Source organism: Cryptomeria japonica, chromosome 5 (genome assembly GCF_030272615.1).
Source record: "Cryptomeria japonica chromosome 5, Sugi_1.0, whole genome shotgun sequence".
NCBI lineage: Eukaryota > Viridiplantae > Streptophyta > Pinopsida > Cupressales > Cupressaceae > Cryptomeria > Cryptomeria japonica.
The window spans coordinates 624,892,914-624,965,002 of record NC_081409.1 but is presented as its reverse complement, the minus strand read 5'-3'; positions in this window follow the sequence as shown (position 1 = coordinate 624,965,002).

The following is a 72,089-nucleotide window of genomic DNA, read 5'->3' as shown; positions in this document are numbered from 1 at the left end:
AACAGGGATGGCTCCTCACCAAGCGTACTTTAGAAGAGTACAAATTTTGTGAGTTCCTACTCACACCATGGTTTTCTCCCATTTGGGTTTCCATGAGATAACTTCTTGGTGTCACTGTCAACTTTTCATGCTTGCATATTTTACTTCAATGATTAAGTATATTGATTGGATATTAGATGAATGTAGATTTAAGTTGAAAGTTTAATTGTGAAAATTTGATTAAGTGTTGATTCACCCCTCCCCTCTCAGCACCGGTTGGGACTAACACATATATTGTCAATGAACAAGATTCCATGATTTTATGGGCAAAGAAACATATGTATTTCAAGTGGGAAAGAAAATGCAAGCTGGCCTACATATAAACATTTTTAGTTTTGTTATGCATGTGTTTTTTTTTTGTATTAATTTTTCATAGATTAATAATGTTTGTATTTTCATTGCAATCTTTTTAGAACACATTATAATTGAATTATGTTTTAAGTGCTTACTTATACCAAACACATTTGTACATCTTGTTCATTATAGCTCTGGCACTATAGAAAATTCACACATATAATTTAGGTGATATATTACTTAGTCTTAGTTTATAGTGAATGTTAAACTACAGTTTCAAATTTTGAACATGTAGGTTCATTCTATGTCTTTTGAAATGCATTTACTTTCCAATGTAGACTACCACTAACACTAGTTATCCATGCAGGTTGTTGATTTCCAAAGACAATTGACTAGTCCCTTGCAATGTTAAGGAATTTCAAGGTTTTTGCTCCCTCTCCCTACTTTAATCACAAGTTCCATACATATATGAGTTGATGGACAATAAAAAGACAAGTTGATTATCCAAGTAATGTGTAATGTACTCTTTATTGGCTATCTTGGGAAGTTGGTATAATTACCTTGACTTTTCCTTCTGACTCTATCAAATGCTTACATTCATGAGTTATCAACTTGTACTTTTGATAGAAAGTTATTGTTATAGATATATACAAGATGATGTAGATTCTATTGCAATGTGTGTTTTACAAATCTGAATTTTGGTCACGAAGGTGATTATTCTATTACTTATAGTTATATTAGGATGATTTTATGTCTAATGTAACTATATATAAACAAGAAATCGATTAATATTACTTGCATCTTAATGTCCCTTTATTAATAATGTTTAGGGATTGTCTAATTTCATATAAGAGGCTTGTTTTATATATATATATATATATATATATATTTGATAGAAATGTACGTATAAATTTTTGTTCTTTATCATGTAATATTAATGCCCTTAGTTTAATGAATTAGATAATAAAGAAAATGATCAATGCAATTGTCTGCTACATTTATAGTCTATCTTGTAAATATTCTATCTTAGACGATAAGATATATTTTCCTGATTTGAATGCTGTAAAAATGTTATTTATAGAAATTTTCCTCACCAAACCAATGCCAATTATATGAACCTTATATCCTAATTGCTTCAGATGATTTGTACAATGCAATTGTTAATTTGTATATATAATATTGATTTGAATAAGAGAGTTTACATTGATTTGACTATATTTATATATTTAGATTATTGTTGTTCTTGATCTTTGACTACCACGTGTTTTTAATGATCCAATACCAATTTCAAATAATATCTGGAGTGTTGTTTTAGATGACCAATATCATATTCATACTTTTGCAGTGATGGATTCGTCTCTAGTTGGCATCACTAATTTGTCATGTGCCTATCCTTCCTATTTTCTATTTTTTCCATCAAAAACTTCAAACTAGGTTATTAATAATATGCCCATATCAACTAAGAGAGTCAACCTTTAGAATAGATACTTCTTTTAAAAGAGACATGTATTTCCAATAACTAATTGCTTCTCTTTATACGAATTAATCATCTTCAAAGACTTCCTTAATGATAATTGTTGACTTTGTCTTTTACCACATACAATGACCAACTTAATCCCTACACACTAGATTGTGATGAAATCATTATATGTGTTTTGTATCCTTCTATACCAATCTCTAACAAAGTCTAGTGTTTGTATAATAATATGGATGGGAGTGTTTTGTATCCTTCTTTATCAATCTCTAACAAAGTCTAGTGTTTGTATAATAATTTGGATGGGGACATCACATGCACCCTTTTTTACAAGATGTCTGATGGATCATAATCCATAATTCATTGTAATTGAAACAAAATCATTCCTTATTATTATTTATGATCACCACCGCAATGTCATGAATAATTTATGGTTGACTACTAGCTGGGTGGTATAGAACACAACCATAGGAAGACCACATATTGCAATGTGCAAACGGATGTGTTTTCACCATGACCTTCGTCTTGAACATGAATGTTATTGATAGTGACTTTTCATATCAATTGGATGTTCGTTCTTTTTTGAGATCAAAGATGATAGCTATGTTCAAAAAAAGGTTCAATGAAGCTCTTCATTATGGTGTAGCTGAGTCCAAACCAAATGACACCCCAAGAGTTGGGTATGTTCAGTTCGTCGCACTGCTATGTGAAATCCCCATGTAAGCTCAACTGATTTAATGGATGATACCACATGTTTTTTCTTGATTTTGTCATCATTTAACACTTCTGGTTGGGAGGTCCAATTTGAATATTTAGGAAGGAGTCGGGCCTTCAAATTTTAAGAAGTCATGAGTTGGGCCTTCAAATTCGAGGCCATCGACAAGTGGTCTTCAAAGTGATTGCACAACCACATTGGTAATCATTTGTGATCATTGCATTAGAATTTTTTTCCACCTGTGTGTGGTGATTATCGGAGGTTGGGCCTCATAAGTGGAAATGTAGACTAGTTTATGGAGATAAAAGCATTGATGTTGTCTTCTTTTTTATTTAACTGTAGATAGGAATTTGGAAATCATCAAAGCAAATAGAAAATTGGACTAGCTCAATCACGAAAACTAAAATGCAGTGACAAATCCTAATTACATTCAATAGAGATGCATAAAAAACAAGACATTCAATTCAAATGCAAACCATCGCAAATGTGAATATCTCCTCCAGAATTCTCCATTGTCCTTCTTTCTCCTTCAAATATCTTTGTTTTGTGGATCTCACCTTCAAGTACATAAGTATAATGTGAAAGCAAGATTGACAAGACGAGACGACAACATAAGGGTACTAGAAGCGTGATTGATTTGACCTCTTTGATTGAAGAAATTCATCCAATTTATAGACAAATTGGAGAAAAGACCAGATTAACATGAAAGTGATTCGAATGGAAATTTCAAATCAAGAATGACAAATATGACAAATTATGACAAATTGACACTTTCTATGTGAAATTGATTGACTAACAATTATGACAAATTGCTATGTCAAAATTGATTGATTGACAATTATGACAAATTGCTATGTCAAAATTGATTGATTGACAATTATGACAAATTGCTATGTCAAAATTGATTGATTGACAATTATGACAAATTATGACAAATTTGCTATGCATTCCCATGAAATTAGGAGAAATATTAGAGAAAATAGAAAATTAGATGAATTAGAAATTAGGAAATTAGAAAATTGATGAAAATTAGAAAATTGGGAATTAGGAGAAACTAGTAAATTGGAAAATTAGGTAAATTAATTAATAATTTTTCATTCATTAATTAATTCACAAAGAGGGAGGAATTAGTTAGCCAATTAAATAAACATTTAATTGTGACAAGAAGACTTAGGATAAATAAACTATTTAACCTAGAGGGAGAAATGACAAACAAGGTTAAATGAATAAATCATGAAACCCTAGAAGATGAATTAGAAATGCAAGGATGACAATTAGGTCTTGACAAAAGATAATTGATGTCGATTCGATCATGATTCTGATTAACAAAGGACCAATGCTGATAAGTAATTTGATTGATAAAAGTGCCAATTGATGAGGAACAATGACAAATTGATCCAAATTGACATGATTGAGAAAGACGACGATCGATGACAAATCGATCGCCAAAATGACAAGATTGAAAAGAGAACAATGATCGATGACAAATCGATCACAAAACAACAAGATTGAAAATGACAATGATCAATGACAAATCAATCGCAAGACAACAAGATTGAAAATGACAACGATCGATGAAAAATTGATCACAAGACAACAAGATTGAAAATGACAACGATCGATGACAAATCGATTGCAAGACAACAAGATTGAAAAAGACAAAGATCGCAAGACAACAAGATTGAAAATGACAATGATCAATGACAAATCGATCACAAAATGATAAGATTGATAAGAGGACAAAACCCTAACTCCATCATTGATTAGGATTGACGATGTCCAAAATGAAATCGAATTGACGATATCAAAAATATGACAAATGAGCACGCACATTGATGCAACAGGATAAGATCGACCAAAATCATGACTGAAGATTGTTATCGACAAGACCAAATTCGAAAGCGAGACGAATGAAGAATGCAGAAGAAGGACTCGATGCTCGCAAATGATAAAAACCAAGTGCGCGACATAGGAGAAATGTTAATGCGATGCAAAAAACCTAAAATAAGGCAATGTGCAAATGTTAAAGTATGATTCCGCAAGCATTGACCATTTTTAGACGTCTACATTAACAACAACATGATAATGTGTCTATTGGTGAGGAAGATGATCCCATCAAAAATGTAGAGGAGGGAAACTATACTCTATTGAAGGTAGTGAGAGTGAAAAAGATGATGTTTGTAGTGAGTATGAGGCAAGCACCAAGGAGGAGGAGAGTGAAGGGGATGTAAGTGAAGGGTAGAGAGATGGTGGCAGTGCTCACAAACAGGGACACATAGTCACGAGTAATGAGGAGGTGTACTATTAATTATTATATTTGGTATTATCTTTATTCTTGTTTATTCCAACAAAAAGGAATGCGATGGTTTGCCCCGTTGGCTATGCGCAACAACAACCCCATCACAGAAAAATATGTCAATGGCAGGTTTCACTATTTTTGTGTCGTTGGTTAATGTTCCTATAAAGGAGGGTATATATTTTGGGATCTGGGGAGGTTGAATGTGGATAGATTGTTAGTGCACAACCTTATATTATTGGAGGGATGGAGACACAACTATACAACATGTGGTACAAAAAAATACAACTTGTGACATAATGAGACAATGCAAAGATATCTAAAGAAGAGGCAGACTGATATCGAATACCAATTTGTAGTAAGGTATAATATAGGGAAAAAAAAAGCATGAAACTAATCATTTATGCAGATAGTATGGGAAGAAAACATATGATGAGATTCCTACCAAAGGGAAGGAAGAGATTAAAGAATCAATGTGGGTTTACAACAATAGTCCAATGAGGGAGGAGAGAAGGAATTGTTAGGATAACTAGTGAACAATTGAGAGGGGGGGGCGAATCAGTTGTTAACAGATTATGACATTTAATTTACTTAATAACCTTTAACCAAATTAAGTATCGGTAAAGCAGAAATAGATGCCGGTAGTAACAGATACCAGTAAACAATGCAACTTAATAATTAAACATATAATCAATGCAAATCAACCATACCACATAAGACCATGATTTGTATGTGGAAAACTCAAAAAGGGAAAAACCACGGTGGGAAGCCTACCCACCGTTAGATGATACTTCTGCAGAAAGTATGTGATACAATGAGGGGCCTGCACATGTAGGAAGGTACACCTCCTAGAGCGTACTCCTCATTACAAAAGAGTCTCACTGACTACAGAGGTTAAAACCACCTCAAGATAAATGGACAGCAATCCAGAAATGAATTGTCAGAGATAACATCTACCATGCCTTATTACAGTCCCAGTTAAGCTCAATACTAGAGGCCTTTGACCTCTTCCTTAATTCCAGTTTGATCCTCAATGATGGACCTAATCCTCTGCCTGGATGAAATTACAATATTCACAAATTACATTCCACACCATTGATCTACAATGAGATCTTACATCATTTTATACAAACCCTAAGGCCTAAACCAATTAGGTCAGCCACCTAGAAGATATTACAATAAGATCATTACATAAATCCACATTACAATGATATGCCATGTCGTCTTAAGACCAAAACAACAATAAAAAATCCATAAATCATCCTGAAACATCCTAGTAACATGTAGAGTACACGTTAGCATAATACCAGTCCATAACCTAGATAGGAACCAGACCTATTATGGGTCCACCACGCCAACGAAATGTCTTCAAGTAGTTGAAGCACGATCAAAGAACATCTTTAGCATCTTGAAATCCATGTAGAAGCTACACCAACACCAATTATGCATCATGTCAAGATTCCTCAGTGAGATCTCTGTCGGTAAAGCCTTAAACCAATGTCGCTAAGGGTTTACAAGAATATATGATAGCATCTGATTACCGAGTCAATACTAATGTCTGACCAAGACATGCTCCAAAATCACGTAATGCATAAAGCCAATCATACTCCATTGATCCAAACATATTGAAAGTATCCAACAGATAGTCTCTTCTATCGGTAACACTAGATCTTCTACCGGTAACCAAAACCCATCGGGCAATAACCATCCATAATAGCTAGTGTTGACATCAATGAAAAAACATCAATGCAACACATAATCAATTAACCCATAATACCAACAATCTCCCCCTTTGGCATCAATGGCAAGACTAGATGTGAAAAACATCTAAGTACAAAGAAATGCCAAACAAATCTCCCCCTGTAGAAGACAACCAAAAATATTCTGAGTATCAATAACTCTCCCCTAATTTATACAACTCCTTTTCTATTTTTCACATCAATATCTCTCCCCCTTTGACATCAATGCTAGAAATTTGACAAAAATATCAAAGCAATAATGTAATCCTCGGAATCTCAAAGCTGACTACCCCCCCTGAGTAATAGCACCATCATCAGTATCAAAATGAATAATATCTCTGATAATGCATGTCAGATTGATGACAAATTGCATCAATCAAGTCTCTGTTGGAGGGGTAGAAACCCCTAACCTATCTCTCAAATACTCAAATGATTCCTTAGATAGTGGTTTGGTGAGTATATCTACAATTTATTCTTTAGTGTTCACATAGACCAATTTGATTTCCTTTCCTTCTACCTTGTCTTTCAGAAAGTTATACTTTATTGATATATGCTTAGTCTTAGAGTGAAATACCATATTTTTAGACATGTCTATAGCTGCAGAGTTATCATAGTAGATAACTACTGGTTCACTACAATTTAGCCTGATATCCTTCAACATTTGATTCATCCACAAGACTTGAGTGCAATTAGTTGTTGCTGCAACATACTCAGCTTATGTAGTAGATAAAGAAATGCATGACTGTTTTTTGCTGATCCATGAAACTAGTTTCTTTCCAAGAAAGAAAGCTCCACTAAAAGTTCTCTTCCTGTCATTGGTATCTCCTGCCCAATCTGAGTTAGTATATGCACATAAAGTGAAGTCATCATTTTTAGAATATTATAATCCATATTTTTTTGTTCCTTGCAAATATTGGAATATCCTCTTTACTGCACATTAATGATTTTCTTTAGGATTACTTTGATACCTTGAAACAATACTTATTGCATTCATAATATCTGGTCTAGTCTGAGATAGATTAAAAAAACCACCAATCATAGACATATACCTTGTCGGATTTATCGGTGTAGAAGTATCCTTGATAGATAATTTCTCACTTGTCACAATAGGAGTACTTACCGGTTTGGAATTATCCATACCAAACTTCTTCAAAAATTCCCTCAGATACTTAGTTTGACATATAAAAATGCCTTTGTTAGTTTGAGTAATCTGCAAACCTAAGAAAAATTTCATCTCACCAATCATGGACATTTCAAATTCATTCTCCATATTGTTAGCAAATTTCATGTACAATTTATCTTCTCCTCCAAAAATGATATCATCAACAAATACTTCAATAATCAAAATATCATCATTAGTAATTTTGTAATACAAATTACTATCAACATTGCCTTTAGTAAAACGAAGCTTCAAAAGATATTTATCCAACCTTGCATACCAAGATTTGAGAGCTTGTTTCAAACCATATAAGGCTTTCTTCAATCCGTAAACCATATCTTTGTCATCTGTTAGTGAAAATTAATCAAGTTTCTCAATATATACTTCTTCTTCATGTTCACCATTCAAAAATGCACATTTAACATCCATTTGATAAACCTTATAGTTCTTATAAGCTGCATAGGCAAGAAACAGTCTAACAACTTCAATTCTAGCTACAGGTGCAAATGTCTCACCATAATCAACTCCTTCCTTTTGATAATATCCTTTATAAACCAATCTAGCCTTGTTTCTTACAACTTGACCATCCTCTTTCAGTTTATTCCTAAAAACCCATTTAGTTCCAAAAACATTCTTATTTTTAGGTCGGGGAACTAAAGTCCAAGTTTTATTCTTCTCTATCTAATCTAATTCATCTTCCATAGCCTTTAACCAATGTTTATCCTTACAAGCTTCAATAACTGTTGTTAGTTCAACTTGAGAAATAAGACATACCTATTCATTTTCCAGTCTTCTTCTAGTCATAACTCCCTTGTTCCTATCTCCAATGATTTGATCTTCAGAAAGATTTAATCTTACATACCTTGGTGTCTTCTGAACTTCAGGTTCACTTCTCTGATCATCAGTCACAGTTGAATTTTCTGATTGTGTCAGTGTAACTGTCTCAGTATCAGTTTAGGCACTGTCGATTTAGTTATGATCATCTCCACTATTGGTTCCCTGTCATATGATATAGCTTGATTTTTGTACTGCTCATCCACTTTCACATTAGAACTTTCCACAATTTTCTGCAATCTTTTGTTATAACATCTATATGCTTTGCTTGTAATTGAGTAAACAAGAAATATCCCTTCATCACATCTAGGATCAAACTTTCCAATTGAATCATCTCTTTTGATATAGCATTTACTTCCAAAAATTTTAAAATACTTAACAATAGGTGTATGTCCAAACCATAGTTCATAAGGGGTCTTATTGGTTTCACCTTTAATGTGAACTCTATTGAATGTGTAGACTGTTGTACTCACTGCTTCTCTCCAGTAAATATGAGGTAATTTGGCTTCCATCATCATAGATCTTTCTTTCCACTACTCCATTCTGCTGAGGAGTCCTAGGTGCAAATAATTGTCTCTTGATTTCATTTGTCTCACAATAACTATTAAATTCATGAGAAGTGAACTCACCGCCTTGATTAGATCTTAGACATTTGATTTTCAATCCATTTTTAGTTTCAACCTTTTCTTTAAAGATCTTGAATTTCTCAAAGGCTTCAGACTTCTCCCTTAGAAAATTTACCATCACTCTAGAATAGTCATCAATAATCAACATGAAATACCTATCACCTTGAAAGCATCTAGTCCTTGTTGGACCACATAATTCAGTGTGAATCAAATCAAGTACATCATTAGATTTAGCATGTATGCTCTTAAAATAAGTTCTAACTTGCTTTCCCAATTGACATTCCTTACATATCGGATTATGAGGTTTCATAATCTTAGGTATATCTCTAACTACCTTAGTTGAACTGATCTTAACAATACAATAAAAATTAACATGACACAACCTCTTATACCATAACCAACTCTCATCAATATGATCAATCGAACATGTCTTATTACCAGTGTTCAAGTGAAAGATGTTACCTCTAGTCTGAGTACCGGTTGCAATCTCCAAACCAATCTTGTTAATGATTTTGCATTTTCTCTTTAAACTGAAGTTGGAAACCCTTGTCCACCAATTGACCAACACTCAAATGATTATGCTTTAAGCCTTCTACATAATAGACATTATCAGTATTATGCTTGCCATCCAAAGAAATAATACCTCTACCTTTGATCATTCATGCTTTGTCATCTCCAAATCTGACTTGACTGCCATTGTATTCTTGCAGGGATAGAAATTTCCCTTTATCTCCACTCATATGATGTGAGCATCCACTATCAATTACCCATTCATCCTTATCTTCAACTTTTTTTGCCAAGGCCTTTTCTTTATTCTTGATAGCCAGTTTCGGTTCATCTTCCTTTAAAGCATAGAACACCCATTCCTTTCCATTGTCGGATCCACTAGCAGAGTCTTTAGTCAGTTCATCCCCAAAGTCATCAGTTACTCCTTCCTCATCTTCTATGTAGCATTGTTTTCTTTTTCTGAATCTATATCTATTCTGGTTAGGCTTAAAAGATTTCTTAACCCTTTCCTCAAACCTTGCATTGCTTTCAGGACATCTAGATGCAAAATGACCAATCTTATTACATGCAAAACATTTAAAATGTGCTTTTCCTTCATACTTACTTCTTGTAGGTCCTTTAGGTACTCTTCTAGCAAATAAGTCTTCAAGTTGCTCAAGTTCTTCATCTTCTTTCCTCATGTCTTCCAATTCTTTTGCATATAGGACTTTCCAATCACTTTTGCTGGTAGATGATGATGATGATGCATGAAAAGAAGGTTCGGATTTTACAGCTCCAAAAGATCCAAATTCTTCAAGCTCAAAAGCAGATAATTTCCCAATCAGTATGTCTCTGTAAACTGAATTGTTTGCCATTGTTCTCAACTCATTAATTGCAGTTGCCTTCATCTTGTAAGCTAGTGGAAGGGCTCTCAATACTTTGGAAACTATTTCATCTTCACTCAGAAATCCTCCACAACATTGAATTCCCATAACAATCTCATTCACTCTTTCCATAAACACAACAATTCTTTCATTATCTTCCCCTTTCAAGTTTTCATATCTTACCCGGTAACCATCAAGTTTAGCAATTTTGATAGTAGGATCATCTACATTCATAGTTTTTAATTTGTCCCACATAACCTTTGTCGATGATTTGTCAGTCAATCCCATGATCTGCTGATCAATAAGTGCACACAAGAGGGCTTCTCTAGCTCTGCAATCATTATCAATATTCTTATCCAAGTCTGGAAGATCAAGATTGCCAGATGTCAGATCATAAGGTGTGTATCCTTTCTCAGTGATATCCCAAATATCCTTGCCAAGACATCTAAGATGATTTTCCATTTGAACCTTTCATATCCCATAATTTGTTCCATCAAGCTTAGGGATTTCTCTTCTGAAAATAGTTGTCAGTGGATTAGAAGTGTTAGCTACCATAGGATCTACCTCAAGCAGTTAAGCTTCTGTAAAAGAGGACCAATGCTCTGATACCAATTGTTAGGATAACTAGTGAACAACTGAGAGGGTTGGGGGGGGTGGGGGTGAATCAGTTGTTAATAGATTATGACATTTAATCCACTTAATAACCTTTAACCAGATTAAGTGTCGGTAAAGTAGAAACAGATGTCGATAGGAATAGATACTGGTAAACAATGCAACTTAAAAATTAAACATATAATCAATGCAAATCAACCACACCACGTAACACCATGATTTGTATGTGGAAAACCCAGAAAAAGAAAACCATGGTGGGAAGCCTACCCACAGTCAGATGATACTTCTACAGAAAGTATGTGATACAATGAGGGGCCTGCACATGTAGGCACACTGCCTAGAGCATACTTCTCATTACAAAATATTCTCACTGACTATAGAGGTTAAAACCACCTCAAGGTAAATGGACAACAATCCAGAATAATGAATTGTCAAAGATACCATCTACCATGCCTAATTGCAGTCTCTGTTAAGCTTAATACCAGAGGCCTTTTACCTCTTCCTTAATCCCAATTCAATCCTCAACCATTGATCTACATTCCTTTCAGGATATCAATGATGACTAATCCTCTTCCTAAATGATATTACAATATTTGCACATTACATTCCACACCATTGATCTACAATGAGATCTTACATCATTTTATACAAACCCTAAGGCCTAAACCAATTAGGTCGGCCACCTAGAAGATATTACAATAAGATCATTACATAAATCCATATTAAAATGATATGCCATGTCAGCTTAATACCAAAACAACAATAACAAATCTTAAATCATCCTGAAACATCTCAGTAATGTGTAGAGTACATGTTAGCATGATATCAATCCATAATCTAGATAGGCAACAGACCTATTATGAGTCCACCACGCCAAAGCAATGTTTTCAAGTAGTTGAAGCATGATCAAAGAACATCTTCAGCATCTTGAAATCCATGTAGAAGCTACACCAACACCAATTATGCATCCTGTCAAGATTCCTCAATGAGAGCTCTACCGATAAAGCCTTAAACCAATCTCGGTAAGGGTTTACAAGAATGTATGATAGCATCTGATTACCAAGTCAATACCAAATAACCAAGACATTCTCTAGAAGCACGTAACACATAAAGCCAATCATACTCCATTGATCCAAACATGTCGGAAGTGTCCAACAGATAGTGTCTTTTGCTAGTAACACTAGATCTTCTTCCGGTAACCAAAACCTGTCTGTCAATAACCATCCATAACAGCTAGTGTTGACATCAATGACAAAACATCAATCCAATACATAATCAATTCATCTATAATTCCAACAAGAAGAAGGTTTTAGAGTTATTTGAAAGGAAGAATTTTTGAAAAGAGGCAATTCCTATTGATTGTTTTGTTTTACAATTTACTAAATTCAATTTAATATTCGAAAGTATGCATAATTGAGCTATTGTAAACCATTGACCATGAAGTTTGTCATAGTGTAGACCATGGTGAATTAGATTTGGCATCAGAGGCTCATCCTGCAACAAATGTGTTAGTCAACAAGCTTGCATCTCATTCATCGGGTAGGCATCAAAAGATGAAGGTTGCCACCAAAATAAGGTTGACTTTAGATTAGGCCACACATTTGACATCAAAGGTGTGACTATTCATATATGTATTCGCATTGCATACTATTCTTTCGATTCCATAGTCTAGTATGTTTATTGTTTCACCCCTATTATTTTAGGTTGCTCGTGACAAGGTTTGTGGAGGGAGTCCGTAGTTGTCTGTGGATTTGGCTAACAATGTATCTAGTCTACCAAAAAAATGAAGTCACAAGCCTCGGATGTCCGTTAGGATGAATAAGTTGAAGGAGAGGACAAATCAAATGAGTGCATACAGAGCTGAGAAGAATGCAATGCAGCCTCCTAGAAAATGGGGCAGATGTTGGAGGATAGAATCAAAGATGAATAACTTTCAAAAGGCTCTACTAAATTGAGTGAGAAGATAATACGCTACCATTGTGCATAATAGGCAGTGGGATCTAACATGCACTGTTATATTACTGATTGTTTTATTTTGTCGTTGTTTCTATCGGTTATCTGGGTTTGTGTTATTGATTAGACTTCCACCCATCTATTTTGTAGGGTGACAATGAACCTCTTAGTCTTATTTGTGTAAAACTGATCAGAGGTGGGGCTGTATATGTGGCTTTTATGTTGCAAATAAGGAACGAAGATGAGATACATTAATGGAGTTGTGTATCATTCATATGGATTAATTGTATGCTTACAGTCCTCTACAATGTGCCTTGTTTTGTAGCATACTGCAATAGAAGGAAGAGTGGATGGTAAGAAATAGTCCATGGGAAATGAAAATGGTTGTACAAATACAAACCATGATGGATATAATGTGGGAGAGCCATCTATTTTGGTACTATTCTATTCCATTGACATGAATTGATTTGCTTATGTTTACGGTCAGTTATACAAAAATCTTATTTACATTTCTATGTGCACACCTTACTACTGCAGATAAGTGTGCAAGATGAAGAAGAGTGCGCTAATGAAGATGTTCATACTCTTTCTATTGGAGTTGAAATAAAGATACAAGTGGATGGGGAAGTGGTTGTAAAAGGCATTATTGATAGGGTGGGGAGGGGTGTCGTATGTCACAACAAACCGCTCCCATGAGGCTGTGTTAAAGTCTAAATTGTGGAGGTCTTCAACAACAATGTCTCATTGCCTTATCCGCATGGTTTCTCTGATGTCTTATCGGACTCCATTAACTCATGGGAGGTGTGGAACATTGAAGACCTGGTCCATCCCCCATCTGCAGTAAGATTTCAAGATCCCTTCCTCTATCTTCTCATGCCATCATTTATCTTATTCCAATGCATCAAAATAGGTAGCACTCATATGATGTCCTTTGTATGTGGTAGGATTAAAGTTGTCAAAACTATCAACCCACAAAAATGGGATATTAAATGCATTCCTGCAATTAGATAGACAAGTGAGGTGCTACGATCACTTGGCATCACTCTTGAGTTGAATAAAAATGACAAGAAGCATAAAAGATTATATTCCAATGTCAGTGTCATTGCGCAAACCAAATAGAAGAGTATATAATGTGTTTTTTTCTATGTTTGTGTGTGCCTCTTTTGAACCTCAAAATAGAATCTTGAATTCTCAGAAACTCTGCAATAATATTTATAGCCAGAGACTGTTCTAGAAAATTACTCTTCATAAACTATTTGCACCTTATCTCAGATGCTTGGAAGCTAAAAATTGCTTAAATAATGTTTTTGCATATCTCTCAACAACAATTGGTGCATTTTTACATAATTTTTTCTCTTGTAATGCATTCTAGGGAAAAGTATGGTGCAACATAATAATTTGCCTTGAAATATAGTACAGAAGAGCTTTTTCAACCTTGTGTTAGGTTATTTGGTGATGTATTGCACACCCATCCTATACTAGTATTTTAGAAATTCCAATCACAATTTATGAAAATTCGCAAAAGTTTCTTTGTTATTATAAAAAAAATTCCTATATTTAATGATATTTTTTTCTTTATTTGTCTCTTCTTTTGTCTTGGTGTTTTCCTTAGAAACCTTGCTTACAGTTATTCTCATATTAACTCATATTGGGCTTAACATCTACCAATTATTTTAAAAATCGCATACTTCATATTGATAACTAGTCATTTTATTGGGGTGGACCTTAACCCATTTTGCAAGTGTGGGTTCCAAGTTATGAACACATGTATATAATGTGCATGTCACTATTGATATTTAGCCATCATATGCTAGCTAGCCTTTCAGGTAAGTTATTTGCAACCACCAAATGCTTTCTATGATGCTTGCTAATTATATGAAAGGGTTTGGGGAGTTTATTTATATTTAAAAAATTTAATGTTATTATGTCTATTGATTTTATTAGATTCAACTACAAGAGCAGGACAGACGCAATTTGAACATGTAGTTTAAAGTGCACACAAATCTTCTACTATATGGCTAGGAAACTTGAATCAAACATCCAAATAGACATGGATATTAGTGGTGCTAGCTTGAGTATAATTCTTGTAAGAAATTTTCACATTCTTGTTTCGTGTTTGCTATTATGTAGCTCATTTAGGGAAATCCTCTTTGTATGTACAAGAGTAGGTATGACATTTGGAGAAAATTTCATTCAATTGTTTTTATATTGTTTGGGATTGAATGAAATTGTTTTCATATGTCCTCTTTGGTCTTCTATATTTGGAAAACATTCAGATAAAGTGGGAAGAATTTTTTTGTTTTCTTTCATAAAAAAGAGTCTTCTATTTCAAACACTTGTCCATATATAAAGTATTATTGTGAGGTGCAATAGTTTTCTTTTAGTTTTGTTGTATCGATGGAGGTTTTACAATTATTGACAAAACTAATGCACAAAATGGTAGTGATACATATGTTCTTGAAATTGAAGATAAGGTGCTCAATCTACAGTACTTTGATGAAAGGGGGAGTAAATTAATCTATAATTGCAATGAAAAGAAACATGTATGCTAACTTAGTTAGAAAGGTACAATACCTATAGAGATACACATTTTGTAACCCACAAGGAGGATGTAAATTATTAGTTGATGTTTGTAATTGAATGTCTTTTTAGCCATTTGTAGATCTTCAACACAAATTTGACATCGTGACAACTATTCTTGTATAGGGTTTCCTTTTACCACATCTTCTACTATGATTGTACTAAATAATTCATAAATGTTGTAACTCCTTAATTCATTTCTATCTTAGTAAAGGTCTCTTACTACATATGGATTTTGCAGAGGGATTATTAAGTATGTGTGGTTGTTTGACGCCATATGTTCAGTGTATGTATAGGCATAGGTATTGTTATTTGGTTTCAATAGTGATTTTGGAATTGATCTATGTATACAGTTCTCATTGAATGTTTGGTTGTAATTGTGAATCAAGTATGTCTTGTTTCAGTTGTAACTTACAATAGTTCAATATTATCTTGTTATTGTCTGTATTTTAAACATGCAATTTGAAATAAATTAATAATTAAAAATAAAAATAAATAAATAAATCAGACCTACACAATACTTTCATGAAAAAGATCTTTAACAAGTTGATCGAAAATGATATGTGGAGGAATAGTGAATGATGGAGTTTGTTTATGAATACGTGGATTCCCAATTGCAAGGTAACATGATAACACATGCATGTTTAATAGATGATGCACATTGATATGGACCATTAGTACATATTGAAATTAAGACAATAATGCAACACAAACCTATTTGTTTCATGTTCAAGTACACTATTGTTTCATGCATTTTTCATGTTCTTGTACATTATCTTTTCTTGTTGTCAACTAATATGGCTCTATTGGAAATGTTTGCAGGGACGACAATGGGAAAAGCAAGGATAGAAAAAAGAAAGGGCGTTGAACCAGCTAGCAAGAAATTACATAGTGAAACATCCCTTGAGGGGGAGAGAAAGCCTGCTAAGAGTGCACCCAGGAATGGGGCCTCTCATGTCCCCACCTCTCATGGTTTAGGAAAGTTAGCAAGAAAAGCACCACCCACCTTGCCAAACCAGAAGGGTCCCCTAAGCCCCAATTGCATGGACAAAAGGATGTTTGACGCCATGCATGTACAACTACTAATGGACAAGGTCAAATTGAACAAGGTTGAAAATGAAAGGCTGAAGGGGATGGTTATTGAGCTACAAAGGAGATGAACTGAACTGAATAAGAAGGCCATGGATATGAGTGATAAGAATGTGGACTTGAAGTTGTAATTGCATAGACAAAAAACTTTGATAGAGAAATAAGAGGTAGGGTGTGAGGCGAGCATGAAGCACCACAAAATTTTAATTGACCAGCTTAATGGCATGTTAGATGTCTCTGAGGCTAACTTGCACACTAGAAACAAAGGTTTCAAGAGGCAATTGATTTTCTTATCGATGAAGTTGATGGAAAGGATGTGCCTCCCCTTACCCTGAGCAATGGGAGAAATAAAAGTACTTCATTAGTTGTTGTCATTTGTCTTCATAACAAGATTATTTTGTTATGGAACTTTTCTAAAAGTATATTTCTGACCTGTCTTGAATAAAACCTCAGCAATGGTGTGGATTGTTTGCAATAAGACATATTGAATTGTTATTTTTCAATAAAATAGATTGAATGGTTGTTTTTGTTGGCATTTGCATGAAGATTGCATTAATGATTTGTATTATTGTCATTGATGTTAATTAATTAGTAATGTTATTGTTATATTGATGTTTCGTAACTAGTAGGATGAGCTAAGTGAAGGGAACTATAACCGGTAGGTAAGTTAGTGGAGTGAACCGGTATTGCTAAGTATTGGAGAGTTGATCCGGTAAACCCTACATGTTGTTTTGATAAACTCTAACCGATTAAGTCTGGTGAATTGGTTATATTGGTTTATAATCTAATGATGAGCGGTAATGATTATGAAATGTATGCATATTGTATGAGGATAGTTTCAAAGAGTTTTTGGCGTGTTGAGTTAATATTTTTCATCTTGGGAATGAGCAAGTATATTGCATGTAATGCAAAGCGCATGATGAGTTATTGAGTTCGAAGAAATGGTGATCAAGGAGCGGTCGAGGATTTCTTGAATGATGTACAAAGATTGTTATGTAATCCAACGGTCATACCTAAACTGTCTTGTTTGTAATCTCTATGAGAGAATTAGGTTTTTGTTGTGTTACCGACCTAATTGATTTGTTTATAAGTTCGATGAGTTGTTTTGTTTAGTGTGTTGGAAAAGTTGAATTGAGGGTGTGGTTGCTGAACTATATGATGTATCTACAGTTTGTGTAAAAGTAGATAAGAGCATGAAAAGGATCAAAACAATCAAGTGACGTTCTATTCTAACAAATCAACAAACCCCTGTTGTTTTCTAACAATTATAATAGTAAAATCCACTAACCGGGTAAGCTCTAACAAGCTTTGTGTTATTCAAATCCTCTAACCAGGTGATCCATTATCTTGGATTCTAAATCCTTTACAAAGGTTACTCCTCATAGGGTATTGCTTCTAACAAGGAATTCTAGTCAATCCCTTAACCGGGTTTTCCCTAATAGGATCTATTCTTAAGAAGACTTTTTGTAAAAGTTTTAACAGGCTTGGCTCCTAACAAGGCAAACTTTAGAAGTCTTCGGTTAGTTATCTTGTGAGTCGCATCTCACCGTGGTTTTTCCCATTTGGGTTTCCACGTCAAAAATATTGTGTCAAGTGGTGAATGTTTTTGTGGTTATGTTTCTATGGTTGAATTACTTAACTACTTAATTCACTTTGATAAGCTATGTTAACCAATAATAATCTGAAATAAGGTTTTACTTATGTCAAGTACAAGTTTTTGGATGATTGTGAGTTTCAAGTTGTTTACTATTATCTATTGTAACTGTCAACTGGTTTATCTTGACAATTTTATTATGACAGAGATATTGCATTTATAGTTCAATGGTTTAACTTGTCAGTTTCAAAGTTTACTTTGAGAGGTTATTTCTGAGTAAGGTGAAATTTTACCAGTTTTTCTATCTACCGATTCACCCCCCTTCTCAGTAGTTGACAGGATTCTTATCCTTTCATCATACCATCAATTGGTATCAGAGCACTTCTCAGGTCCTCTGAGGTCTAAGCCTAACAACTTTAGGTAAAGATCTTGTTGAAGATGACCAAGAAGGAAGGTTTGAAGTTTAACAAAGAGAACTACAAAATATGGAGTGACAGAATGAGAATTTATATCAAGAGTCTTGGAAATAAATATTGGGAACATGTTAATACTCAATATGTTCCACCTAGTAGGATTATGACTGATGATCAGAAGAAAGAGCAACAAGAAAACAACCAAGCACATGAGGCTATTATTAGTTCTTTGTCTGATGCAAAATATGTTGATGTTCATGGTCTAGAGACTACACATGAGGTACGGAACAAACTTGAAGAGATTTATAGTGGTGATGAACATGTGAATATTGCCAAGGAAGAGATTCTAAGAGGAAAGTTTGATGATATAAGAATGGTTGAAGGTGAGAATATCCAACAATATGGTCAAAGGATAAAAGAGATAGTTGGAGAGATCAAGAGTGTTGGTGGTAAAATGGATGATGCCATAGTATTTAGTAAGGCGTTGAGAACCTTTCTATTAGTCTACGCTATCAAAGTTGTAGCCATTTAGGAGCTAAAGTCAATTGACAAAACCAAGGTAACCCTTGACTCCATCATTGGTAAGCTTACTACTTTTGAATTAAATGGTTATGATGGTAGTATTCAGAAATCTAAATCTACATTTAGAGCTTTTGTTTCTAACCCATCTATGAGGAAAAGTAGAGATGTTAGTCACTATCATGAATCTAGATCTAGCAGAGAAATTGATGATGAAAATAGTTTGGTTGAGATTGAAGCATTGTTGGCCAAGAGATTTCCTAGAGGTACCAGTAAATACAGAGGTAAATTACCTTTGAAATGTTTTGCATGCAACAAGATTGGACACAAAGCTGCTAACTATCCTAATGGTGATAATGAGCACAAGCGAGAGAAGTTCAAGAAGTACAAGGGTAAAGGAAAAAGGGATTGTCTTATAATAGTTGATGGTGGTATCACTGATGAGGAATCTGAAGGTGATTCTAATGAAGACATTGTCTTTGTATCCATTAAAGAGGAGACATCTGATAAGAAAGCTTTAGTTTCTCGCATAGATAATTTTGTTGATTGGACTATTGAGAGTGGTTGCTCACATCACATGACCGATGACCAGAACAAATTTATTTCTTTGAAGGAATTTGATAGCGGAGTTGTAAGATTCGATAATGACTCACCCTGCATGGTTAAAGGTAAGGGAACTATTTCTCATAATGGGAAGAGCAGTGTAGATGATGTCTACTAGGTTGAAGATCTAAAACACAATCTTTTGAGAGTTTCTCAACTCAATGATAGAAGATACCCATTGGAGTTTAATAACAGTATGTGAAAAATCTATGGGACCAAAGGTGAACTGATTGCAACCAACAAGTAGAATAAAGGTAACTTGTTTCACCTGAATCCTAAAGTCAACAACTATTTAATTGCTAAAATGGATGATTGTTGGCTTTGGCATAGGAGATTTTGTCATTTGAATTTTGATAACATTCTTAAAGTGAGTAAGTCCAAGAAAGTGAGAGGTTTTCCTTAGTTAGACAAACTGGTTAATGCTCTATGTAAGGAATGTCAATTGGGAAAGATGACATCCTCAACTTTAAGAGCAAGTCTTTTTCAGCGGAACATCTCTTAGATTTGGTTCATACAGACTTATGTGGACCAATAAGGACTAAAAGCATTCAAGGTGATAGATATTTTATGATCTTCACTAATGATTTCTCAAGGATGATGTGGGTCACATTCTTGAAAGATAAAACAAAAGCATTTGGTAAATTCAAGGCATTCAAGGCCTTAGCTAAAAAGGAGAGTGGTAAGAAGATAAAGTGTCTAAGGACTGATCAAGGAGGTGATTTTACTTCTGAGGAATTCACTAGATATTGTGAAGATAATGGCATCAAACAACAGCTTTCTGCATCGAGAACACCACAACAGAATTATACTGCAGAGAGGAAAAATCAGTCAGTTGTTGAAGTTGCTAGGACGATGTTGAGATAAGGAGGTGTAGCAAAAACCTTCTAGAGAGAACCTGTCAACACATCTATCTACACAATGAACATGATTTTGATAAAAAGACATAAGGATAAGAATCCTTATGAATACTGGTATGGTAGATCACCTAATGTTGGTTATTTCAAGATATTTGGTAGCAAATGTTTTATTAAGAGAGGTGACTATATTAGAAAGTTTGAGGCTAAAAGTGATGAAGGTATATATCTTGGTTATTCCACCAAGAGTAAAGCCTACAAATGCTACAACAATCAGACACAAAAAATCATTGAGAGTGCTAATGTTCAATTGGATGAGTATCCTGAAGTCTCAGGGGAAACCAGTGTGGAGAAAAAGGATCAAGATCCTTGCATTTTGCTTTTGGAACCAGAACCTATGAAACCTGAAACCAGTAAAGCAAATACTTATTGGAAAATGCACACTCCAATTAGAAATTGTAGGTGATTGAAGATATTATCATTGATGGCAACCCTACAATCATGTGATATCTACAGGCACTAACACCGACAAATTCTACACCGGCACATAGTTCACCGGCACCAAAAAGATTGATCACTGGCACCATGGCCGACATGAATTTTGTTTAATTATATTTTGTATTTAATTGTAAAAATATTTTGTAAGCCAACTTGGTGTATTGTAATATGACTCATATAAGTATGAGATCATTGTAGATCATTTAGATGTGGAAAATGAAAGGATTAATGCAGACCTAATATGTGAATTGTAAGGCAGATATTAGATAAGGGTTTATGTATATTGCAGAGCTTAAATCGGTACTGAATCTGGAATAGTAGATGTTGATCTGAAGCAGTACATGAAATTAGATTTGTATAATCCAATTTTGTAATTCAGTTTGACTTCTTTTTGTAACTGAGCAGTGAGCTCTAGGCACTTGGCCTTCCTGCATGTGCAGGCCCCTATTGTAAATAGTAATATTCCCTTTTTGGCCAGTAAGCGAATATTGTTGGCCTCAAATCCCACTGAGGTTTTTGCCACACTGGGTTTCCTCGTTAAAAATATTATGTTATGGTGTGTCTTTTATGTTGTGGTTATTGTTCTTATTTACTGCATTATTTTTGGTTTACCAATACACAGTTTTGAAATGCTTTTCATGTTATAAGTTTAGAAAACTCTTTTACTAGTCAAATACTGATTCACCCCCCCCTCTCAGTATCTTTGGGAATCCTAACAATTGGTATCAGAGCCTGGTCCTCTATTTTCAAAATCCTAACAACTTGAAGAAGATCTTGACACTGGTAGAGATGGAAAACTTGAGAAAGCAATTGGAAACAGCTCTTTCAGACTATGATGCAAAAAAAGTGAAGAATATCAAACTTGAAGATGATCTAAAGGCTGCACAGGATATTATTCGAGGACTTCAAGAAAATCTCACTATAGCAAGAAACAAAAGAAGAGAACTTTGTGAAAAGATGCATAATGATGAAGATGAAAAGGAAAATCTCAATGATTTGGTGAACAAACTGAGACAAGAAAACAATACAATGAAGAATGAGATGTAGGACATGACTATGAGATTTTGTAAAGAAATTGAAGATAGAAAGAAGAATGAAGATGACTTGGTTAGAAGACTAAATGATGCTGGAAATGAAAACACAAGACTTAGTCATGAAAATGATATGCTAAAGATAGATCTAATTCACTTAGAACATGACAAAACTGAACTCATGAGATAGAAAGGTTTCTTTGAAAATGAGTTGGCTATTGCAAATCAACACAAGGAGAAATTCAAGAAAAGTTCAGAAGAACTTGATGACATGTTGAAGAATCAGAAACCTAATGGTGATACAAATGGCCTTGGTTCTGAAGTTGGTGAAAGCTCCGGTACTGCAAACAAACATGATCATAGCAAACCACTAAGACAACCTAATGCTTACAAATTTAATAGGAAATGCTTTAACTGTAACAAGTATGGTCATAGAGAAAATCAATGTAGATCTAAAAACTATCAGAACACTAACACATCCACTGGTCAATGTTCTAAATGCAATAAAGTTGGTCATAATTAAGAAAACTATAGAATGAATGTAAGATGTTATGTTTGTGGAAGATTTGGACACTTATCTAATCAATGCAGAACTCATACCGGCATAGGATATGGGAAAGCTATTCAGAAAAACAATGTGACTTGTTATGCTTGTAACAAGATTGGACATATTGCAAAATTTTGTAGAAGTAAGGTATCACCGACAAATAAAGGACCTAGCTTGAAAGGTAAAGAAAAAGTTAAAGAGGTAAAGCAAGAATTCTCAAAGCAATGGATTACAAAGTCAAATCAGAATGTTGATGGGAATACTCCTCCATTGGCAGAATAGAGTAACACTCCACCGGCAGGAGACTCTTCATCTAACTGAAGGAAAATCCTTTGGGGGTTTGGCAACAAACTAAAAAACATGCTAATATACCCTCGGTTGATGGTGAGAAGTTGAATTACTTCTTTACCGGAAGATGAGTTAAGTTTGACTTAACCGACAAGCATTAAATGTGGTAGTTGAAGGAAATAAAACTATAAAGCAAGTGTTTTGGCCCTTTTTTATTCATCGAGCATTCAAAATCTTCAGAGAGCGCGAAATTCTCAAGCGAAGGAATCCTTAGTATAAAGTGAAGCAGTTCATCCAAGCACTCATCCTAGAGGTAGATTGAGGTATTTATAACCATGGCATCCTCCTTTGTTCCTAAATTCATTGCAAACCCTATTATTGTAGAAGAAGTTAAATGCCCTAGACCCATGTTTAAGATTATTCCCGACATTGCAAAGAAAGATGATACCCTAGGGGCATTCTCTCAAATTCCTAAAGGAGTGGTATATGCTGAAGACCCTAGAATGTACATACATTGTCACATAGAAGAACTAGGAGATGACAAAATCAAGAATATGTATCAGACTGTTTTATGTGATGAATCTAAAAATATCAAACCGGAACATAAGATAGTGGAAACCCTATGTTTTACTAAAATCCTTAGTGTCCTGGATTTTCCCAAGGATGTTATAAGGATTGTGCTAAGAAGAGTGCATGGAGAATTATTTTGGTTGAATTCAATTCACAAGATCATGAAAGAGGCAGTTAGGGCAGTGACAGGCTTACCCTCCACCGGTAGCAGGCCTGACAAAATTAAGAAAGTTTCTAATGACACTGTAATGAACCTAACCAGCACAACTTTCAACAAGAGATCACTTAGAGTCAATGATGTTAAAGATGAAAATGTCAAATTCATTAGCATGGTACTTGGCTACAAAGCCACTCATACAAACAAACTAAACTCAGTCTCTAGCTTGTGTATTAAAAGTGCTTATGACTTAGTGAACAACAATGCTAAGATTGACATATATGAATGGCTGAAAGATGAACTAATAGAAAACCTAAAGAAAATAAAAGGTGACAAGAAGGGAACCTTCAGATTTGGAAACCTACTTGTAAGCTTAATGTTGTATATCACCAAAGAAGTACCCGGTACTGGCAAGAAAGACTTTGGATTTGATATACCAGTAGGAAAACAACTACTGAACCTACTGAACAACATGGGAGAAAACAAAGATAAGAACATCAATGAATATTTCCAAGCATTTAAGGCAAAGATGAAATCTAGAACAAGGCTATCCCAAGAAATTGTTGACAAATACAAAGATGACATATGCTTTGTGGTAAAGAAAGATGAAATTTGGATGGAAGCAGTTGTCCCAAGGAATATTTGGGTAAGCGAAATGGGATATGAAGCTGATGAGAACATAATTGAAACATATGCAAAACATCTACTTGAGGCACCAAGAAAACCAGATGAGAAATTCTTTGGCAATGCCGAGACAATTGAAAGTGGTATTCAGTCTAAGAAAAGAGTAAAGAAAATTGAACAGACCGTGAGGAAGGGCACTAGATAAGCTAAAGCAATTAAGGAAGATGTATTGAAGCAAACTGGTATCAAGGAAAGTGAGTTGGAAGAACTTCAACCAAAATCTCATCTTTCACCAGTTGCAACTTCTTCTGAAAGTGACATACGGGTTGAATTCAAAAGGGTAGAAAGGAAACGAAAAACCCTCACCGGTACCATCACCTACACCTAGAAGAATAAGACAAAAGCAACAGGTAGTTAGGCCTCCAGTTAAGAAGTTAACTCCAAAGAAGAAGAAGGTAAAACAAGTTATTGCTCCACTGGACAAACTTCTAAGTGAAATAATAGAAGATGGAAAATTGAAAAATATTAGCAAGTTGTATAACACACTTTCTACTAATGATAAACAAAGCATAGAGAATAGTGTAATTTTACACTTGGACATATACAAGAAATTTTTGATGGAAATTGTTGATGAAATACTTAATGATTTATACAAAGGGCTAGAAGCCAGAAGGGTAGCTATTGTTGAGTTAGATAAAAAGATAAAAATTGAAAAATTACTTGCAGTACACCTAGTAAACTCACTTGAATAAATAGATCAATTAATCAGTGAGGCCAACTGGACAGAATTTTCAACCGGTCATCGGCAAGTAGCACCAATTGGAGGCAGAGTGAATGAAGTTTCTGAAGAAACTGCAGATTTGTGGGACATCTTCTTTGTTGAAAAGGAGAAATAGGAAGAACTCAAAAGACCTAAGACCATCAGGGTATACCAAAAGGATAGGGATAAGGGGAAAGGTAAGGAAGGTGAACCTCCGAGCCTTAAGATAACTGATAACTTGCCCCCACCTCCTTTTGATACTCCACCGATAGAAACTGTTGACACACAACTGGCAACTAAGAGTATGGAAACTCCTCAAAAGGGTACAAATCCTGAGTCGAAAATTTTGTACACTATGAACATAGATACACAAGAGGTAAATGTTGTGGTTGACAAAGAGACCACTAAAGATAAGAAGAAAGATATGGCTACTGAGCCACCAGCTGCAAATATTGAGATTGGGGTTAGTGATACTATAAATATAAGCACAGAAAAACCCACTCAAACAGAGAAACCGGCAGAGGACACCACTGAGAAACAATCAGGAAAATTGACAATGGACAATGCAGAGGTGCATACTAAGAAACCGGTAGTAGAGAGCACACAAAAACCCTCTGAGGCACAGATTAAGAAATAGGAACACAAACAAGGTGAGATGCATGTTCAAACCGAGATAGTGCCACTGGCAATAGCTGAAAAGCCTAAACCTTTTGCTAGTAGAAATGCAAACACAAACTGACCTACCAGAAGTCAAAACAAGCAAAGTTATTACTACAACCGGCAGCATGGAGATTGTGAAAATAGTTGGGCAGACATCTAGTTCTTCAATGATGGAATTCAGACCAACGAACGTGACAGAGGTATTATTAGATTCTATTAAGAAAATCACTGAATGTAATGCACAAGCCTACAAGGCTATTGATGACACAATTCCTATTCTTAAATTGATAGCACCCAAGTGCATTGTGGGAAGTAAAGATTCCTTAGGTCAACTAGACACATTGTCTAAATACATCACCGGTAACATTTTGACAATTGACTAGATAAATGAAGACACATTCAAAGAGAGAATGAATAAGGAGAAAGAAAAATTCTTTGAGGAAATAGTGAAGAAGAATAAGGAACAAATGGAAACCTTATTACCAGCACTAGGAGAAACAATTTTGGATTTCAAGAAACTGTATAGTGATACCTGCAAAACTAATATTTTGACAGAAGACATAGATTCAAAGATTAGCAAAGCACAAGATGAAATTAACAATATTGCTGACAATTTAATAGGAACATCGGATCCATTTTTAGAAATTGAAAAGAACATTGGAGATCTTGAAGAGAAAATTGAGAAGTTAGAAAAAGATAAAGAAAAGATAAAGGTTAAGGCAAAGGATTTAAAATGCAAACTAGGTCCTAAACTAGATTACCTCATTTCTTTGAGAAAAGAAATTTCTGAGGCTCTGGTTCCTGGACTTAAGACACCAGAAGAGAAAATGCACATACTCACCGGTATAGTTCAGAGAACAGAAGCAGGATTAAATGATAGCAAAAGGTTCAACGATAGTCAAAATTTTGCATTGGCTGACATCTATCAGATTGTAACCCACCGGTTACAAAGATCTAGGCAGGAACCACACTCCATTGACAGTGAATGACAACCTTTGTCATTGATGTCAAAGGGGGAGTAGTGGAGATTAGAAAAATGATTAGAAGAAAGACATCATTAGCTCAGGGGGAGCACACTTTTTGATAACACAGTTTTGGTAAGACAATTTTGGAAAATCATTTTTGGATAACATTTTTGGATATACAGTTTTGATTTTTCTCATGAGTGTTGCCATCAATGCCAAAGGGGGAGATTGTTGGCAAATGCACACTCCAATGAGAAATTCTAGGTGATTGAAGGTATTATCATTGATGGCAACCCTACAATCATGTGATACCAATAGGCACCAGCATCGATAGATTCTACACCACCACACAGTTCACCGGCACTGAAAAGATTGATCACTGGCACCATGGCCGACATGAATTTTGTTTAATTATATTTTGTATTTAATTGTAAAATCCTTGTGTAAGCTGACTTGGCAGATTGCAATATGACTCATATAAGTATGAGATCATTGTAGATCATTTAGATGTGGAAAATGAAAGGATTAATGCAGACCTAATATGCGAATTGTAAGGCAGATATTGGATAAGGGTTTATGTATATTGCAGAGCTTAAACCGGTATTGAATATGGCATAGTAGATGCTAATTTGAAGCAGTACATGACATTGGATTTGTATAATCCAATTTTGAAAGTCATTGTGACTTCTTTTTGTAACTGAGTAGTGAGCTCTAGGCACTTGGCCTTCCTGCATGTGTAGGCCCCTATTGTAAACAGTAATATTCCCTTATTGGCCAGTAAGCGAATATTGTGGGTCTCAAATCCCGCCGAGGTTTTTCCCACACTGGGTTTCCTCGTTAAAAATATTGTGTTATGGTGTGTCTTTTATGTTGTGGTTATTGTTCTTATTTACTGCATTATTTTTTTTTTACCTGTACACAGTTTTGAAATGCTTTTCATGTTATAAGTTAAGAAAACTCTTTTACCAGCCAGTTACTGATTCACCCCCCCCCCCTCTCAGTATCTTTGGGAATCCTAACAATACTGATGTACCAGTTAAACTAGAACATGTAAACTCAAAAGAAGAGGATGATAATGAAGAAGATGAACCTGAAGAAAATGATGACATTATTTTGAGGTATGTGAGACTCAATCACAATCCTGACCAAATTATTGGAGATAAGGATGTTGGAATACTAACTAGAAGAAGAATTAGAGACAATTCTTGCATGATCCCCACTATTAGGCCTAGAACTGCTAAGGAAGCATTTGGAGATGATCATTGGGTCAAATATATGGAGGAGGAGCTTGATCAAATTAAGAAGAACAATACATGGACCCTAGTACCCTGACCGGTGAATAAAAATGTGATAGGTACTAAGTGGGTTTTCAGGAACAAGATGAATGAAGATGGTGTAGTAGTCTGAAACAAAGCTAGATTGGTTTGAAAAAGTTAAGCACCAGAAGAAGGAGAAGATTATGGTGAGACTTTTGCATCAATTGCTAGACTAGAAGGTGTCAGAAGTTTAATGGCTTAGGGATTCAAAGTATATCAGATGGATGTGAAATCTGCATTTTTGAATGGAATACTGGAAGAAGAAGTATACATTGAGCAGCCAGATGATTATGCTTTAACTGATAAATAAGACATGGCATTTAAGTTGCACAAGGCACTATATGGATTAAAGTGAGCACTGAGAGCATGGTATGAAAGGCTTCATTCACACCTGATGAAGATAGGTTTTCAGAGAACCAATGAAGATAGCAACACATATCTCAAATCTGAAGGAGATAAGATACTAGTTAGTGAAGTGTTTGTGGATGATATCATATTTGGAGGAAATGATGACATGAGCGATGACTTTGCAAATAAAATGAAAAGTGAGTTTGAAATGTCTCTAGTGGGAGAGATAAAAAATTTCATAGGTTTGCAAATACAACAAATAAAGAGTGGTATTTTCATTACACGGTCTAAGTATGGGAAAGAGGTATTAAAGACATTTGGTATGAGTGACTGTAAACCAGTTGGGACACCAATGGTTACATTTTAGAAGTTGTGTAAGGAAGATGTTGCCACATCTGTTAATGAAAAATACTACAGGTCAATGATTGGAAAATTGCACTTTGTTTTTCATAGCAGACTGGATATAGCTCATGCAATTGGTCTAGTTGCTAGATTTCAGAAGAATCCTAAGGAAACACATTTGATAGCAACCAAGAGGATATTCTGATATTTGAAAGGTATTGTTGACTATGGATTATGGTATCTATATGAAGGAAACTTTGACTTGAAGGTGTATATAGATGTAGATTGGGTTGGTAATGTTGATGACCAGAAAAGCACAACCGATGGAGCATTCTTTCTGGGAGGAAGACTTGTTTCATGGAGTAGCAAGAAGCATAGTTGTATTTCACAGTTTATTGTTGAAGCTGCGTGTGTTACTGCTTATATGAATTGTACCCAGGCTATCTAGATGAGACACATTTTGGAAGGTTTCAAGATGAAGTTTATAGAACCTATAAAGATCTTATGTGACAATACCAATGCCATAAATATTTTTAAAGAACCCTTTTTTACACACATGAACCAAGCACATTGAATTAAAGTATCATTTCTTGAGGGAAAAAGTGCAAAGTAAAGATGTTGTCTCGGAGCATGTTTCTACCAAGGAGCAGCTTGTAGATATCTTTACTAAACCTCTACCTAAGACTACTTTTGAGTATCTTAGAATTCATCTAGGGGTTGTACCCCTTTATAAGGTCACTTAAGCAAGATGTAGATTACATCAGTCCCAGAGCTACTTGTAGAATTTTTCAGCAGGATTGGTGTAGAAGTGGAGTTATTCCACAGGGGGAGCATCAAGTTGCAGGTTGATGATGTTGATCGGTGAGTTTGACATTGCATGTTTTACTTTCAATTTGGAATTGTTGTCAAAGGGGGAGAAGAACAATGTGCTTTTTGGAAGTGAAGAATTATAATGTAAACTAGGATTCCTATTCACAATCACATCAATCAATGGTATTGATATTTATATTGCCATCAATGCCAAAGGGGCAGATTGTTGGCATTTGCATGAAGATTGCATTAATGATTTGTTATGTTGTCATTGATGTCAATTAACCAGTAATGTTATTATTATAATGATGTTTTGTAACCAGTAGGATGAGCTAAGTGAAGGGAACTGTAATCGGTAGGTAAGTTAGTGGAGTGAAGCGGTATTGCTAAGTATTGGAGAGTTGAACCAGTAAACCCTACCTATTGTTTTGATAAACCCTAACTAATTAAGTCTGGTGAATTGGTTATGTTGGTTTATAATTTGATAATGAGCAGTAATGATTATGACACGTATGCATATTGTATGAGGAGAGTTTCAAAGAGTTTTTAGCACGTTGAGTTAATGTTTTTCATCTTGGGAATAAGAAAGTATATTGCATGTAATGCACAGCGTGTGATGAGTTACCGAGTTTGATGAAGTGGTGTTCAAGGAGCAGTCGAGGCTTTCTTGAATGATGTGCAGAGATTGTTATATAATCCAATGGTCATACCTGAACTGACTTGTTTGTAATTTCTATGAGAGAATTAGGTTTTTGTTGTGTTACCGACCTAATTGATTTGTTTATAAGGTCGATTAGTTGTTTTTTTTAGTGTGTTGGAAAAGTTGAAATTGAGTGTGTGGTTGCCGAACCAGATGATGTATCTACAGTTTGTGTAAAAGCAAATAAGAGCATGAAAAGGATCTAAACAAGCAAGTGAAGTTCTATTCTAACAGATCAACAAACCCCTATTGTTTTCTAACAATTACAATAGTAAAATCCCCTAACCGAGTAAGCTCTAACAAGCTTTGTGTTATTCAAATCATCTAACTAGGTGATCCATTAGCTTGGATTCTAAATCCTTTACAAAGGTTACTCCTCATAGGGAATTCCTTCTAACAAGGAATTATAGTCAATCTTTTAACTGGGTGGTCCCTAACAGGATCTGTTCTTAACATGACTTTTTGTAAAAGCTTTAATAGGCTTGGCTCCTAACAGGGCGAACTTTAGAAGAGTTCAGTTAGTTATCTTGTGAGTCTCATCTCATTGTGTTTTTTCCCATTTGGGTTTCCACTTCAAAAATATTGTGTCAAGTGGTGAATGTTTTTGTGGTTATGTTTCTATGGTTGACTTGCTTAACTACTTAATTCAATTTGATAAGTTATGTTAATTGGCAAAAATCTGAAATAAGGTTTTACTTATGTCAAGTAAAAGTATTTGGATGATTGTGTGTTTCAAGTCGTTTACTGTTATCTGTTCTAACAATCAACTAGTTTATCTTGACAGATTTATTTTGATAGAGATATTGTATTTATAGTTCAGTGGTTTAACTTGTCTGTTGTAAAGTTTACTTTGAGAGGTTATTTATGAGTAAGGTGAAAGTTTATCAGTTTTTCTATCTACTAATTCAGCCCCCCACCCCTCTCAGTAGTTGATCGGATCCTTATTATTTCATCATGCAATCAATTTTAAAAATCAAATTGAGTTCAATTAAATAGCTTGAATGGTTTTTGAATGGTTCCTTCAACAAATTTTCATGGCTGGTGAATGGTTATATGTGGCTTTCTCATATGTGTATATATGATGAATGGTTATACATGGTTTTTTGCAACAGGTTTCATATGAAGTGTAATAGATTATAAGAACATATCTTATGTTCTTCAATGTGCATAATAAACTGATAGCAGTTAGTAAAAGTTACATCATAGATTATGTTTGCACGGGGATCAAGCAACATTTTTTCTCATGTGTTACCACTTTAAAAAAAATCATTGTGGAAGAGAAAAGAAAAATAAGTGGCCTTTGATGGGAACTTGATATTTTCTTTCCTTTGATATATATGTTTGGAAGGTGTTATAAACTTTCTTCAGTTGATGTTAGTAGATTCAAGTTTTAGAAGTTGCACATTTGAAATCTATTACAAACACTGATGAACTAATAAATAACCCTACTAAAGTTGATCATAAAATGAAGAGTTTGTTGTTGATGAAATTTAAAAAAAAATTAATGCAAGTCTTTTTTAACTTGTCAAGTTTCTTAATTTTGAGTTTACTTCCAAACACTGGTGGACAAATTATTGTTTTTATTGACTACTTCCAAAATTTAGTAATGGTTATGCATTACACTAAAAAAAAGGCACAATCTTATGGAGGTTAATAAGTCTCTTTTTGGAATTTTAAACAAAGGGAAATTTAAAATATTATATATACAAATGCAAATGCAAACCTATGAGGATATCCTTGATCAGGTTAGTCAATAGTTCAGATAGAAGTAAAATTTGGATAATGAACTTGGATAAACATAATAAATTTACTCTGAAAAATGAACTCAGAAAGTGGTGCAACATATAATGAACTCTGAAAATGAACTCAAATATTAAATAAGCATAATAAAGAACTTAGAAAGTAATTAACAATATAATGAACTCAGAAAATGAGGTCATGCTCACACAAAATTTACTAAATATGCTCAGACAAAGAGGTTATGCCACATTAATTAATTTTTATTGTCATATTGATTGATGGCTCTACATAACATGTGTTCTTATAAACTATTTGTATAAAACATTGAATTATCACACAATATTATCCATAACACAACAAGTTGTTTTGTACTTTGTAATATAGCACAACATGTTATCATGCGTAATATGATATAATACTACACATTATCCTATTGTATGTCAATAACCTATACTATTATCCTATCCCAATATGCTCACACAATTTTTTAAAATATATGAAGACAATAAGGTTTCTTTATTCTATCCCTCATACTAATCCATTATTTTACATAGCACATTGTTAATATAAACTTGGTCTAACACATTGAATTACTGCACATTATTAATAATAACACAATAGGTTTGTTGCAAGGTGTGTGCCCTTGATCTATTTGTGTTGTGCAGCGCAATGCTTGGGTTTGTGACATGGCTTAACCACCTCTGTGAATTATATAAGTCTAGTGGTTGTATGAAGCATTAGCAGGTCGATCTTTTGGTACAACAACAACCACACTTGTAACAAGTGGTATCAGAGCTTTGTCATAGGCTTAAACCCCTCACTTGTGCTGGGGGGATTGTTGCAAGGTGTGTGCCCTTGATCTCCTTGTGTTGTGCAATGCAACGCTTGGGTTTGTGACATGGCTTAACTACCTCCTATGAATTCTATAACTCTACTAGTTGTATCGAGCATTAATAGGTTGATCTTTTGGTGCAACAAAAACTACACTTGTAACATAGTTATTAAGTAAAATGTAAAATATCATAGCATTTTATTATGTTTAATGTAATATAGCATGACATGTTAGTGTTTTGTATGTAATATAACATATCATGTTATCCTATACTAATATCGATAATACACAGTGCATGTTATGTTATCATTATAAGATAACATTGTGTGACAACAAAAAATATCAATATAAATTTATCCATTTAAGAAAATTCAAATTCACCAATGTCTAATTAATCTTTCATTTACATTACACACATTTGTTGAGTCTCTGGAATTGGGGGAGGGTGACTATGTTTGGAAATATAATCATTAACAGTAACTTGGTGCTATTTTTTTTCTTCAGTTTGAGTACTTGATCATGAGCATTATCATATTCTTACTTTGTTGGGCCCTTAACCAGAAGATCAAATTGGGATATTGAGAAAGGTCAAATATATTTTGAATGTGTGAGTGTGTCTTTTTAGAATATTGTGATTGCAGCATTTTGTCTCTATGTATTCTCGTGTTGCATTCCAAAACTCTTGATTTGTACGATCTATATCTTCATTTTATAACTTGCACATGATTGAAGATATTGATTATCTAGATTGACTTTATTTTGCAATTGGGTTCATTAAAATTTATTAAGTTATGCAAAATATATATCAATTATTTTGTTAACAGTGCACATCATGTTGTCAAGACAACAAGAGACAAAAATCGGATAAACCAGTACTTAGTATGATGGACTTGAAAAGCACTGAGAGGGGGGGTGAATCAGTGACACCAAAAATGAAACTAATTCAAGCACTAACCGGTAGATGAACTTAACAAAGATTTTATAAACACAATGCATACAATCCAAAATGATATAACAACATTCACAAAAAGTAAAGCATCTACCATAACGCAAATGTTTGTACGTGGAAAACCCAAATAGGTAAAAACCACGGTGAGATGGAACTGACAAGTCAACTATCTGCAGTAATAGATTACTAACCGATTAAGGTCTACAAAGTGCTCTACTAGGAGCGAATCTTGTTAGGTATCCCAAAGCTTGATTAGAAGCTTATACCTGTTAAAGGTAGTACCCTGTTAGGAGTAACCTCGCTAGAGGATTTAAGAACCCAAGTTAATGGATCACACTGTTAGAGGATTTATACTTTGAAGCTTGTTAGGGATTACCCGGTTAGGGGATTGAATTCTGTTGTAATTGTTAGAAAACAACAAGAATGGCTTGTTCTATTCGGAGTAGCACAATACTTGCTTGATCAGATCCTTTTAAACAATCTCAACACTGCTATACAACATACTCTTCATCTTAACACTTATAGCTCTTCGACATGAATATCTTTCGCACTACTTGCATACCAACATCATATCATCTATATCAAATGATCACTAAGATGTCATTATATAGACATTCAAATTTCATGTCAGCCTAAGGAAATCATAGCACAATTTCCTAGGTGCAGTGTATCTGGACAAGTGACCATAACTCATCACAAAATCAACAAATACCGGTTGGAACAATCAATACTGGTTTGAGTTAAATATTAAACCATTATCCTTGACTCTTCTGTCATGATCTCCGCTTGATCTCCATCTTGATGCCGACTAGTCATAATCATAGGTTGTCTCACATGTACATGTCAATTGACACAAAGTATCGGTTAGAGATAACCACTAAGAATACCGGTTGATAGTGTAAACAGTTGAAGTTACACTGGCAGTCAATATATTCATATGTGTGTGTGAGTGTTTCATCAATGATAACATATGATGAATACATTACAATCATCATCATGCCAACAGTCTCCCCCTTTGGCATTGATGGAAACACTTAGAAAATTTTACAATAATATCGCTAAGTGTGCATACACAACAAATTTACTCATATACTTATGCTCCCCATTAATGCATACATTAATACAAAATTTTCAAGCACACATACATATTTCTACTCTCCCTTTGACAACAATGCCAAATTGAAAAAGCAATATATATATATCTAGAAAATGTGTATCAAAGTGTTTAGTATATACAATAATAACTAAAAAAACTTGAATCAAAGTTCAGGCATAAGAAATTCTCATGAAAATAACATTGTAGCTCTTCTTCATCTGTGACAAAGCATTTTCCCATGATTCCAACATGTTCTTAGTATAATCGAATGTAGACATCAGCTGTGAATGGAATTCTTCCATTGAGTCTAGTGTGCAGGTTTCTGGAGTTGCTAGGATAGCTTTTGCATTGGAGTGGGCTTTCTAAAGTATGTCTACTTGTGATGTAAGTAGACTCTTGAGTTCCTTGAGAGACTGGAGTCGCTTTTCCTTCTCATTATCATAGATGTCCAGCATGTTATGCAAATCATCTACAGATTTGCTAAAGGTAAATATAGAGTCCTAAAGTGGGACATATGCCTTGCATATCCTTTCCACCTCTTTCTCTGTTTATGTTTGTCTTTTTGAAATGTCAAAATAAAAGAATGAAACATAAGAGGTAGAAGCAAGAAACTTTCCTCTCATTTCAATAGCTTTACTCAACAAATATTTATTGTGCGATAGAGCCATTTTACCACTATCAATATCCTTTGCTAGTTTTTTTCCATACTTCTTCTTGTGACTCTTTTCAGCATAAATTTGAGCAGCATCTTCTAGTGACTTGATGTGATTAGTTGCATCGGAAACTAACTGACCAAGCTTGCTAATAGGTGTAGGTAGATGTGTTGTAGATTTTTCTGGTAGTAGACCAGATAAAATATCTACTGCAGTCTAAATTGTTTTAGCTTCAACCTTCTTCTCTTTCAATCTCTTCTTATGTGCTCTAGATTGCATAACATTAGCAATCTTCATCATTTCTAATGCGCTCATATTGTCCACATCAATAGTTCCTGCAATACTCAAAGAATCATCATCATCCTCATCAATTTGTCTTTGCTTCGTCGGTTCAGAGGATACAACCTTAATGATTGCTTTCTCTGTGTTCTTCTTCATTTCCTTTTTAGAGGACTCTGTGGCAACCTTTTCAGTAGGCACAGACTGAGTAATTTGAATGACTGGTGGATATTGGGATTTCTCTAATTGTTCTATGACCAGTGGATTGACCACTTTTAGTTGAGTTGTCGGCTGGTCAACTTACTTGACCTGTGAATCTGTAACTTTTGGAGGCTTTATATCCGGTGTTGTAACATTTCCAGATATATCATCATCAATCACATGAATAGTAGTGTCATCCTTGATATGATAGACCACATCTACTTGAACAATTTCTTCTTCATCCATTTCCGGTCTGTTAACAATAACATCTTCTACATTCTTAGAAGATAGTACAAGTTCTTCCATCATTTTGATATTGAAGGCTATATGATGGGTCTTAGTTTCAAAAATCAACCTCTTTCCACTAAGAAGCTTCAATCTTCTTTCTTTGAACATAAACTAAGCTTTGTAATTTTCCACTAGACTTCTAATTGCATCTTTAGAAAGTTCAGGAAAATATTGTACAAACACTTCATCAATAATTTCTTCTTCAATCTTTACAACTTCTTCCCACTTATTTAAAAGAATTGTATACAAACAATTTGAAACATCCTTCTCAATATCATGAGGCAGTCTACTATAATGACACAATTGAGTGATTACCTATTGAACAACTTCTTCTTTCTCATCTATAGTGAAGGAATCAAAATGTTCTTTAACATTTTCAAATCTGTTTCTCCCCAATGTCTTCATTGTTCTTTCAAAATGACTCTTAGGTTTGTATTTAGATATATCAATAGGCATAGTTGCCTTTGGCACTTCTTTAACCTTCTTGGATACTTTGTCGGTTGTCTTTACCTTCTTTGGTTCTTCATCAGAATCAGTTCCCTCAGACTCTGGTTGCAAAATTATTTTTCTGCCTCTCTTCTTTGTCTCCTTCTTAATATAAACTTTAGGTTCCGATTCATTTTTGGTTTGGATACTCGGGCAACCCTAGTACTCTTCATCACTGGAGGTGATTCATCAGACTTCTTTTGCTTTCCTTTCACATTTTTAAAAGGAGCAGTACTGGTTTGTGCTGGTTCATCTTGGACTGCCACAGTGTCCAATTTTTCCTTCTTTTTGTCTTTAGGTGATGCTAATAGGGTATTAGCATAACCAACCAGTAGATCATAGTTCACCTTATAACTTATGTCTTCCATCTCTTCTTCTCTAGGCTCAATTTCTTGCATCAAGCAAAAGTCAGTGGTAACAATAAAGATTATATCTTTTTCAAAATGTTTTACCACTTCTTCTGGTAATCTCATCCTCAGGCTCATTTTCTTTTGGAACTCATTAAAATACTTATTCATTGTTGTAGGGAAAGTATTTCTTGCAGCCGTAGAACAAATGTTCTTGATTTGTGCTAAGACCGGTAGGTCCTTTGACCATTTAATGTCTCCAATTCTAGGTAGAAAGTTCTAAAAATAAAAGAATAATCCAACTAATAGCTGACCAAACTTGAATTTTAGATTGTTATCCTTTTTGATAGATTGTAAATTCAGCAACAGTTGTCTCGTGATAGCTTCACAGAGAACATAATTTGCATTATCAACAATCATTATGTGAGTTGTATGAACTGCTATAGATGGAACACTATTAAGTCTACTGGAGTAAAATACTCGATAGCCTATCACTATTGCTGCTAGTTTCACTGCAGGGTCTTTAATGTTGTTAAGAGAAAAAGCACGTCCATAATATGTAGAACCGGTTAAGTTGAAAATAGTATCCTTAGAGATTCTCCTTAACTAAGGTACTTCACCAGTTGAGAAATAACTAGTTACAGCCTGAATGGCTTCCTTGGTAATTATGTGAGTTCTTTCTAAATACATGTTCTCTCCATGAACTCGACTCAAAATGATTCTGATATGCACTTCCTCGAAATCTTCAAGAAAGTAAGCGGCATTATGAAAACCCTTTTCAAAAACCCTAACATACTTTATTTTAATCTTTCTGTTCTCATCACAAAGTTATTTCAATTGAGTATAAATGTATAGAGATCCTAAATCTTCTATCATGCAGTCAACATAACTAGACAAATCACCTTTGACCAAAACTCCACTCGGAACTTGTGACAATGCATTATACGACACAATTTGTTCTGCCTCTACAACTTCCATATGCTCAGAAGTATTCATTAACCTCTCTACAGTCTTTGAAGATGATGCCATTTCAGATGAACAAGACTTTGAAGCAATATTTTCAAATAAATACCTTTTCTTATGCATGCTTCTTCGTTTCACCGGTAGTATGCTCAAGTGAACACCAACTCAACTTTCTGCAACCTTCAATTTAGCTTAATCACACAATTCACAAAGCAATTCAACAAATGATAGCAAATAATATTTCTCAACTCAGCAAGTGCTCCAATTTTCTCTCTCGAATGCATTAGGGTAAAAATAACTAAGTAAAAACTCACTTTTATCCTTTTTACCTACTGCATTAAATGCTTGCCCGTTAGGGTTGCAAACCCTAATTTCACCGCTCAAGAAGTAAACCGGTTGATAACATATCAAGAAAAAGTTATCAAAATTTAAAACTCAAAATTTTCTTACCACTCATTCATCTCAAGGGGTTTGGAGGTGGATTTACCATTTAAGTTCCCCTTAGCCATATGGCAAGGCTTAGTTCACTGGTGCAGGGTTCTCTTCACTGGGTGAAGGAACAGTTTCCTCTGTCAGTGAGTCATCATTCTTTTTCTTCCAAGTGCGGTTCATTTCCTCTCTTGTTTCTTCAACACTTACTTTATGTTTACCTTTCAGATCTTTTGTAGAATTGACCAATTTGCTATTTTTGGATCTGTAGAATTTTGCTAAATGCTCTGGTTTGTTGCAGTGATAGCATGCCATACCTGATGATGTCCAATGTCCTGCATTTCCTCTTCCCGTTCTTCTTCTATAATTCATATCCACATGACCAAATTTATTACAGATGGTGCAAACAACATTTATTGCCTTTTCCATCTCAAATGGACTAAACCAGTTGTTGTGGGGTCTTTGTAGTTCATGTTTACCTGGTTGTCAAAATTCCTCATCTAGTTTCCATTAGGTCTTGGATGCATATGCAGTACAGGATAATTAGCTCCATATCTGCACTCAACAGATCTATATCCATGCATTCCACAAGTGAAGCAATGACCTTCAGATTTCTTAGATATGAATCTAGCATTAAAACTTGTATTCATGTTAGGTTTGTCTTTACAAACATTAGCAGTATGACCAGGCTTATGGCAAACAAAACAAACAGGTTTATAGACCTTCTTATCGGTAGGCATTCTGACCTTAGGAGCAGATTTGTTTTTAGGAATGTTTCTCTTGGTACCGGAGGATTCACCTTTTTCAGATGTGTGAAAACCAAGTCTAGAGATATCACCTTTCATCCTTTGAGACTAAATTTTCTCTTCTAGCAAGATTGAACTTTTGACAAATTTGTCCAACTTCTCATTTGTTTCAGTGAGCTGTTTGGTGAGATCTTCATTATGCTTAGACAAGTTCTCTCTCAGAGATGATGTTAAGTCAAGATCTAACTGCAATTTTTCCTTCTCTTCTCTTTCGGAATTCAAATGCTCATGCAAGGTAGAATTTTCACGCTTTATTTTGGAATTGTCATAGTCTTTCTTCGATAAGATCCTCAGCTGCTGCAGATAGTAATACTTTCCAGTTTTCTTCATAGGTTCAGCTTTTCACCATTGAGTTTTTCAACCTCCTCAGCCAAAGCATCAATATTGGCTTCATCTAAAGAACTATTATCAGATATTTCTAATAGTTGTTCAGTAAGCTCTCTCCTTTTGTTTTGAGAAGCTTTCAGTTTGACCCTTAGGGTTTCTATCCCATTTCTACTAGCTTCTAGCTCTCTAGCCATCTCAAGGTAGCTCATATCCCCCATGGTGGTTTCAAGACTTCCTTCTAAGAAATTAGGCTTCACAGAAGTTAGGCTCTGATACCAATTGATAGACTTGAAAAACACTGAGAGGGGGGGTGAATCAATGACATCAAAACTAAAACTACTTCAAGCACTAACTGGTAGATGAACTTAACAAATATTTTAAACATAGTGCATGCAATCTAGAAATGATATAACAATATTCACAAAAAGTAAAGAATCTGCCATAACACAAATGTTTGTACGTGGAAAACCCAAATAGGTAAAAACCACGGTCAGATGGAACTCACAAGTTAACTATTTGCAGTAATAGATAACTGACCAGTTAAGGTCTACAAAGTGCTCTACTAGGAGCGAATCTTGTTAGAGATTCCAAAGCTTGATTAGAAGCTTATACCCTATTAAAAATAGTACCCTGTTAGGAGCAACCTCGTTGGAGGATTTAAGAACCCAAGTTAATGGATCACCCTATTAGAGGATTTATACATTGAATATTTTTATAGCTTACCCGGTTAGGGGATTTGTTTCTGTTGTAATTGTTAGAAAATGACAAGAATAGTTTGATCAGTTTGGAGTAACACAATACTTGCTTGATCAGATCCTTTCAAACAATCTCAACACTTCTATACAACATACTCTTCATCTTAACACTTATAGCTCTTCGACATGAAAATCTTTCACACTACTTGCATACGAACATCATATCATCTATATCAAATGATTTGCTAAGATGTCATTATATATAGACATTCAAATTTCATGTCAGCCTAAGGAAATCATAGCACAATTTCCTAGGTGCAGTGTATCTGGACAAGTGACCATAAAAAAATCAACCAATATTGGTTGGAACAATCAATACCAGTTTGAGTTAAATATTAAACCATTATCCTCGAATCTTCTGTCATGATCTCCGCTTGATCTTCATCTTGATGCAGACTAATCATAATCACAGGTTGTCTCACAAAATCACAGGTTGTCTCACATGTACATACCGGTTGACACAAAGTACCAGTTAGAGATAACCACTAAGAATACCGATTGACAGTGAAAACAGTTGAAGTTACACCGGTAGTCAATATAGTCATATGTGTGTGTGAGTGTTTCATCAATGACAACATATGATGAATATATTACAATCATCATCATGCCAACATAGTATTGGTCATTTTGTTGTAATTTGAGGAAGGGGAATGTGAAGAGAGGTCTTACAAACCTCTCCCATTTTTTTATTGGCCATTGTAGGATGTTTGGTAGAAGTTATGCAATGAAAATCATAAGAGGACAATGTATGACAGTTTAGGGCAATGAACGAAGAGTGTAATGCCCACCAAAATACCCTAGAGAAAATAACCAAACTAACTAACAAATAGAGATAAAAAAAATTCTCATTTAAGATGATTTGAACTCAATACCATCTAGATACTACAACATGGAATTTTCCATTACACCAGATGTCCTTCTATCATGATATTATGTACTATCAATGCCTATCATCATAACCCCATCAACTATTTAAGTTCATTTTGAAGAACCAAATCAAATGTTCCTAATTCCCATAATATTCCATCATTTATCTATTGCATCTTGAAACTACATATATCCTTCTCCTACAAGTAGGACTAGGTTATTTCATTAAAGATAACCATTACACATTTCATCAAGATTATAACATATGTAAGATTATAACAGCAAACACTAATCTACTTTCAGTTAGGATCTCATGTTATTAAACCAATTAAGAAACATATGATATAACAAGAATGCACTTAGCTAATTAATCAATTCCCTAATTCATCATAGAATTCAATTCTCAACATAATGAACATTTCTACAACATGAATCACATGATAATATATCATCTTATTTCATTACAAGATCATAGGTTGTACATCATCAAGTCCTATTACATAAGAATGCATGATACAAGTACATAGTCTTCCTTCACATTTACAAGTTCACCATGATATAATATCTCTAACTCAAATACATAGAAGTTACCTCCATAGATCATCTGCATAATGAAGAATCATAGAATCCATATCCACGCACGCTAGCATCTAATAAAGAACATCCTAATGGAAGAAGCCATCAAACCACCTGACCATATGGAACCAAATAGGAACCACCCCTCATGCTAAGAGATGACATGTGGTTCCCACTCACACTCTAGACCTAGATTGACACCTAAAAACCAAAGGACTCAACATTACAACCACAAGGCAACAACCAAGAATAATCAATCAAATCATGTCACAAGGTTGATCATAACTCAATAAAATTCTAGAGGCATACCATCAAGAAATGCATAATGAGCTAGGATATACATGTAGGGAAGAGTGTCATCATATGTTATTAGAGGATATCCTGTCTCAACCTTTGAGTAAATCAAGAGAGTTTGGTTTATCCAGTTACCTGATATGCCATCTCACTTTGGCTACACTAGCAATCCAGCCATGAGATGGGAAACCACATACACATTTCTTATCTTATTAAGATGAATTACTACTACCCAACCCACCTATTATTGATTTATTATGTTATCACTTGATCATTACAAATAACCTCCAATGAGCTATCCAAATGGTCTAGACCCTAGCTCCACAACACAGGGAATCCTAGCAATCCATTCCTCATGACCTCGGAAGACTCATGGAAGCCCACTCTCCCTAATCATGCTCCTAGGCCTTAGGGTGGAACATACATCTAAATAAAATAATAAACATCATGAAGGATCACAACTGACATAAATAAAGTCATAATATCACTAAGAACATACTGAGCATAATAGGACACATATGGTTATATACAAGGCAAGGGCCTTCACCAAAGCAATGTAAATAATAAACCAAAGAATAAAGATGATTCAAATGATAATCCAAAAAAAATTCCAATCCTCAATAGTGAGGCAATAAACATCCCAATGGAGCTCTGATAATCATCCTCGACAACAAGGCATTCTTCCTCTCACTAGAGCAAACCAACATATATGTAAACCCCTCAACCATAAGGCACAAATCCTCTTACTGCAGGAAAAAATCAACATGAAATGATAAAAATGAAATAATACACACCACTAAGGAACTCAATTCAATCATAAAAAGCCTCTAGTAAATACACAAGATCTAGGAAAGAAACCAAACTAGGCAAAATCATCAAAACTGGCAACTCGGGGCATAATAGTGCAACAAAAGACCAAACTAGCATTCCTTGGAGATAGTTTAGTGTTTGCATGAAATTATATATTATTTTGGAGTCATGTTTTAGTGTTTTGGTGCCGTAATTTAGTATTTTGGGTTCTGAGAGCAAAAACAAATAAAAATGGAGGAAATAGGTGATGAAAATGCCCAATTTTGAACATAGGCTCACTAAATGAATAGGTAAAGCTTCCTAAATGTGCGGGAGGAAAAAAAAAAGAACAAATAAAACACTTAGAATAAATATTATGATCATTCCCAAGGGGATTCATCATTAATCTCTAGCCACAACCTCACTCAGAAGTGCACAAAATTTCACCAAATTCACACAACAACTTAGGGAAATACAATAGTGCAAAGATAAGTTCAATAAAACATTTATAAGGCACTATAATTCCCATAGAATACAAAATCCATCCATAGGATAGGCTATGACAAAATGCAACTTCACTAAACATCCAGAAATAACTCCTGGCAATGCCACCGAAAATCCAAACTTGAAAATGCACACAGGACACAAGGTAATGCAAAAAAACATATGAGGATGCAAATATCAATCCCAAAGCTTTGAGAAACTCCATAAGATCTTAGGAAAGAGTAAATCATATATTCAAAGAGAAAAAGTGCAGATTATGCATTCCCGACAACACTCCATTCCCAGATTTTACTATATTCATAATACTTTAGCAATACTTATAATTTTTTCCCAAAAACCAAAAAGGAAATCATTAAACATCAAATTTCATTCCCCAAACAATATTTCCACAAATACACAACAAACAATATTTTCAAAAATAAATTGCAGAGAGAAGAAAAGTTCCAACTTGGAAAATGCAATCTAAGGCAAGAACACTGACGAAGAGCAACCAATCCAGCAATTACAATCCCAATATTCAATCCAAACCCAAGTTCAACAAAAATCCCAACCTTTCAAATTCAAAATTTTGCAGAGATGCCAACCATGGCAACATAGAAAAATCTATTAAATAGAAAAATTAAACTCAAACTATAGAAATCCATCAGTTAATAAAAAAATTCCATAAAACTATATATTATACCTACCATGTGTGAATACGAGGTAGGTAATATAGAAATATATTATTTACTTACCCTCATATAAAACAACCAATCAAAAAGGAGGGTAGGTAACTTTATAATATAACCAGTTATGCATTTAATAATAAAGTAGTAATATAAACATGAATGGAATAATAATAAATAAAATCCCAATAATAAATAAATAAATTTTTATATAAATTAAACTAATAATTAAATATAAAATCAAATTTAAATAATAAATAATAAAATCAAACCTTTAATAAAAATTAAACAATAAATAATAAATAAAGCATTAAATCAATAGATTAATCTCAATAATTTAAATATAAATGTCAACAATAAATAATTAACAAATGAGCAATTAAACAATAAATTAACCAAATAAATAAATAGCCATGCTTTAAGATAAATTAATTTAAACACTAATAAATTATATTAATCCAACTATTAATTAAATAAGAACCTCATGCTCACATCACCTCTAGCAACCCAACAAAGGGTAAAAAATCGACACAAGACTCTAACCACCAACTTACACCACAACACAACTGACAAGTTGAACAACTAAGCCTAGAGTATAAGAGGGATGCACATGCCATCTCCAACAACTCGCCATTGGGATAGGACATGCTCATACCTATGAGACCAGATGGAGTCTATGCCTGGTACCTGCAATCTTGTGTCCACCACTAAACACAATACAACATATATATACGATACATATACATCATAAGTGATTAGGCAAGTGACAAAGAATCACACCATCATATCATGCTCGCAAGGAGTGGTATGCCATCGTCTCTAATCACAAATGCACTAGAAGACAATCACATTCACCATATCATCAAATCAATCATCATGATCATAGAATAGGGTTAGCATGACCAAACTATCATCGAAATATCATAAGCAATATGATCCATCATAAGTAATGAGCACATATAAACCATCAAATATATATCCATCATTAATATAGTCTAAAAATGTATCAATCATCCATATAAATCATCAAGTACAATATGTCCTATGCAACACCTAACATCATCAATAAGCATAAAAAACATAAACAAAATCATAAGTATCAATCAAGATACCACCAATAAGTCCAACTAGGTCTATCATAACACCAAAAGAAGAGACGAATCAGGGAGGGGCACTACAAAGAGTTTTATCAAATCAATTCAAAATTTATTGCATATTCATGGTATATGTTGGTGGAGTGTGTCATGAATGGCTTCCAGATTTGGTTCAAGTGTTTAGGTATCAATTAGGTATCAATTTTGTGTTCTATGTTTGTTTGTTCCTCAAAAGGGCAAACCGTTTATGCTTGTCAAAAGTAGAATGTTGCATTCATACCCTAGTTTGTTGTTGGAATATGAAATGAGCTTGTCCTCATACCCCACAAGTACTAAGAGATGTTTCCATGGAAATGTCCCAAGTAAGCGTGCCCTAGGAATGTTTGAGTTGTACCATTGATGATGGTATAAAACCAATGAAGGCCTAGTTCACCATTGTAAGTTGATGGATCTAAGAAGAACATTAGCCTAATATTTTTTGTATCATTCGTTCCTCTGCATCACTATGATACTATACTAGTGGACAAAAGGATGAAAGTAAATATGACAAATATAATTAAACCTTGCCCATATGACACACATAATTTCTATCCTCACACCTATACTTTTGGATAGGGTGCAGGTGAAGGATGTGTGTGTGTGCATGCCTACAAAATTGGTAACACAAATCTAATTATAGTTCTTATGGTTTTGTCATAATAACAAGTACACAATTGCTAATAGATATTTGTAATTCTCTATGAATTCACATTTGCAATGAACAATTTATGTAATTAATCTTTGATTTGCATTATACTCGAAAAATGTGTAATCTTCGTTTATTGTTACTTTTTTGTTTGTGGTTGATCATTAATAGCACCTAGTGCTAAATTTAAAATATTTGACATATTCTCTAACTTGTTGTATATACCAAAAGGGTTGGATCTTTTATTTTTCATAATGGACATGGAGTGGTTTTTAAATTAATATTCTTTTTAATGGACATGGATTAGTTTTTGAATTAATATTAATAATGCGGGATACATGGAAGTTTGACATTTTATCTTTGATATTGTAGGATGCACATCTAAGAAAACAAATAGGTCTTGTTGTAAATTCCACGGTACACAGTATGCAAGCTATCTTGGAGAATAAATAAATATAAAAACTAGGAAAATACCAAAATCATAAATTTATTCCATGCAAATATACCAAGATCAGCTCTATAAAGATAAATTTCAATTGTTTTATAAAAGGCAAAGTCATACAAGGAGAACAAAAAGAAAAGTTTGTCACAACAAAGTTATAAAGATAATGTTATACATTTTAATGGAAAAGACCTCCTCTATGATGAAAATCTACTCTAAATCCTACTAAACATCGACTTTGGGCAAATACTGGCATATCCTATGAATAGGTGTGTGTTGTCCATAATGAGTAGATTCGAAGGAATATACTGAGTAACAATCTCAATATTGTCATCGAGATGTGGTTGTGGAACCTGTCCTCCTCGCTAGTTGTCTTTGGAAGTGCACATGAGGTGAACCCATGGGAGAGTAACAGGCCAATACAAAAAGGCCAAATATATAGATCACTGTGCTTGTGAATAGCGTTGCCCAAATGAAGATACCATCACACATCATCTATGTGCATGATGTACCCGGTATCCCTATCATGATATCTATAGACACACACATGCCACCCATGTTATATGGTCTAGCAAGGAATGGTGCACTCTAGGATATCCTCCATTGCATCATTCGACAGGAGCTAGAAAAGTGTAGCCTCTTGGATATGTCGTGCTACATACTGGAGTAACCTGCAATTTCATAGAATCAAAGTGTTAGTTATTTAAGTATAGAATTTAATAAATGTAAGACATAAAGGCAAAATATTGATAATTAAGTGGCATAAACAAATTTACAACCTCCTCTTGTGGCCAGATGTGTACATCATTGTAGAAAATACCAGATGAACAAAACTAACAATGGGACCTTCTTAGAAAGATACATTATAGAAAAAGTTAGGAAGAATTTATGACGAAGTGTGAGACAACAAACAAAGTTGGTCCAAATTACTCAACATGTAGAAAGATAAGAGGTTAAACATGGAACTTTAAAAAATGCAATAAATAGGAAATGACTAACATGTGGTTTCAAATATGACACACACAAATAGATATTATCACCTCCCAGGTACAACCAAACAAAAAAAAATTATAGTCAAAGAAGTATAATGCGATGTTTAATTCATTCCAAAAAATGAACTAGGCAACCTATACAACACATCTTAGTTGTCAACGAAAATATGAAAACATCATGTTATCTTTGTCCACATATATGAAATACTGAAAAATGCAAATCCAACTTAGAACGAATAATAGCAATGTTGTGTTATTGAGGGACATCATGTGTTCCTTGTCTGCATATAAGACCTTCAAAATACAATCGTCAATGAGGACTCCTCTACCCAAATGTTGAGGGTGTGATGAACATTGGCACCCCTATCTTTGGACCACTCTCACCAATTGAAAAACATGACGACTAAATAACCGCATGCACCATTCACATGTTTAGAAACAACTTCTAGGTGATAATTGAGTACTAATATGTATTAGATGCAACAGATCTTGTTGCAAGGACATGTGGTTCTGGTGCTTGGTCTTATCGCCTCTTTCCCTTTTGCCTCCTAGAAGTCTCTGAGGGAAACTCAAACATGTCATGCTGCATAAAACCATCAGAGATCTCAGTACTAGTAGTTTTCCTATGTTGTCATTGAATTTGAGCACAATCCCTACTTGCATTGAGCCAAGACCACATGTGAACAGTTCTTGTATTGGGTAGATCAGTATGGGGATTGAAATCAAATTCCATGGCATCGGAATTGTCAAGATCAACCATAAATCTCTTCACACAGTCTACAAATTCCAGTAGTTTTTCACATGACTATGGCATTGTTTGTGACAACATTTTCAGTTGTGTGCTCACTTCATTCCACATCATAATGTCAACATCCTTTATATGTGTTTTTGCATTAGAAATGTTGTCGATAATCAGTTGACGTGATGGGTCTTCATTAATATTAGTATAAATTGGAGTTGACATAGGAATAGGATCTGCATCAAACAAAATATTAGAGTGAAGTGAAGATCTTTTAAATTAGCAAAGATCAATATTCACAAACCAAACAAGTTGACTTGCATTTAATGTCCACTTACCCGTGAGACATGAATCATCAAATGAGTTGTTGATCATCACAACAATCTTCAATGTATGCTTGCACGTGTTTCCTTGCAAAATCCATGGATAGTAACATATGTACAAGTGATCGCCACATTTCCTAACCACTTACCAATTGCATGAGGATTGACATTTCACCTAGTACCAATCAGGACAAGTGTCATCTAAAACACAATCAACATCAGAAATTTCCTTTACCCTATCCATACTATTTTGCAAATGTGTCAACCTGTAGTTTTTCATAAATCCAAAATGTTGCAACTTCTACTTTTGCTTGTAGAATGGTTCCACTATAGGAAAGTGTATAATACAGATTATCTATTCTCCTTTTGCATGTCTTTTTATGATCTCTTAGGTTCAATGCCTTCAATTTTCCATGGTATGATTCTATGGCATTATTTGTGTTCTAGTTAGCACAAGGGAAATTCTTCAATTATTTCATTAGTAACAAACAAATTTATCAATTGTCACATCAAACGAGTTAATGAGTCATCAAAGGCAAATATAGGATAACGTAAAACTCACCAATACAACCATCTCCTTAACACCATGTGTTGTAGAAATACTCTATAAAACGTGGTTATCACTAAATTTGTCAAAGAAAGTGTGCAATTGTTGAATAGTGATCTCTTCACTTTCATGTGTTGCCATCATTATTTGCCCTAGACTGAAAAATGTGCATTGCTCTTTCCTTTGTTGTATACTCATAGACATTCTTCAGCCATGCTTGACACACGTGTCAAATACAAAGTATGACATGACATTGAAAAAAAACCTTGTTTCAAACATAATGATTAATTTTTCCTGACCACATAGAATAAAACATAGAGCAACATATCTTACTATTTGATTTGATCAAGACAAAAAATTAAAAAATGTACATACTCTACCATTTGTATCTCTGCACTCACATCTTCTGTGATAAATGCATTGATCATCTAGTCAGACCCCTTTTCATTTGCTCGTCTCTACAACTCCACCAACCACACCTGAATGTCCTCAATCTTGTTCCTCGATGTCACTGCCCATGCAACAGGCACCCCCACTTGCTTCTCATAAAAAATGAGCAACAAATACAATTGGTACTGTTTTAAAAAACAACCATGAAAATCATTAGCATTTATGAATGCAAAGGGAAACTTGAAAATATGATAACGACTCATAAGGAGTTTGAGGAGACTTGCCCCATATTTATTTGTTGTAAATGTGAAATCCATTGAGATGATTGAGTCATGCTAGTGTTGAACCATCATGTTGAGCATCCAGGATGTTTGTATTCCCATAATGAAAGGTGTGTTGGGACCTTGTGGTTGCTAGAAAAATATAAATTAGCCTCATATTGTTTTTTTCATTCTAAGATGCTAAAGGCATCATGCACATGATTTCGGGATTGAATAGAACAAACCCTTCTCACCGCCTTCATAACATCCTTGTGTGTTACGAATGAATATCTCTTCCTTAGCATGCTACAAAAAAATAGGATCATCAAGATGTCTATCCATTATAGCATCAACACCGACATCCATCACCAACAAGCTCTCTATATATGCTTTGCATTCCTCAGACAGGTTTGGTGCAAATTGAGAGTGAAACTCATTGCTAGTATCATCCACACCATGACAAAATTTAACATTGTTGCCTACATGCAACACTTTCTTGAATGTAAAGATGGCCACATCTGGCCTACCAAATAACACCTTAACAATGAAGTGGCGTGTACAACCTCATTTTTCTGATATTTTTGATCATGCTTATTAGGTGGTGGTTTATTGCTATTGTCTTCTAGACAATATGCACACCAATACCTGCAATAAAAATTTTCATATTATCAGGAAGATTCGTATATGTCATTAAACGTAGACAAAGCATTGCAAAGAATGTGTCTACTAACCAGTTGTACATATTTGTTGTATGGTTGTTGCATGCACAATACTTTGGTCTTCAGTGTGCATCTTTTGAACAAAAGTGGTTTCAACACCTTCAAGCAACGATTCCCCATTGATGAATACATCCAATCTACCAAGTGGAATCACTGCACAAAGATTGGTCATGGAATCGTCTTTGACACAAATTCAAGTCCACTGAATATCCCTAGAAGAGAAATGACAAAGACCTTCACTAGCATCTTGCACTTCCAATTCCATCATGTGTTGCCATTATCATTGTTTTGTCATCCTATGGAAGTACATATCAACCAATATCATTGAATTAAATACCAATTCACAAACAATGGCAAGTACACGGAGCATTTTTGAGAAAGAGACACTACATTGTCACAGTCATAGAGAAGGTAACAATAGTAAATAGCCAAATTCAATCCATGGTAGCTTAGAACATGAATACGCATACAATGAAAAGATTTTCCTCTCAAAATCAAATTGTAATTTGATGTGGAGACCACTATGTTGGTGAATAAGGCCAAACCATTGATAAACAAGTTATTCATGAAAAGTGTTTAAGGTGTTGAGTTAATAAGAGGTATATTCAAAATCCTTGAGTTCTCCTACGCCTAATTAAGGTAAAATCAATCTCAATCTCAAATCACAAATCTCTTTCCGAATATGCAAATAAGTTAAAGATATCATGTCCTCCACTTCAAGGAGCAATTTTATACCAAAATTTGGAGTCTAAGAAATGTTATGTTTTGACCTACCTCTTTTGAGCTTGATTACCAAATAAATAACATAGAAAAACAAATCTTCTTGTTATCTGTTTGACTTTAGATTTACCTTTCTATCCATTAGCCATAACAATCGATGGGTGTTTTTAGTCAATCCTGATGTAGGGGCATCAGGAGCCTCATAAAAATTCATTATGTCACTTTTTGGTTTTTAGTGTCTTTAGGTATAAATTGTAGGACCTAAAGACCAAAACAATAATGTAAAAGTCCAAGATTAGTCATATTTAAGTGCTCTACCAAGTGTGTTGAATATCTAAAAGCATGGATGAGGAGATATTGTCTAGAATTAAATCATCTAGAGTTAAGAATAATATGAAAATATCATCTTCATGTCTCAAAATAGATATTGTGTGAATGAAGTTGCAATCCCTAAAAATAGATGCAAGCAATTAACTGCCAATCTTCTCATAACTAAGTTGAGATGCTTGTTTGAGATCATATAATGCATGTAAAAAACTATAAATAAGTGAATATTCATGCATTCATCCTAGAGGCTACTCCATGTAGATCTCCTCATGAAGATCATCGTGAAATATTTAAATAGAAAACTAGCCATCTCTTAGATGGAGTAATATAAAGTACAAGGTGAATAAAATCCATCTTGTTTATAAGGGATTTTTTTGGAGTATTCAATAACCTCAACCTATGAAAAACCCTTTGTTGAGAGATGTTCCTTATATATTTTAATAGAACCATTAGCTATAAGCATAGATTAATACATCCACTTACACTAAACCATATTTCTTCCCTTGTGAAGAGAAACCAAATATAGAATACAATAAGGCTCTTAAAAAATTTGCACATCAATAGATACAACATGAACAAAATACTAGGACCAAAATTCTATGGGTGAGTGCATCAATAATTCATATGATCACCAACTAACAATCTATCCTCCTTAATAGTACTATGGGTCCCACTAGGAAAATAAATGAGTGTGAGGAGGTGGAGATGCAATAATAGGACCATAATTTGAAGTATTCTTATGATATTAATAATGTGGGTTAGGTACTAGTGAATAAGAAGAAGATGGAGGATCCATCTACTTGAAGGACTCATCAACTTGAATCTATCATAATGTAAAAATCTTTATCGATTAAATTAAATAATTGATAAGTCTCCATATCCTTAAAATAGTAAAAGAAAAAGAATTGTTAAATCTTCTCCAATGCTTTATATTGACCATCTACTAACAATTCACAGTCCACATTACCAAATACCTAAAGAAGGAAATATTAGGCTTGATAGTGGACCAAAATTTCTTTGAAGTGATATTTTGAATTACCTTGTGGGGAGTGTCATTTTGAATATAGTTAGCACATTTGTTTTCTTTATCCAAATAGAATGTGGCCATATACTATGATTGATGTATATCATTTTTGTATCTCTTAGTGATTTTTTATTTATTTTAGTGACATCATTCTATTGATGGGTTTAGAGAACTAAATATTGATGACATATACCATGCAGTTAGTGTAGGAATCCTAAAAGGGTGAGTTCACATTTTCCCCATTATCTATAGATTCTATTTTAATATAAGAATCCTATTGCTTCTCCATGCAAATATCTTGAATATACTAAGAGTGGTGATGTGATGCAAAGGAAGGATCTACTCACAAAGGTTTCCACATGCAATGACTTGGTTTCATACATCATCCTTTCAATTGCTTTAGGATACATTTCTTGGGCCTCTAGGCTTGGACATTTTATAAAGGCTTGGACATCCTATAAGGGTTTGAATCAATATTATGAGGATAATGTGGACAAAATAGAAAACTAGTTTAGAGGCTTATAGACTTATCATCAAATATTAGTAATGGCTCTCAAAAATGCCACACCTACTAGGGTTGATGATTACTAGCCTTTCACAATTAGGATTGTCAATGTTGATGGCCAAAGGCGAAATCCATAGATATATGACTCAGAACTTATTAGCCTTGGCATGAGGGACCCTACCCAAGGTCTATGATCCATCCTTTGATCATCCACCATTCAAACTTCCCACCAAGACTCCATTTGTGGGCAACAACACTGGTTAAATAAGACTGTCAGAGTCTATCCTTTTAGGACAGTCAACCATACACTTGTTCTCACTCAATAAAATAGCCTCCAATAAAGTTTAATTGATTCATAGGTTCCCTACACATCCTTCTACCACCATACACAAGGTGAACCAATCTTTTGTTTTCTTTTAAGGTATTTCTCCAACCTTGTTGTCCTCCACGATCGAATACACAGAGATATTAGACCTCCTAATGCCTCAACACACATGAAAACCTTCTCACAAACCCCTACACATTTAGCATATGAAGCATGAAATGATTACAAGTCTCTCCACCCATTTACAGGGTTTTCCACCAGTGAAGGACTTATTTATACATTCACTTCGCTCATTGGTTAACGTACGTAGGGTTTCCACCAATCTGGGAAGATTTTACAATATATTGCTTGATATTAAATGGATTTGAATGAAATAAAAACAAAATTAAATAAGATTCAAAACACTTTCATCTCCAAGTGGTCTCAGGTCTCCAAATGACAAGTACAATCCGTACCAATAGAATTTGTAGAGTGGTACATTAGAAAATTTACAAAAATCAGCGTGTATATTGAACAAAACTCAATTACAATGTTTCCAACCCTTGGGATCACGTGAAAAATACTTATTTATGCTTGTAAAATCACTTATCAACCTCCAACTGAGCCCAAACTAACTTTTAACAAATTTTCAAAAAGTTGTCATTACAATGGAAAAGTTGTCATTGCAACATTGACAACAGTTTAGCAACTTTTGCATCTTTTGTCCAAATGACCCCAAAACTTCACAAATCATCTTATATGACCTATAATGGTCCAAAATGACCTTATTTATGTCAAATATCACAAAACAAGACAAAAAACCCAAAAATGGATCCCATAGGCATGAGGGTGCCCTTGCACCATACTCCCAATGGGAAGAAAAACTCAAGTCCCACTTGAGGACATATCTGCAACTGTGTACCCATGCTTTACAATATCATCTTTAGACATCCATGCAGCATATTCCATGTCAAGTTCTTACTACTTGACCAAGTATTGCAAATAGGTCTTGTTCCTTGTCTTCTTGAGCATCTTTGTGTCAAGAATACACTCCAACTCCATAGCAATGGAAAAGGTGAATGATGTACTCCAACTCAAAAAGTTATCATTACAATGGAAAAGTTTTCATGGCAACATTGACAACATTTTAACAACATTGACATCACTCTTGTACTTCAGAAACTATGCCCATATGCAACTAGATTCATCAATTAATGTGAGTAGATACTTGGCTCTTAAAAAAGGAGTTCAAAATGAATGAGGTCACCATGAACCAACCAATTAAGGTATAATCATAGTGACCCTTTCCCTTAGCAAAGGATTTTTTATGCTATTTTTCCAAGAACGCCACCTTAGAAAATTCCCTCTATGATTGAAACCTTAAGAAGTGCAAGTACCATATCCTATGCATTCAACTATGAAAGATATGTATAATTGAGGTGTCCAAATCTCTCGTGCCAAAGTCTTCTCATGTATAATTGAGGTGTCATATCTTGTCCTTGGACATCTCCCATGTTTATCTAAGCCATTCAAACTACAAGACTAAGGATGGTGCAGTAGAAAATGACTTGTCATAATGGTTTCTTCCAATAATCTAGGCGCTACTAGATGCAACATTAAAGACATTTGCATATATCTAGGAGGTAGTTCAACTACTCATACAACTATTTAGGGGAGTAGAAACAACATTTCCAGGTAATTTAGGAATAGTTGGAGTAGGTTGAACAAGTTATTCTCCATAAACCATAAGACATTATTCAACAAGATTAATCCTAATCTTATGACTAACCTCAAACGTACAGAAATTAAAGATTACAAAAGATTCCCACTCTCTTATATCCACATCATCTTTCATTTTCTTTCTTTGTCTTCTGCCAAATCAAATTAAATTTTCAATGGATTTTTTTGATAGCACATCATTTTCATTATAAAAGTTAAATGGTAAATTGTGAGCAATCGACAATAACTCGTGAGTAATCTACTCCTGCAACACGCCAAATTCTCATTAATTTCGAGTGCAACAGGCACGTTCACACAGTTGGAATTTTATTTACATCACAATTGAAAGTGAAAAGAGGAAAATATTCTCTACTTTTCTACTCATCTTTTATCACACAAAGAAGATAATTGCTTTCAAACATGTGGAAATCTGACTCTGGCTTACCAATAAATTAGCTATAATATAGTTTTATTGTCCGTTAATTAGATTGATTGCATTTTTACTTAATTTGTGACTTGGCTCATGTGATGGAAGAGTTATGAAAGGGAGTAGGAGAACGATGTGTGGAGTTGGTCAAGAAAATCATAGTTTTGACTTTGGTTTTTGTATGAAGGAAAAAAAAAAAATTGTCTTTGTGAGATTTAATGTATGGGTTATTTTGATTAGGAGATTCATAATAATAAGAAAAATCATTGTAATTAAATTATAAGAAAAATTAATGAAAATATCACAAAAAAGTGATGGACAAATTTTAGTGTCTACATGTTTTTTCTTTGTTATAGAGAATGCATTTTCATCATTATTTCCAAGAAAAATTAAAAAAATATGATGGTGTTCCTATCCTAACATGAACCAATGGAAAGCAAGATAGTGGGTGGTGCTCCTTCAAGAAATTGGTCAAAAATAAAAATTGAAACCAATTTCACAACAAGCGTGTTATGCGTTTGGCTCACTAGACAACAAAAAATATCTTGATATAAGGTCAAGCTAGATCAAAAGAGGGGCTTATGAGGGTGCAAGGGGGGTCCATTAGGTTAATAGGGCCCCATATAAGTTATTTGGGGCTCAAATTCTTCATTTGTACTCATTTGCCTTTGGAGATTTTGAGATGAGTGAGTAGAAGGAGTAGAGCAGTGGATCTATGGTAGAAATTTTGACCGGTGCTCTTAATGCAAGAAGAGTGAGGACCTCCAGAAGGCGTATGGAAGCACATCCCTTGATATGTAGCCTATCCTTGCTTTATCATTTTGTAAATTTTTCATAGTTTTTAGGGCCCAAAAATAGGGCAACAAATACAATGTGTCATTGTGTGACGCAAGTGGGCTCGATTTCACTGCAAGTGTCGGTGAATCGATGTAATTGGAAATTTAGCAACACATATACTTGTCTGTAATGCAAATTTGTAGGATTAGGCGATACAAGCAGTGATAACTTTAAGAAACCCCCCCCTCAAAGAAAGATATAAAATATTGGCAAATTTTTATTTATTTTTGGATATAAATAATACTTTTTATTGGCGAGTCTTTCATTTTTGAAAAGAAAACTATTAATTTTATTGGCAAATTTTTTTACATCAAATTTTTTTGGTAGAAAATCTTGGCGAATCTTAGAAAATAATACAAGTATGCATTAATTACTATTGCAAATAATTTCATTTAAAAAAATAATTTCTTATAGAAAAGTAGAGGCCTAAGGTGGAAATCATTAATGAGTTTAAAGGGTAAACACTACTTTATTTAATTACTGGCATTAATTTAAATTAATCTAGTACAATAGCCCTCTTTGTATTTCGTCAAATAAAATGTACTTAAAATTTGTAATACGAGCATGGGGCCCAAAATTGTTTTTAGACCATTGATTTCCATTGAGGCCAACAATTGAAACCAACTCAACCTCCATGAGCATTACAACTTGTAGGTACAATTTACCTCATGGAATGCAATGATGGTCATTAGATTATATTTTGAATCAATGGTGGCAACTAAAGATTGTTGGTAGCACCCTAAAGTAACTAATAATTATGATGCATTATTGAAGAAATAATTTATTTTTTTACAATAAATTATAAAATTTTGGCGAATCTGATTCAACCATGTATTGAATATTTTGGCGAATCTTTGAGTTCAAAAATTTAATAAAATAAATTCTCTGGCGATTTAAATGAAGATTGAAATAAAATTTTGTAAAAATGTGGCGATTTAGGTCACCTTAAAACTTGAACTATTAGCCAAATTTTAATTTCCAAATTTTAAAAAATAGCCAATTGGCGAATATTAGCCACTAAAAAAATCACTACAAGTGTGTGTTTGGGTGTAAAATTCAAAATAGGGCAGAGGAGCCAGAACATGCACACCCTAACTTTGGGGTGCCACGTGGACTTGGATACCAACTTTGACCACTAACCATCTGAATCGCTCAATTGGCTACCCCAAATCAAAATCTTATGCGCTGACTCGACATAATTCCACGTGTGCTATACCCATTTGTCGGAGTGGTCAAGATTATGCCATTTCGATCTGTCGACCGAAACATGGTGGGCCCACACCATTAACCATTTAATATTTCCATCAATTTTGAATGGGGTTGCTGCATGACATTCTCGTACATGTCCACCCAATCCACCAACTCCTCCATCCAAAGTTCCCGCTGCTATCCTCAAAGTTTCCTTGCAGTGGCATTAACTACACATCACCTCACCTTTCATGCACCTAGCTCATCTCGCATTTCAATCATAGCAACATTCAATCCGACTGCCTCCTCACATTTCGAGCAACCCAAAGTTGGTATAGTTCCCCCACTCTCTCTAGTCCTCACTCTGGTTCACTCCACATCCTGCTCACGATGGTGCTCAACGCAATCAAAATGGGATCATAGCGTGCACACCTGCATGCAGGTACATGGAGGACTTTCTCACCACATTGCCTGGTTTTTTGGATTTTGGGGGTTTTGTTTTTTGGTTGTTGGTTTTCTACTTCTATTTTTTTGGTGTTTACTGGTATGGCGAGCGACGAGGATAGGATGCCATCAACATGGGATTGCAAGCCATCATCCCCCATTCAACCCAAGTGAGGTTTTATCCTCATTAAGGCATATCGATTCCATTCTGTTTGTTTCTTTTTGTTTTCCTTTCATCTTTTACCATTTTTTGACATTGTTTTTATATCCTCCATTCTTTTGTTTGCTTGTCGAGCGACGTTTGTGCAAGTTTTTGTGTTTTTTAATACAAAATAATGTGTTCATGAACACAAATACATGTACAAAGGGAATCATAATCCTCTTTTCAAGCTCTACTATAATTTTAATGGTGACTTCTCAATACAAATTGTTTTCATTTCGTGCATCATTGTTAATATTGGTGGCATGTTTTCGATTTCGAGCATCACATTGCTAAAAAATAGTTATAAATCTTGATTTCGAGCAACACTGTTAATGGGTTTTAAATTTCACTGTTAACGTTTGAGGGTTTTTATGGTTTTAATTATTGATTGGTTTCAATGGTTTCAATGTTTGAATGGTTTGAAACCCTTTTAATGGTTTGAAGGGTTGAATGGTTCAGGGTTTCAGATTCACTGTATGTATGGTTTATTTTTTACTGTCAATGTGTATGGGTTACTTACATATTTTGGTTTCTTGTTTTACTTGTCGACCATCACATTGCTTTAATGGTTTAAGAGTATTCAATTTTACATGCATTGTTTGAGGGTTTAAAGGTTTCAATGGTTTCAAACCCTTTCAATGTAACTGGTTGAGGGTTTCTTTTTCACTCTGCAAATATTTTTTTTACATTGTTGATCTTTAATAGTTTCCACATCCACAATATATTTGTATGTATTGTTTAAATTAGATTGTTCATTTAGGGTTTTTTAATTCCCCTCCTTGCATTTAAACATAAAACCCACTACTACTTTCTGGGTTTCAAATTAAATATATTCTTGTTCTCATACTACTTTTTTGGGTTTCAAATTCATGCATTTTGTAAATGTATAATGGTTCACAACATCTGCCTCATATTTTGGTTTCTTGGTTCCATTTTGACCATCACGGTTTAAGGATATTCAATTTCACCTAAATTTTTAGAGGGTTTAAAGGGTTCAATGGTTTCAAACCCTTTCAATGTAACTGGTTGAGGGTTTATTTTTCACTCTTCCTATAGTTTTTTTACACCGTTCATGTTTAATGGTTTTCACATCCACAATATATTTTCACCCATCCTTTAAAATGGACTATTAATTTAGGGTTTTCTTGTTCCTTTCCTTGCTTTTAAACATAAACCCCACCATGTAGAAGGCTTTCAAGGTTTCAAATGCAAAGTATTTTGTAAATGTATAATGTTTCACAATTTCACCCCCATATTCATACATTGTTCATTTCCATTTAAAGCATCACATTGCATTTGTAAATGTATAATGGTTTTCAATTTCACCTGCATTGTTTGAGGGTTTAAAGGGTTCAATGATCTCAAACCCTTTCAATGTAACTTGTTTAGATTCATTGATTGTACTTATTTGTTTATTTGCTAAATAGTTGCCATGTTCCTTTATGTATTGTTAAGTCAATGAGCGACCAATTTCCTTTAATGCCTTGAAAAATGGTATATATAATACTTGGTTTCATTGTTGAACTTGTTCATTTCTTAGATTTATATATAGTTCCCATGTTTCTTTAATACTTGAGAAATTCAAAAGTTGACATCTTTCTTTATAAATAGTTGACATGTTCCTTTTTTAAATAGTTCCCATGTTTCTTAATACTTCTGAACTTCCATACTTAAATAGTTGCCACATTTCTTTGTAAATAGTTGCCAAGTTTTTTATATAAATAGTTGTCATGTTTCTTTCTTAGTTTTATAAATAGTTCCCACATGTTTCTTTAAATAGTTTACATCTATTGTGAAGGGTCCAATTCATATTTATTTTTCGTTGTTTAACTTCTTTGTAAATAGAGTTATATAAATAGTTGCCCACAAATGTCAAATGGATAGTCTTCAAACAAAAGTAAACTATTAAATTGAATACATTAACTATGAAATAGGAACCCTTACACCCTTTAACATTAACAGTGACATTGAAACCCTTTAACACATCTTAGTATGCCATAACAAGTATTGGTTTAAGGGTATATAGTACACCCTTCATTGCAGTGGCATTAAATATGGATCCTTTCTCGTTAACTATCACTCATCCATATATATATAAATTCATACATATATATGTATGTATATATTGTTACATTTATATGTATGTAGTAATATACATATATATGTATGTATATGTATACGAATTCGATTGAGTCCCTTAAACTGTGAAATTAAAACCCTTCAACCCAAGTTTGACATATCATGCAATTATGTGTATACATGTATATGCATATATGTATGTACAATTGTGCATGTAGTTGTATGTTTATACATAAATTACAACTAAAAATGAAACCCTTCACTATATGTAAATTTATATATGTATGTATCTAAATGTATATACATATATGTAAGTACATGTATACACATTTCTAGTGTACATGTGTATACATGTATGTATGTACATGTATATACACATATGTATGTACATGTATCCACATTTATGTGTACATGTGTATACATATATGTATGTACATGTATTTCCATATATGTATGTACATGTATTTCACTATATGTATGTACATTTAGAGATGTACATGTGTGTAACTAAATGTTTGAATGTATGTATATGTATGTGCATAGGGGGGAGGAGCCAAAACATGCGCACCCTAACTTTGGGGGTCCACATGGACCGGAGACCAACTTTGACCACTAGTCATATGGACCATTGAGTTGGCTACCCAGAATCAAACTTATATTTGTGTACATATATGAGGAGGACAGAACTTGTAGAAATCAAAATACATTTAGATGTGAGGGCTAGAACTTGAAAGGTCCACAAACTAATCTCTCATAAAGTCTTGTGCTATCCAATCCATTCATATGTAATGTGATGATTGGGGAAAAATGTCAACAATTGGAATAAGAACCCACAAAGCTTGCACAAATTGAACAAGTACCTAGGCAGATTGAAAAATAAAGTACAATCTGCATAATCAACCATGTGTTGCATGCACAACAACTCCTTCATCTTCTAATTGCAATTGTCAAAGTCCTAAACAATGAGGACACATTGTCATTTGAAACCTTTGCACTCTTGAATTATGTTGCATCAAAATATTCAAATTGAATGGTCTATTCATTACAATTCATAAGTATTAAGGTGTTCAAATGGTTTTGTGTCCTCGTTGCAGTAGATCATTTACAAACAATACTTGTAAGATGAAAACCATGTGTTTGAGGCTGTCGAATTGAATGTTGTTGTGGTTGAAACGCAGGACAAGCCAGGTGCATGAAAGGTGAGGTGATGCATAGTTAATGCCAATGTAATGAAACTTTGAAGGTGGCAACAGGAACTTTGGACAGAGGAGTTGGTGGATTGGGTGGGCATGTACGAGAATGCCACGCGACAACCCCATTCAAAATTGATGGAAATATTAAATGGTTGATGGTGTGGGCCCATTCATGTTCTGGTAAACAGACTAAAATGGAATAATCTCGACCACTCCATTGAATGGGTATAGAACATGTGGTATTATGTCCAATCAACGCATAAGATTTTGATTTGGGGCAGCCAACTCAATTGTGCAATCATCATAACTACAAAGCAATGAAAGCTTGAATCCTTCTAATTGATGAAAAACTGAAGCATGTTGTTGTTGACACCTTTGCTCAATCATCCCATTACATAGTCTGAGTTGCAGCAACATATAAACCATATGAAATTCACATAATTGGAAACAAAGAAAAAACAAGAATTTGTTGACAAATTTCTCAATCATCCCATTACTTGTAAATCAGAAATCCATATTAAAAGATGGTAGAATCCACGTCGAATCAATGTCTTCATTGCATATATTTACAGTTCTTATATGTAATTGTAAATCAGAAATCCAAAAAATAGTATGACATGTTTAGAAGTCAATTGCAATAATGAGGCAAATAAGTTATTAGCTCTGGCACAACTAATGCCCTCCATGCTGCAATGGGTACCATGTTCTCGTCACCTTCAGTTGCTTCACTAGAACTCAGTTCATTTGGAATTGGGTTGCAATATCTAGGACTGGCACCATATGTTGTCACCCCTGCAATATAGTTTGGAGGAGAAAAAAAGGTAGGGGATGGGGAAATAGGTGAACAATTTAACCCTATTGGAAAGTTCAACAAGATTGTGTTCAACAGATCATGCATTATGGGATGTCGTTCAGGCAAAGGCATGGATGGACTAGATTCACTGCTTAACATCATCTTTCTTAAATCGATTGTTGCTTTTGGATTTGATTGTGTGACTTTATTTGCATCAACGTTTTAGATCACACTCTATGATCCATCATTAGGATGTTTAGAGAATGATGGATCATAGAGTGTGATCCAAAACATTGATGCAATAAAGTCACATAATCAAATCCAGAAGCAACAATCGATTTATCATTATAAGTTGTGGAAATCTAATAATTCTAATCATCTTTCTTGCCAAAATAGCTCTCTTCTCCTCAATTGCCCTTTCCTCAAGCTCGTGTTCCATCCTTGACTTCTCTTATTGTTGTCTTTCATCCTTTTCCTTCTTCTCTAGTTCTTTCAGCCTCTCATTTTCCTTACACAGAGTCACCTTCTCCTTTCTCTCATGTGTCTTCTTTTCCTTCACCAATAAACGTATTGCCTTATTTGGTTTGATCTTCTCTTTCTTTCTTTCTTTTGTCTCCAAGGAATTTGTCTTCTTCGTCTCTTGTACCATGAAAGCTTCCATGTACTCATCAAAATTCAACAACTACCCTTCTCGGCTCAAGCAGATGCCATTACCAGCCCCACTGCCATGTTTCTTGTTCAAAATTTGAACTGATAGATTTAAGAATCATATAAGTGAGTTCTCCTATTGGGATTCAAACGTCTCATTTACTTGTGACAGTAGTGTTTCATCTTCCACATTACCATCTTTTGATGTTTCTTGTGTCAAACTTGCATCATTTATGTTGTTAGATTGACCAGAATTTGTATAGTAGTGCACCACCTCCAACATGGCACATGTTGGTGGTGAAGGGAAAGTGAATATTCCCTATTATTCTTTCCCTTTCAAGTCAACACCTAGATCCATTGCCCCTTCCACCACCCATGATGGTACAATTCACTCGGATGGAAGGTTGAAACTGTCATCCACACTATCGACTACAATTGCACCAATTTTGTCAATTGGTTGTTCACTGACCACTTGTCCATTTGAATTTGATTGACAGATAAGAGCAATGTTTATTTGCAACCACTTCCGATGACACATGAACACCCAAAAAGTTGAGCATGTTCTGCACTACAGATGCATCTTCACGATTGTTAATCTTGAATGTGTTGTTGGGTTGCATGTCATCCTTGAGGGCATCAATATTGATGTGTCATATACTGGTCCTTCTGAATCTTGCTACTATGTTGGAAACAGTCAATGCCCTGGCCAAAGACTTGTTGCCTACTTTTGCTACTTTTGCCCTCCTGATTTTTACATTCAGGAACCTTGTTATCCACGCGGCTCTTTCTAATTTGAATTAGGTCTTGAATGGAGAGAACATACTCACATCGAGAAGCTACAACTTGTGAAAGGTGTGAGCCGACAATGTGAGCAAGTATATGCCTAGCATCCTTTCCTCTTAGATGCTTGGCAATGCAACATGGCTGCCATGACCATCAAATATGAGCAACTATATGTTGGTGGGTGATACACCCCCTAGAACAGAGTTCTTGAAGTGGTGCAACCAATGAAGGAATAATTCCTTGGTCATCCAGACATGTTGTTGTGTTACCATGTAAGCACCCAGCTCACATTTCAAGATATAATTTTGTAACTACCTCTTCCCTTTGAACAAATAGAAGCCCGGTATGCTTTTCCCAAAAGCATTAACACAACAAACTATTGTAATCCATTCACGACTCTTCAGGAGTAAATAAAACATGTTCTGACTCCCTTTCCTCACAAGAACCCTCATAGCTCCATTTCTACCAGCCATCACACCAGTTTCGTCACAGTTCCAAATAAGAAAGACCATATAGGTTAGTGGCATAGGATTTTAACAAAGTACCATAGAAATAAGACACAATTGTTGGTCTCAGACTCAGTGCCCTATCTTTGTCGAGGCCTTTATTTGTCTGCAAGCTAAGTTCTGAATGTCAGGACTTAAAACCAGAACACCATGACTTCCCAGGCATGCCATCCTTAAAAGGGGTTGGTCTAGACTCACAAATCTGAGAGACAACTACCTTCAAGTTGATGATCCCAAGACCATGACAAACTATAGCCATCTCTTGCACCACTTAACAATATCTTCTTCTTCTTCAGTGGTGAGGATTGTTGGTGGACCCTCCTTAGATGTGGTTGTGAGACCACCCAACCATTTTGACAGTGTTGCAGTTGGGATGCCCCATTTATTTGATGCACCCCATATGGACATGTCATTGTCCTCAACGTCATGGAGTGCACCTTCCATGTCCATTTTTTATTACATCTTCTATTACATAGTAACTTTTACTGAAGTTGAAGGTGGAGTACAATCCTCCACCGCGGGTGGGATAGGCTATTGATCAGGATCATCTACTACTAGGGGTATAGAGTCTAGATTGTTCTCAAAATGAGGTGGGGCTTCTACTTCCACTGGGAGCATGACTCCTCTTTTATGTGAATGCACACTCGTCCATGTTGATCTCTTCTTTGTACCACAAGGAGCCATCTTGTCTTCCTTCCACGTCTGCACACGACAATAGGAACATGTATGTTAGCTGTCCAAACATTTAAATTGCACAAATTAATAACAAATAAACACTATTATGACTGATATATTTAAATTTAAATGTCACAAGACAACTGGTATATTGTTTGTGTTAGAATAATCAGTGGACGACTGAGAGGGGGGGTGAATTAGTTGTCAACAGATTATATTAATCAAACCACTTTATAACCTTTAACCGAAGCACATAAACAATGAATACTGGAATAGAAGGAACAGATACTGGTAAGCAATAAAACTTAAGAATGAAACAGATAATTAACACAATGTAACCATACCACATAACACCATGATTTGTACGTGGAAAACCCAGTAAAGGGAAAAACCATGGTGGGAAACCTACCCACAATCAGATAATACTTTTGCAGAAAGTATGTGATACAATAAGGGGCTTGCACATGCAGGAAGGCACATTGCCTAGAGCATACTACTCATTACAAAGGAGTCACACTGACTACAGAGGTTATAACCACCTCAATATAATTGGAAAACAATCCAGGATAATGAACTGCCAGTGATAGCATCTACCATGCCTGATTACAGTCCCAGTTAAGCTCAATATTAGAGGCCTTTGATCTCTTACATAAACCCAATTTGATCTTCAATGATCAACCAACTCCTTCGCACATGATCTTTACATTATTTGCACATTTTATTCCTTAACCACTCCCATGATCTACAATGAGATCTTACATCAATTTATACAAACCCTACGGCCTAAACCAATTAGGTCAGCCATCTAAAAGATATTACAATAAGATCATTACATATATCCACATTATAATGATATGCCATGTCAGCTTTAGACCAAAACAACATTAAACAATCCATAAATCATCTCGGTAACATGTAGAGAACACCTTACATGATACTGGTCCATAATCTGAGTAGGTACCAGACCTAATTTGGGTCCACCACGCCAAAGAGATGTGTCCAATTAGTCAAGAAATGAACAAAGATCACCTTCTGCATCTTGAATTTCATCTAGAAGCCGCACCAGCACCACTTATACATCTTGTCAAAGATTTTCAGTAAAAGTTTTGCCGGTAAAACCCTAAACCCTTACCAGTATAGGCTTACTAGAATGTATAATAGCATCTGATCATCAAGTCAATACCAACTGACCAAAACATACTCTAGAAACATGCAACACATCAAACTAAACATATTCCATTGATCCAAACATGTCGGTAGTATCCAACTGATAGTCCCTTCTACTAGTAACCCTAGTTCTTCTACCGGTAACCAAAATCTGTCTATCGGTAACCAATCATAACAGCTAGTGTTGATATCAATGACAAAACATCAATGCAACATATAATCAATTCCTTCATATTGCCAACAATCTCCCCATTTGGCATTGATGGCAACACTAGATGTGAAAAAGAAAACATCTAAGTGCCAAGAAATACCAAAAAAATCTCATAGAAGATATAACAATGAAAAACTGAAAAATCCCAGCAACTCCCCTTGAGGAGTGTAATCCAATCTGAAACTGATCTGAATCTCTCCCCTTTCTGACATATTATGACATTATTTTTCACATTTAACTCTCCCCCTTTGACATCAATGCCAAAGATATGACATAGATATCAAAATCTTGTGGATCTCAACGCTGACTACTCCCCCTAAGTAGTAGTACCACTACATCAATCTGAAGAAAGGATAATGTTGATGATGCATACCAGACTGATTCTCTTCTCCATCAATTAAGTTAATGTTGGAGGGGTGGACACCCCTAACCTATCTCTCAAATACTCAAATGATTCCTTAGATAGTGGTTTAGTGAATATATTTGCAATCTGCTCTTTAGTGTTCACATACACCAATTTGACTTCCTTTTCTTCCACCTTTTCCTTCAAAAAGTTATATTTTATTGATATGGGCTTAGTCTTAGAGTGAAATACCAAATTCTTAGACATGTCAATAGCTGCAAAGTTATCACAATAGATAACTACCGGTTCACTGCAATTTACCTTGATATCCTTCAACATTTGCTTCAACCACAAGACTTGAGTGCAATTAGTTGTTGCTAGATCATATTCGGCTTCTGCAGTAGATAAAGAAATGCATGACTATTTTTTGCTGATCCATGAATCTAATTTCTTTCCAAGAAAGAAAGCTCCACCAGAAGTGCTCTTTCAGTTATTAGTATCTCCTGCCCAATTTGAATCTGTATATGCACATAAGGTGAAGTTATCATCTCTAGAGTACTATAAGCCATATTATGTTCTGATTGATTAAGAAAAATAGGTTTCAAGGACCCGAAACCTTTAACAAAAGAGAGAAAGATAAAACATTAAAATTCCTAAGCATAGGAACCACTTACAAAACGACTGGCAAAAAGGCCAGCTAACCAAAAAGACAGCAAAGATAACAACAACAAAGAAACAAAGAAAACGCTACACAACTATAGTCTTCAGCAGATCCTCTGCCTTCTTCACCAGCTGGTCATAGGATGCCCCAACGGCTTTGAGATCTTCTAGGTCCTTGGTGGGTTTCTTTTCTTTATTTTTACCTCTAGTCCAGGTTCTAGGTCCTTGAGCTTCCCCTATACCTTCAGTGTCCGGTTCATTATCCAGGATCTCCTTCTCTTCATCCAGTTTGTTGATGAGGATGTTAGTGTTGCTAGCAGAAATCTTCAGGATGCTTAAACTCTGTTCAGCAATACTCTTCAGGCACTCCTCAATTTTGCTGACTTTACTGGTTGTGTCCGAGGTAGTTTGTTCATTAGCGTCAACAAGATTTTTTCTTTCCAGCAGATCTTTCTCAATTTTCTCAAATTCGGGGTTGAAGGAGTCTCTTATGTTTTCATCTTGAGCAATGGTGTTTTTCAAGTCCTCTATGTAATCCGCCATGGTCTTCCCTTCCTCAGTGTTGATGGTTTCCAAAATCTAAATTCTGTTACTGAGTTTTTTGTTGTTGTCCACAACTTTCTTGTAACTAGTTATAAGCCACTCCATAGTATCCATGAAACCTTGCATACCCTCTGGAGGAGGGTTATGGAGAGGATCAACCTTACCAGGGGTATCCTGTTCCTTTTTTGGGGTGTCCTGAATAGTAGTTATGTCTTCGACCCTAATAGCCTCGCCCGTGGTCACCTTCTTCGGGATCTGTTCAGCTTCCGAGGTCCTTTCCTGCTTATAAACCTCCAACTCCTTAACATTCTCCTCCTTCCTCTTGTGCTTATTTCTGGTCTGGGTGTGACCTTTAGATTTCTTTTTCAGCAACCCTTGAGGGTTCTCCTTCTCTGAGTCTTCAGAGACCTCCTCCTCCGAGGAAAGGCTAATCTGGAGGATTCTACCTTTAGGTTTTTTACTCTTAGAGGAAGAAGGTCTTGTTTTAATTTGTTTCCTCTTCTTTCCAGTTTCACAATTTGAAACATCCATGCTCTCCTCAGAATCACTCGATGGGTCACTGTCAGTCTCCTCATCCACAGAAAAGGCAGAGTCAGACCCATCCTCCTCAGACTCTACAGAGGGTTGCATGCGGGCAACTTGATTGGCCTTGAGATGGTCATAAATAAGGACCATTAAGCCTTGATGCATGGCAGTGTCCCCCATAGGGTTCTCTTTGTAGGCCTTAATAGTGGCATTCATCGAGCAGAGTAGAAAATAAGGGAAATTAACCTTCTCATCATGCCTAAAATGATTCAGCAAGATGAAATGGTAACCATAAACTTTTGTAAACCTACCATCTAATGTAAGGTAGCGCACTAAAACAAAGAGAACATCTAGCCAGGGTTTAACAAAAGCCCTAGGTGGGTAGTAAGTTTTACTTAACTTCACCAGGTGCTTTTTTTCCTTCTCAATTTCTGGATATATGTCAATGGCCTCCTTACTGACTTCCATGTCTCTATAGAAGTTGCATCCTTCCCTTCTGAGGCTTGTGGCTTGGGCTATAAGGTCTTCATCAATTTCAATAGTCTGGTCTCCCATTTTCAGCATACCTTTTCTCCAGTTTTTGTAGAAAAAGCTGGTAACCGTGCCATCCCGTCTGTGGAGTCTCTCCATGAATTTTGAAAAACCACCCTTCTGTAGGATACTCCAGACCTCCCCCTTTTGTTTCCATTCTTTGCAGCTGCTTGGTTCATATCGCCTCCTGTTACCACCCATATTTTCGCTGTAGAGAGCCAAATTTTGAAACTTGCAGAGCAGATTAGCCAAAAAGCTTATCGGAACAATCAAATTAACCCAGAAAGCATGGGAATTGATGAAAAGAGTATTATGATAAATGAGGCTCTCATTATTACAATAACTCAAAGAACTCCGATTAGACCTTTTAATTATTATTTTGTCCATCAAAAATCTTTGGAGTGCTTATGTATCGGTCCTTGAAAATGATTAGTCTGACATTTTCAGGGAGTACTTGTTCTCCTGTCCATGTAATCATTTCATCCTTGTTAACTGCTACATTTTCAGCCTAGATAGCAGAGCCGTTGGCCTCTCGGTAGATGTGGGATATATAACATTTTTTAAAAGTGTTGATAAGGTCTTTAGTGGCTTCAATGATATTGTAGATTGACCATGAGGGCTTAGAGGTCCCCTTAAGACATTTGATTATATTGTTTGAGTCCCCTTCAAGCCATAAGTAAGGGCAATTCCATTTTTTAGCAAGGATTAATCCTTGGAGAGCTGCCATAGCTTCAACTTTATGGTTTGTTTGGCTTCCAATAGGGACAACAACCATTTCCTTGCAAATTCCTTTATCATCTCTAGGAATACCTCCACAACTTGTAGGGCCCGGGTTACCTTTTGCAGCACCATCAAAGTTAACTTTGAACCAACCATAAGGGGGGGTTTTCCATATAGCTTCAAGTCTTTTATTTTGGTTGGGGTCAGAACTGTCAGCAATCTTCAAATTCCATGAGCTTAAAATATTTGATTCCTATGGGTTGTTCGAGAAATAGGGACCCTTAATGATCCCAATATTTTCCACAATCACCCATTGAATTTTCTGGAGCACAATGTCTCAATCGAGGGTTAGGTCCCTGAAGATACGATTGTTTCTTTCTTTCCATAGTCCCCAGAAAATGTGAGGGAGAGATAGCTGCCACAGAGATCTCAAGAAGGAGTTAGTACAATGAAATTTCTAGGAGGAAAACAGTTCACTGATAGTATTAGGAAACACCCAATCAATGCTAAAACTCTTAAGAAATCTTTCCCAAACTGAGGCAGAATAAGAACAATGAATGGCTGGGTGGTCCATAGACTCTTCCTCCTGGAGACATAGAACGCATCTATTAGGGAAGGCGAAGCCTCTGCTCTTAAGGTTGTCTAGGGTCAAGATCTTATTTTGAAGGATGGTCCAGTAGAAAAAGTTGATTTTGGGGGTAAGACCCTTAATCCAAGCTTTAGACCAAAAAGGATTACCATGAGGGATGGAGGAAAGGACAAAATACATAGAAGACATAGTTAAGGAACCTTTGGGTTCATGTTTCCAAATAAGAGAGTCTTCCTCTTTATTCAACCAGACCGAGGACATATGAGTCTTAAGCTTAGAAAGGCTAGGGTGGATATTTTCAATGTTTTCCCATTTGTTACTAGACCAGTACTCAACAACTAAGGAGCCAAAAGTTTTAATATAGGAGGGAGCAAGGGGGGGCCATTCATTGAATTCAGTCAAAGGTTTATCAAAAAGCCAGGGGTCCTCCCAGAATTTAACTTTCCTGCCATTTCCTACTTTCCATATCACTCCTTTAGCAATGCTTTCTTTACACTTAGAGGCATGATTCCATATATGGGAGTGATTAATATTGAGATCTAGATTTATAAAAGAAGAAAGAGAGGAGGACAGAAGAGAGTACTTACTTCGCCAAATTTTACACCATTTAGTGTCTGAATGGAACATTCTCCAGACCTGTTTGGATAGAAGAGCTTCATTTAAGGTTCAAATTCTCCTCAGGCCCAGACCACCTTTTCTTTTCGGTCTACAAACCTGGTCCCAAGCCACCAAAGACATTCTTTTCTTGTCCTCAACCCTAGACCATAGGAATTTTCTTTGAATTTTCTCGATAGTGTTAGCATACTTAACTAGAATTCTGAAGAGACTTAGAGCATAGATCAGAATACTTTGAAGAGAAGCTTTAAGAAGTTGGAGCTTTCTAGCCTGACTTAAAAGGGCTCCTTTTAAGTCATATTATGTTGTTCCTTGCAAATACCGGAATATTCTCTTTACTACACATTCATGATTTTCTTTAGGATTACTTTGATATCTTGAAACAATACTTATTGCATTCATAATATCTGGTCTACTTTGTGTTAGATATAATGAGCCACCAATCATAGACTTATACCTTGTCGAATTCACCGGTTCAGATGCGTCTTTCATAAATAATTTCTCACTTGTCACCATAGGAGTTTACCGGTTTGGAATTATCCATACCAAAGTTCTTCAAAAATTCCCTTAGATACTTAGTTTGACAAATAAAAATGCCTTTGTCAATTTGAGTACTCTGCAAACCTAAGAAAAATCTCATCTAACCAATCATAGACATCTCAAATTCATCCTTCGTATTATTAGAGAATTCCATTAACAATTTATCTTCACCTCCAAAAATAATATCATCAACAAATACTTCAATAATAAGAATATCATCATCAGTGATCTTTTAATATAAATTATTGTCAGCAATGCCATTAGTAAAACCAAGCCACAAAAGATTTTATCCAACCTTGCATACCAAGCTCTAGGAGCTTGTTTCAATCCATATAATGCTTTCCTTAACCTGCAAACCATATCTTTTTCATCTATTAGTGAAAATACACTAGGTTGCTCAATGTATACTTCTTTCTCAAGTTCACCATTCAAAAATGCACATTTAACATCCATTTGATAGACCTTATAGTTTTTGTTTGCTGCATAGGCAAGAAATAGTTTAACGGCTTCAATTCTAGCTACCGGTGCAAATGTCTCACCATAATCAATTCCTTCCATTTGAGAATATCCTTTACAAACTAGTCTAGCCTTGTTTCTTATAACTTGACCATCCTCATTTAGCTTATTTCTAAAAACCCATTTAGTTCCAATAACATTCTTATTTTTAGGCCGGGGAACTAAAGTCCAAGTCTTATTCTTCTTTATCTGATCTAATTCATCTTCCATAGCCTTTAGCCAATATTCATCTTTACAAGATTCAATAAAAGATGTCGGTTCAATTTGAGAAATAAGACATACCTCTTCATTTGCCATTCTTCTTCTTGTCATAACTCCCTTGTTCCTGTCTCCAATAAT